Source organism: Micromys minutus (assembly GCF_963924665.1).
Source record: "Micromys minutus genome assembly, chromosome: 16".
Classification (NCBI taxonomy): domain Eukaryota; kingdom Metazoa; phylum Chordata; class Mammalia; order Rodentia; family Muridae; genus Micromys; species Micromys minutus.
In genome coordinates, this window is record NC_137985.1 from 26,657,703 (window position 1) to 26,718,650 (window position 60,948).

Sequence of the window (60,948 nt, forward strand, 5' to 3'; positions counted from 1 at the left end):
AATCATTTCCTATAATTGTATGCAAAGTGGTTGCCGTCTCTTACTCATTTAGAATTTCATACATGTATACCATATATTTTGGTTCAGACCCAACCCACCCTCCTCAACTCCTCCCAGTGCCTCTATACCATATTCCCCACGTCCCCTTTTCATAACCTACTGCCTGCAGTTAGTGCTGTCTGTGTGTGCCTGGGCATAGGGCTATACACATCTCTTTCTCGGCTGCACGTGCTCCCTTTCTACTGAACTTCAAGCTTTTCCGTTCTTTCTGCCCGGCTTCTGCCTCCTCTTCTCAACGCAAACATAGTGAAACGTAGCTAGTAACGCCCACACCACTGCCTGAGCGCCATGCTGTTTTAAAATTCCTTCAGCCAGAAAAATCAAGTCTGTCACCTTCAAACTCAGCCCCATATAAAATAGGAAACATGAAACAGGCAAATAGAAACAAATTCCTCATCGGAACACAACCTGCCGGTCTCTAGTTCAGTTCCCAATAGAGTCTTCATTTCCATCTGAAAAGGTCAGCATAGACTTTTCTCTCTCCACATTCCTCATAACATTCTAGTCTTTGAGCCCTCACCATGATAGCCCATGTTCCACTTGTAGCATGCTAGGCATTTTCTAGTTTGTATCCTGAAGCTTTGCCAACTCCCTCCTGCCTACCAAAGTCTCCTGGACCACATCATCAGGTGTATCCACAGCAGCAACCATACTTGGGTCTGTCACAATCTTTTTCTGTTTGTCAACATTCTACTGCCTTGACCAAACTCGCTAAAGCAGTAGGTCTCATGCTTCCTAGTACAGTTTCTCACATCATGATGACCCCCAGCCTTAAAATTATTTTTATTGCTACTTAGTAACTAATTTTGCTACTTGTGAATCATGATGTGTGTGTGTGTGTGTCTGTGTGTGTGTGTGTGTGTTTTCTGATACTTTTGGCAACCCCTGTGAAATGGCCATTTACTGCTCTATGTCCCCAGGAAGGGGTCATGACCCGCAGTTGAGAACCGCTGATCTACATAAATAACTTAAAAAGGGGATTTGTCTTAGCTCAGTGCTTCAAAGGTTTCAATACTATGTCATTTATACTTGTGGCTTTACAGCTTGTGGGAAGACAGCACATCACAGTGAGAGCTACTCACCCCCACTTTGGTGGGACACAAAGAAGGAGGCAGGGTAGAAGGGGCTGGGGGTCTTAATGGCTTCTCTGTGACCTGATTTTTTTTTTTTTAACCCTAGGCCTCTTTCTAAAGGTTTCACCAACTTCCAGTGGTAAAGGTACTGTTCTCCAGCAATTAAACACTTATTTGGCTAACATTTTTGAGGGGACATTCAAAACATAAAGAATCACAGCACCCCTTTCTATGGATTTCAGGCTACACAGCCTTATCCCTGATCTCCTGTGCAGATCTCCACATAACCTACCAATTACCATCTCTTTACCCGATTTTCTGCTTTAACCCCAACCTTCTTTCTCCATTGTGACACACTGCCCGGGAAATCCTATGATCTTGGTTAGCCAGGTGGCTTAGAGGTTAAGGCACCTGCCATCAAGCCTGACAACCTGTGTGCAATCCCCAAAACCCACACAGTGGAAGGAGAGAAAATTTATAGCGGGAGGCATGCTGTGGCCTTAACCCCAGTTCCATGATCTCCTTGGGAAACTTACATGTTTTCTGGATGACAAGGTTCTGAAGGTAGTAGATTTTGCTTAGAGTGTTGTTGCAGAGATCAGGGGTGTGATCTGTTCAAAAGACTCAGCCAGAGCCGACTTATCTCTTCCCCCACAGATACTGAGGCTCACTCTTCCAGTCACACTCACTTCTTCCTCTTTTCATTCCTTCCCTCTTCCTGTCTGGGTAAGACCTTTAGGAAAGACCTCTGGGGTTCTAGCCTTGTCTTATTATTGTTGACCTGTATCAGGATTTTAAGCCAACCATAGGCTCTCCCGGAGCCTTGGCTCCTTCCTCTGAAGAGCCAGGCACTGCGGTAGACTTCTTCCAAGTTTCCTGAAAGAAGCTATGAAGTAAAGCTAGTCTGAACCAGGGCTTAGTCAACTCTGACTAGAGTGACAGTTCTTTCTCCTTTATCCACATACCATTGCCTTGTTGGAACAGGTCTCTTCTGTCTTATTTTCGCTCTTCAAATTAAAAAATGTTTATCCATGAGGATTTATGTCAGAATGACAGGGGGCAGGGCGGTGAAATTCCTTACACATGTTGATGAGAGAGTTTAGCTCTGTAAGAGCAAAAATGTTGCCCTGCAGGGGAAAACTGTCCTGTGTGGAGGTCATGTCCTTTCCAGCTCTCTTCCATAAGTGCCTGTGACTTAGCTAAACCAAGTTCATAACACATTAACTACATCCTTCCTTCCTTCCTTTGTTCCTTCCTTCCTTTATTCCTTCCTTCCTTCCATCTTTTGCTGGTATACACATGAATAATTCACAGAAATATTTAGCGCACCTTTGTTTCAGTCATTGGATTCAACTTAATCATTTTTATATGTGCATTTGATGTTTCTCCCAGTTGAGAATCTGGTATATGGGAAGCACATAATAGGTCTCTAGGTTCTAACCATGAATAAGACACAGATGTTTTCCAGGAACCCATCATCAATTTGATTTAGTCATTTAACAGGTGTCGACTGTATGGGGAGCACCAGATTCTCTAAAGGCAATGCCTAAGGAGTGGGTGAGGCTTGTTAGACACGGAAGCCTATGAATGGAAAAAAGAAGAAAGCAAGAATGGGCAGTACATATTAACCCATAGTGCAGGTCGAACAGACCCTGGAGACAGTGGCCTGGGGAGACAGTGTAGATATATGAAGCAATAACTCCTTATTAGAGCTATTACATTATGGATTCTGTGTTTGGTCCTTATATAGCTACAGAAGAGTGTCTTAGGAATGTCATAATTAATTACCATCAATTGAGTGGCATAAAACAACAGAAAGTTATCCTCTTATACGTCTCATGGACAAAAGCCTGAAGTCCAGGTTTTGGTAGAAGCATACTCTATTTAAAGATTCTAGGGAGTTGCCTCAGGCATATACAGCAGTATAAATTTAATCACATGACTTCTTTTCTGTGTGTCTATATCTCAACTCTCTTTTCAATTTTCTGTTTGTTTTACATATATTTTAATACTCAGTGTATAAAAGTGCTCACCACTAAAGTCTGGTGACAAGACTTTGGGTTCCTCAGAACCCGCCAGAATACCAGAACCAGTAAGCAAGGGCATCTCTCACCTTGGCAGGCTTCCAGGAAATGAGAGGCAGAGATGAGAAAATCTCCAGAAGTTTGCAGGCCAGGCAGCCCAGCCTCTGTGACAGCAAAGAGACCTCACCTCAAATAAGATAGAAACACGGAGGTCCATATCCAAAGATTGTCCTCTGACTTACTTATATTTCTACACAACACACACACACACACACACACACACACACACACACACATACACACAGAGAGAGAGAGACAGAGACAGAGACAGAGACAGAGAGACAGAGAGACATAGAAACAGAGAGACAGACAGAGACAGAGAGAAACGGAGAGACAGAGACAAACAGACACACAGAGACAGGGAGACAGACAGAATATACAGAGATTGAAGATAAAAGATTAATTTCAGGTTCAGAGACATTGAGAGGAAGGTATAATGACTGCTGAGTCTCTCTTGTCTCACATGCATAACCTTCCTCCTTCTACATAGTGGTGGTTTGACTGTGAGATGTTTTCCATTGAGTAATGCATTTGGACATACTTTAGTTTTACTGTTTAATATTTTGCCTAATAAGCTGTTCGTATTTTTTCTGTTTTGTGTAGTCCATATTGAATATATTTTCCTATATGTTCATTAATTAAATGCTCAACATTTCTTCTGATACATTTTAAGTTTTTCTTCTTTTTCATACACATAATTTAATGAGTTCCTATATATAGTCTCTCAGTTTGCAGTGATCTGTGTCTTAATTTGTACCCCATCAGTACAGCATAATTTAACTGGGAATAGCATTCTAGGCTTATATTTTCCTTTGTGACTTCTCCTTTGCTAATAATTAGTGGTTTCATTTCCTCTGCATCCCATTCCATGCAAGGCACTGTCCTGCTTGGTTTTGTTTGTTTGTCCGTTTGTTTTAGTGAACTTGGCATACTTGGGGAAGGAGAATATTGAGGAATTACCTCCTCAGATTTGCCTGTGAACATGTCTGTGGAGCATCTTCTTTATTGATAATTGATATAGGAGGTCCCAGTGCACTGGGGGCAGATTCATCCCTGATCAGGTGAGGCTGGGCTGTGTAAGAAAGGTAGGTTAGCAAGCCAGGACCAGTAAGCCAATGAGCAACACCTCTCCGTGGCTCCCCTTGACTGTAGCCTAGAAGTTGAAATGAACCCTTTCTCCCAGCTCGCTTTTGTCCATGATGTTTATTATAACACCAGAAACCAAATGATAACAACATGTTATCCCTCTAGTTGTTTTAAAGTTTTTGGTGTTTTCTTTTATATTCTGTAGATTTGCTATGCTGAGCCTGAGTGTGTTTTTAGATGTGTTTTGCAATGTAGTCCAGGTTGTCTTAAAACTCACGTTCTTGTAGAATTCTGGAATATCACACATTCTGATTTAACCTTTTTTTCTTTCTTCTATAACACTTTCTTTGATTATTGCCTCTTCCCCAAAGTCTCTGCTGTTTTAGTCTGTAACCCACGGTAACATTTGGCATTCTTGGTCTAGTCTGTGTGTCTATTACCCTCATCTAGGTTTCTATTTCTCTTTCCCTGTGACTTCATTCTCTTTGGCTTACTTTCACTCAGTTCCAGATAACTAGTTCTTTCTCAAAATAACTTCTAAAGCACATGGCTCATTTAAATCTAAGTGATGGCAGAGAGAGTGACAGCCTGAACAAGACCTGTACAAGTTTAAGTCCAACGAAATCCTAGCACAGAGAGGAGGAACTGGGTAGAAAGCCCTGCTCCCACCCAAGAAGCTACTCCAATGGACACGCAAGGGAAAGAGAAATGGACTGACACCGGGGGTATCGGCCACATCCAGGGCAGGCCTCATGCTCAGGAGTAGTTAGCCAACACAAAAGGGACTCCATGTGGCTTGGTTTGTTTCGTGCTTTGTTGTTGTTGTTGTTTTGTTTGTTTTTATTTAAGAGCGAGGAAGAACGTGAAGTTGTATGAGGGGGGTGAGCTGGGAGGAGTTGTAGAGGGGAAAGAATATAATCAAAATATACTGTATACAAATTTTAGTAAAAACAATTATAAGTGATAGTATTTATTACTTCCAATGAATTGTTTATTTTTTTCTAGGAGAGCATACTGTTTGTCTTGTGATTTTTCAGTCCTGATTTTTGTTCCTTAATCATCCCAAGTAGGACAGCCACTTCCCAGCATGTGCTACGGAAGTTAGGAGTCTAATTTTGTCCTCACTTGAGTCAATTGTTTTGTCTCTTATTATTTGTTCTCCCCACTCCTTTGGTTTACAATGTTGGAATTAGAGCTTGTCTTCAGCAGTAATTTATGCCTGCAAATCTAGGTTACATGTACATTATAGAAGTGTAGAAGGAAGACTCAGCATAACTTCCAGGAGACCTATGCATTGCTTTTGTAAAATGTATCAACCTAGAAAGACCACTTTTGGTTAACTGTCCCAAATGTCTTATAAATTCAGAACCACCTGACCATCATAAGTCTGTGAGGTTTTTATTTCAGGGGGAAGAGAGAATTTATTCTGGAACCAGATGAGTTGCTGTGGCGAGGGGATATAAATTTGGGCCCTTGAATAATAAATATGCTTTGATGTGGAAGTAGTTTCATGAACATTTTCTAGATCAAAGTAAAAGTGTAAATCAAACCATTTTCCAAATACATAAGTAAGAATGCCAATTAGATGGGCTACAGTAAAGCTGGGACTCTCTTCTAAAATTTCTTGATATTCTTAGCTTTGGGGTTACGAGAAGCTAGTGATCTGCTTGGAATACAATCCTTTGACCTAAGAGTCAAAAGAATGTTAGTTAGACCAGACACAAAGCTAAGTGTTATGTGGCTATTAAGTGGACCCAAGATATATCGAGACCATTTGACTCTGGAACTGCAATATTCAGCTGTTCACAACCAGTAAGTTCTAATCAATCTAGAAGCCTGTAGGTTCTTCTGAGTACATCTGGCTTTTCATCCCTGGGATCCTTAGTTTACAGTTCTCCCCATGTGACAACCACTATTTTTATGCATATAGAGACCAAATGTTGTTTGCTGCCCCATGGCACTTAGAAGGATTATTCCCAGAATTTACCCAACTTGGGGGCTGAGTTAGCAGGAGAGAAATCTTCAGTAGAGAGAAGTAGTTATTGAAGTAATTGAGGAAGAAGTTCTTAAACCAAATCAATAGTATTAGTTACGATGATGCTGGTGTGTATATGCATGTTTGCACGTGCACACGTGTGTCTGTATACACATGTGGAGGCCAGAGGTTGTTGATATTGGGTGTCTTCCTCAATAATTTTCTACACTAGTTTTTTTTTTTTATTAAGACATTTCTATTTTGCATGTATGTATGTGTGCCATGTGTTTGCCAGGGCCCATGGAGGCCTGGCAAGGGTGCTGGATCTCCTGGAACTGGAGCCCAGGCAGTTGTAAGATGGCATGTGGCTGCTGGATCTTCTATCAGAGCAGCAAATTCTCTGACCCACTGAGCCATCTTGCCAGCCCCTATACCTTAGATCTTAAAGCAAAGTTTCTTATTGAACCTTCACTATACCAGCTTGGCTAGACTGACTGGCCAGCAAGTCTTAGGGATCCTCCTGCCTCTGCCTCTCTAGATATAGGATTATAAGGCATATGTCCCTATCTGCTATGCCTAGTTTTTTTATCTGGGTGCTGGGAATCCAAATGCAGGTCCAAGCACTTTACTAACTGAACCTCGCCCCCACCCCCACTCTCTTTCTCCCTCCCTCTCCCTCTCTTCCTCTCCCTCTCCCCTTTCCACTCTCCCCCTCTGTCCCTCTCTCTGTCTCTGATTACACCCCCCATACACACACTCTCTGTTTCCCTCCCTCTCCCCCTCTCTCTTCCTCTCCCTCTCCCTCTCCCCCTCCATCCCTTTATCCCTACATCCATCTCTCTGTCTCTGTCTCTCTTATTCAGTGCCTCTGACTTTATTGACATGGAACATACATTTACTTTACTTACATATAAAGGTATTATACCTCTAGTTAAAACAACCAAGAACATAACATGGCCTAAAGTAAAGGTCCACATTAGGAGACATTGTAACCAATAAAACAATCCTCTGGACTTGCTGTCACACTCTGTAACTAGACTGATTATTACCCCACTTTGTCTTTGGTCATCTGTATCCTATGACATATTTTATATGATGTTTGAAATATTTGAAATAATTCAGTATCATCTAGTTTTAGTTTTTCTTCTGGACATCTTAATTTTATAACTATTAGCTCATGTAGGGTAGATAGTTCTAATTTTAGGAAGTATTGGCTGTCAATATTTAAAATTATTGTAACTCATCTCAGATAATTATTTGATTTCCCCTATCATATTTGCATTACACATTATTGTTTCAGTTGGTGAAATTCACATTACAGAAGAATTACATTATAATACAGAATTATTTCTAATTCCTTCCCAACAAAATTGTCCTTATCGAATACATCAAAGATTGTTAGTGCTGGAGTATAAACAAGAGAATACGCTTATGAGAAATCAGAATTCTGCAGACTTTATGAACATAACCGTGCCCCCAAGTCCATTTCTTAGCACTGGCAGTTTAGAGAGTGATATAGGCTATGGCTGTGGCTCTGTGTATGTGCGTGTGTGTGTATGTGTGTGTGTACATGTGCACATGTGTGTGCACAAGTGTATAAATACATCCTGATAAGCTTGTTTTTATTTTATTTTAGTCCATTTTTGTATATATGGTGCATATATGGCTGAACACTCTGTATTGGGCAACCAGTAAGCGCACTCAACCCTCGGAGAGGGAGAGCACACTCCCTTCTTCTCCCAGAGATCATTAGTTGCCTGTGGTTCTTTTTCAGGGGTGGGGGATGGGACCCCACAAAAATCTTCTTCCAACTTAACATGTCTATCGATATGCCACTGTTCCCATCTTGTTTTTGCAGCCATTTCTACAGGAGACTGTGTCACAGCAGACTCCCTGGTATTCTGGCTCTTCAAATCTTTCTGCCCCCTCTTTCTCGGGTTTCCTGAGCTATAGATTCAGGAGCCATGACATATATGTATCTGTTGGGGCTGATCTCCATGTGATCCGTTGTAGTTTTTATGTGATGGTCTCCATTTTCTGTAGATAAAAGTTTGTTTGGTGATGAGTAATAGCTACGTTTATGTGCATGTATAAGGGTAAGAATTATTCTTCTCTAGCAAAGCATCGGTGGCAGATTTTTTTTCAAAAGTCCATGACCTTACTAGGCTCAGGAAGCTGGCGATGTTTTCAAAGCTAGGCGTGATCTCCCTTCTGTTGTGTGGGCCATACGTCTAATTAGACAGTGGTTGGCTGCCACTGAGATTCGAGTGCTACTTACTGCTCCTTTATGGATGAATGTCTTGCTCTGCTGGTAATTGTGGGTCTTAAGTTTTGATGCTGGGTAAGACTATTTAATTGCTTCCTTCCATTAGCAGCTTGTAGAGTATTTTCAGGAACCATGGAAGCTAGACCTCAGGCAAGAGGCTTTCAAGTAAGAGCTATAAGACTCATCCAAGTCCTGTGTCCCAAGCATGCAGTGTCTTCAGCAGTAAGAACCCCCCCCACTACACCTCAATTCCCCAACCCCATGTGAGGCAATCATGGGCTACATCTATAGTCTATATTGTTTGGGGAGTTGGTTGGGCCATGCTGACCAAACATTTTAAAGGAGGTTTCTTATTCCTGCTACTGGGGGTTTGTGACTGTATGGTTCTTGTGGGGAGCATTGTCAGCCCAAGTGGCTCAACTTCCTCCAAAATATATATAGAGAGAGATATACATTTATATAATATACTTATATACATTGTGTTTAATTTCAAGTAAGTACAAAATGATCCCTTGAGGTTTTATCAAACAACCTTGGCATTATCTGTCTCTTATCCTCCCCTTCTCCTTTTGTCTTCTTTTATAAAGATTTATTTATTTATTAGATGTAAGTGCACTGTAGCTGTCTTCAGACATACCAGAAGATAGCATCAGATTTCACTACAGATGGTTGTGAGTCACCATGTAGTTGCTAGGATTTGAATTCAGGACCTCTGGAAGAGCAGTCAGTGCTCTTAACCACTGAACCATCTCTCCAGCACCCTCCTTTCGTTTTGACTCCCCTCCCTCCTCCATCCTCCTCCCCAAGTGAAGCCCTCTCTTCAACTTACGACTTCATCTGAGGATTTGGAGCCAGAAACTGCAGGTGAGACAGAACATGTGGCCCTTGTCATTATGGGTCTGCTTTGCCTCACTTAGTAAATTCTTTTCTAGGTCAATCTTTTTACCTGCAAACTTCATTTTTTTTTTTTTTTTTTTTTTTTTTTTTTTTTTTTGGAGCTGAATAGTATTCCACTGTATAGATATTTGACAATTTCATTGCCCATTCATCAACTGAGAAATATTTAGGTTGTTTTCATTTCCTGGCCATTGTGAAGAGGGTGACAAAGAACATGGTAAATAACCCCTATGGAATAAGATGTTGAATCATTTGGACATGTGCCGAGAAGTGTTACAATTGGGTCATGCAGTAAATCACTATGCGCATCTCAGTATAAGCTGTGGTTACTAATATGGATGTCCATGCTCTTTCTCCCATCTTTAACCTACTCCCATATCATGTCCCAAGAATTATAAATTTGTCTTCTCTAGATTTGGTTCTTTGTATGGAGGACCTGGGAATTTCAGGATTCTTATTCTGTATAAACTCAATTGTGTATTTAGAAGAATGCTTGTGGTATGATGATATATTGTCATGTGCTCTTCTCACTCTCAACTGACTCACTATGCAATTAATTAATTCATTAACTATGTAACTGTTAATGTGTATACTATCCATTATCAAGAAACTCTATAAAGAAGTTCCAAAGTTTATGTGCACTTGTTAAGCTTCGAGTCATAACGCAGTACATGATACATAGTAGGTCACAGTAAATATTGGGGAATGAATAGAATAACAAGAGAAAAATCAGTTGAGAATGTATTTTAGTTTACAGAGTGCTTGCATCATTTGCACAAGGCCCAGAGTTTGATCCCCAGCTCTCTCTGTGTGTGTGTATGTGTGTGTATGTGTGTGTGTGTGTGTGTGTGTGTGTGAGAGAGAGAGAGAGAGAGAGAGAGAGAGAGAGAGAGAGAGAGAGAGAGAGAGAGAGAGAAGTTGATATGGATATCTCCCTCTGTCATTCTCTACCTTCCCTTTTTAAGACAGGGCCTCTTAATAAACTTGAAACCTGCCAATTGAACTAGACTGGCTGGCCAGTGAGTCCCAGGAATCTCCCGTCCCTGTATCTCCAGTGTTGGGATTACAGCTTTTTACAGTGATGCTGGAGATCTGAACTCAGGCACTTGAGAAGCAAGCTTTATTTTTATTTTTATTTTTTAGTTGGGTCATCTCTCTAGCCTTGAGCGAGAGCAATCTGACTCCATTGAATGTCACTTGCACATCAACATGCATTTCTTCGTCTCATTTCTCCCTCTGACCTCATGTGCCTGCTACCCTTCTTCCCATCCCCACATTCATCATAGGCTTATGTACTATTGTAACAAGTAAGCTGAGGGTGGAGTAATGTTTCCATAGAATCTACGGATTAATAAATCGCCATCATGATCATTATAATAATCACACTTTTATTTTTGTCATGATCCTTTGAGCTTATACTAATCATATCCTCACCTCCTAAATTAATAAGGAAATAATTGCTGGGATTCCCCAGTTGGAAGATTTGTATTTCACAAGTATCTCACTCCCTGTAATATTTTGTCAATGTCTTTCATGGACTACCAATGAAGTGACAAGGGTGTAAACACTCTTTTGAAACCTTGTAGGCCCTCAGCAGATTTTTACCCTTCTCTCTGGTTCTCTTAGGAACCAGTGACCTGGGAAGAAGGTCTGAGTAGATGTTGGTTGGTCTCTTCTGGATTTTAGTGGTTCTATCCTGGAGTCCTTGGGCAAGTCACTTTCCCTCTCCAAGCCTCACTCATTGTCTTTATCTGTTGTATGAAGAGATTTGACCAGATGATTCCTAAGGATTATGGCTCACATCTGTGCTCTGACTGCTTAGTTACCACTCGGTGGTCGGCCCATGAATCTCTCTCAGGTTCAGTTTCTCAGGTTGAATTTTTTAACTTTCTGGCTACAGTCCTGTCTATGCCAAAGCATTCCATTTTTAACTCACTCCATCCCATCAGCTCAGCTCTCTCCCATCTTTTTAAACTTTCACTCCTTTCCAAGTTCATTTCTCTCCCACAACAGCACTCCTTCACATTTACTAGTGCCTACAAACACTTATGTCCCTCATATTTTGTAACTTGAGTTACACAGGAGGGTTGTACTGGCTGGAAATGTGCCCTGTTAGCTGTGCTTACTCTTATGTTTAAGCTCTGCCACCTAAAAAACCACACCCAGTTGATCCCCCTCCTCCATCGCTGGCTAGCCCCTGCTTGTACGCAGTGATAAGTTGGGCAAGCATGTTGACCTGCCTTTGCCATTATGGTCAATTTTCCAACCATTTTATCTACTCTTTTTTACAAATTGGCTTTAAGCATGTACTAGAAAATGGAACTCTTTAGTTTTGTAACTTACAGATTTACTCATACGGGAATAATTGGTTTCCATTATTTGGATTTTAGGCTTAATAATTTTGGAAAGTAAAATACTGATTTTCTATACAATGGAAAGATGAAAGCATCTTCAACAAATGGTTCTAGTCTAACTGATCTCTATATGTAGAAAAATAAAAACAGATCCATATTTATCGCTCTGCACAAAACTCAAGTCCAAGTGGGCCAAGGACATCAACATAGAATTGGATACATTAAATCTCAAAGGAGAGAAAATGGGAGATAACCTTGAACAAATTGGTACAGGAGATAGTTTCCTGAACAGAACACCAGTGGCTCAGGCTCTAAGATCAACAATTGATAGATGGGATCTCATGAAACTGTAAAGCAAAGGATAATGTCAATAGGACAAATCAGCAGCCTACAGCTAGAGAAAGGCTCTTTATCAACCCTAACTCTGACAGAGGGCTAATATCCAACATTTACAAAGAACTCAAGAAGTTAGGCACCAACAACCCAAATAACCCAATTTTTAAAATGGGGTACAGAACTAAACTGAATTCTCAACAGAGGAATCTCAGATGTCTGAGAAGCACTTAAAGAAATGTTCAAAGTCCTTAGTCATCAGGAAAATGTAAATCAAAAACCACTGTGAGGTTCCATTTTATAACCACCAGAATGGCTAAGATCAAAAACTCAAGAGAAAGCACATTCTGGTGAGGATGTGGAGCAAGAGAAACACTTCCTCATTGCTGGTGGGACTGCAGACTTGTACAATGACTTTGGAAATCAATTTGGTGCCTGCTGGGAATAGTTTTACCTCAATACCCAGCTATAACACTTGTGGAAATATACACAAAAGATGTTCCAACATCCCACAAAGACACTTGCTCAACTATGTTCATAGCAGCTTTATTCATAATAGCCAGAAAGTGAAAAAAAAAAAAAACCTAGATGTTCTTCATAAGGAAAATATGGAATATCTATATCCCTCTTTCTCCTGCCCCTCTCTCTTACAAATAATTATACAAACTAAAAGTATGAAGAAAGTTTTTCTTTCTATTTCCCCTCTTCAAACAGCTGAGAGCCTAGTCCATGGCCAGATAGACTTATGACTGGCAATGGGAAAAGTTGTCATAATAGAGGCAAAAGCAAAGGTCATAAGATCCCACTAGAAGGTATTTAATACAGTGTAGGATGGATCTACATCCATTAGAAGGGACATCTCACTTGAGATCTGAAGGACGGGGTTAGAATATGAATAGGAAGTGTTTTCTCCCATAGGAGACACCCGTTCCCCGTTGCAGAATATTCAGGGGTAAGACCTAACTGCATGAAGTGAATCATGGTGGGAAGGAATTTGAGGATGACAAAGTGACCCAGCTTCTGGTACGGTTGTCTGGTTTCTGATCTGTCAAGATGTACAACTGGACTGGATGAATGGCTCAATGGATAAAGAATTAAGTGCATGAGTTCTGCTGCCTAGCGCTCACATAAAAGCTAGGCGAGCTGGCTCAATTATAGCCCCAGAAATGCCTGGTGGTGGAGACGAGTGGATCCCATGGGCTAGCCAACCAGTTCCTGGTTGATGAGAGACTGTGTCTCAAAATACAAAGTGTGAGCAATGGAAGATATGTGTCATTGACCTCCAGCTTCCTCATATGTGGGTGAACACACTACACACAAACGCACACATATACACACAGAGAGACATACATACACATATACACATATACATATAACATACATACACACATATACATGCATACATACACACAGAGACACACACACATAATGCATACACACATACACACATACACAGAGGGGGGGGGCTAGAGAGGGGATATAACAAACTTCATCATGAACGCCTGCCCCCATGGATAGAGTCACACCTTCCTGAGACATGTTATACTCTATCCCCTTAAGCCATAACCCTTCCCCCCAAACCCTTCATTCCTTAAGTTGCTTCTGTAGAAGATTTTTGTTCATAGCAATGTAACAAGAACAAATCCAGAAATCGGATTCTTTGTGTCATGTACAAGGCCCCAGCACCACAAACAAAACAACTCCAAAGCCAGAAGTTGATAGTAATGAATGAAATTGTGGTTGTAGTCAGCCTGTCCACATGTTTGTGCGTGTCCAGGTATTCGGAAGTGGATTGCAGGAGAAATGTAGAAGAGCTGATGCTGTAGACAAAGAACACTGAGAACACCACGGGAAGCTTAATGGGTCATTTTGGCTGCTGATAGAAATGCAGACAGCAAGATACTGCTCTGGAAGTTTTGGAGGGAAAGGAGGAACTGGGCTAGAGACCATCTGTGTTATATTTTAGCGAATCATTTGGCTGCATCCTGCCTGTGTCCCGATGCTTGCATGAGACTGAATTGAAAAGTAATGAACTAATTCATCTGGCAGAAGAAGTTTCAAGACAGAACAGCATCCAGGCTTTATCCAGGGTGGAAACTCACAAAGAAGAGTGGAAAGGTGTAAAATGTATATCTTGTGAGGAAGGCAGTATGCACATATGTAAAGTTGTGGACAAGCTGTGTGTGGACAAAATCCCAGTAACTGTCAAAGACATCGGTCCCCCTTGAAGGGAAGACTCACACTTTGCGTTTTGCACTACAGCAATAGGGGAAGTCAAGACCCACTGGTGTGCAACACCACAGACTCGTTTGGAAGAACTTTCACTTAAAAAACATTGTGCCTGAAAAATGGTGTCTAGACAGTGTACCACAGCGATGGCGCCATGCTCCTACAGAGCTCCAGGGAAATGGTTCCTCAGATTTAGCCATTTATACAATCTGAGGCTTCATGTCTGTCTTAAATGCAGGCCAGGCTACATCTCAAGCTAACAGCAGAACTTGATGTTCATGTAGTACTCATTTTGAAATCATTCAGAGAGCAAAAGTTATGGGGTCTTGGAGGCTTGTTACCAATATTCCATAAAAAGGAGTCACTGTGGCCAAATGATGTGTGATGTGGAAGGCCCTGCAGAGAGGCCCTGATATGCCCATGTTTGAAGCCTTGAAGGTAAAGCCTAGGTTGAAATGGAAAACTAAGATGTCAGGAATTCCAGGAATGTGGACTATCTGTCTAGAAAACCTGTGGGCCCTGAGCACAGCCAGCCTGAGAGCACCAATGCATGCTGTGAGCCAGCCTGAGAGCACCAATGCATGCTGTGAGCCAGCCCAAGAGCACCAATGCATGCTGCAGGTGGCAAGGCTAGAGTGATAGAACTACTCAAGCCTATTGGAGCCTAATCATGTCACCAGGAGCATCAGAAGTGGGACACGGAGCTTCTGGGTTTGGCATGCCCTCTGCTGGGTTTCAGTAGCTCCTTGCTGTGTCTCTCATTCCTCCCTTTTGGAATGAGACTATTTGCTCTGTGCCACTGTGTGCTGAAAACATGTAGCTTACTTTTCTATTTTATGGGGGTTCACAGCTAACAGGTTTTTCTGAGTGTCAGAAGAGACTTTAGCCTTCAGAATGTGTTAGACTACGGAGATTTTTGGAGTTGCACTGAACAAATTTTCTATTATGAGATGATCGTGAGCCTATGAGAGCTTGGGGTGAAACACTGAATAGAATAGAAAATGTCTTTCTTAGGGATGTGTGTTTGAGTACCAGTGAGTAGTTGGTGGTACTGTTTCAGGAAACTTTATAAGCTTCCTGAGGTAAGACCTACCTGGAAGAAGTAAACCATGAGGAGACAGGACCTGAGAGTTACAAACTACCCCCACCTCCTCTCCTCTCTCTCTTTTTTCCCTCTTCTTTCAGCAAAATCCTGCCACTTAGATGGTACCACACCATGTGATCCCTCCATGATGGATTCAGTCCCTTTAGAACGTGAGTCAAAATAAATCATGTATCTTCTATTTTTCACAAGTAATCTAGATGGGTAAGAGTTAGTCCAAGTGGAGAAGATATTCTAGAGAATGTGTGAAAACCTGGGAGATAAGTGGGAGTATATAATTTGAGCTCAGTATAACTTTCAAGGACTAAAAGGAGTGTTCCTGTGGAAATGTAGGTTTTATTGATCATGGAGACTTTTGAATTCTGTATTTAGAATTTACTCTAAAAGCAATGGGGATCCATTGAAGTAGGGGAGGAAGAAATGGTTGGGCTGTGTCTGGTGGAGACAAGTATAGCATGGTTTGAAGAGGTCATTGAAGAACAGCAGTGGAGGGATCAGTTCAGAACACTCAACTGATCTAGGCAAGAGAGTTTCTGTGGCAAGAAAGGAGATGAGGGAGGAGTCTGAAGCTCTACCGAATGTCAGGCTTGAGAAACAGAGTTGATCAAAGCTGATACTGGAGTTAGAAGTAGCAAGAGCAGCTTCCTGATTTCCAGTTGGCTTCTAGTAACTCACATTTTCTTCCTGTTACTCTGTTCCCTCCCTGTCTCCCACTTCCAGATGTTGGGCGTCAGAATAGCCAGACACCCTCACATTCAGTGTATAAAAGAAGAGTCTGAAAGGCCTCCAAATCCTTAGACCTCTGATTTTCTGATCCTTAAATAGGATGGGAGATGATGAGATGCAGGAAAATCATGAATGAGGACCTATTGGGATGCAGATGAGGAACCACAACCCTTCATCTTCCCTTGGAAACTCCAATCCAAATGCCTCAGTACTTCTGCAGTCCCCAGACAATGCCTAGCAAAGCTTTTCTGGAGACATTATTAACCTGGGCCAAGATTTCTTCGGCATGGTCAGAGAGCTGTTTCCCTTGAGAATTGCTACACAAAGAGCCATTGAGAAGCGGAAATCTAATAGGTGAGACCTTGAATGAGGTGGATTCCTCCTGACCCTTCCCTTCACTAAAGGCCACACAGTGCTTAGGACTAACAGATAATCTTTTCAAAAGGAAAGAAAAATAGATAGTGTCAATTAATTTTTATATGGGGGCCCCACCCTTTTCCTGCTTTCTATTCTTCTTTTGTTTAGTCCCAGGGAAAATCAGTGGGAGAGGCCCAACCTGTCCATGGAGTTGGCTCCTCTGCAGCTGCTGACTGACTGTGACCACTGTGAGCCACCCTGCCTGGCCACTCCTCTTTCTCTGAAGGCTTTACACCACTAGTCAAACAGGCAGACCAAGAGTCCAGTCTTTGCTTTGCTTTCTGGATTCCTGAGTTTTTCAAAGGGCACCTTTGTTAGTTAATGTCAACCTCTCCCCGAAGGCCTATGATAAAAGTCAGGGAGGCTGAGTCCAGATAGGGCAGCTGTTTCTGTGAAGGGTTCTGAAAGCATGGGGATCTGCTTGTGGTCTCCAGGATAACCTTGGGGTCTGGATTTAGCAGGTGGAAATGGTCTTGCACTTACCTTTTGTAAGGCAAGCCCCCGAAAAGGCAGTCTATCCAGGAGTATTATCTCTGCGATAGTGTTGTCTCTGGTCATTGTTTTGGGTTAGAATGTATGGGGCACTTCTCTTTTACGACTTTTCCCAGAGCTCAAAAGTTAAAAAGCAAAAAAACAAAAACAGTAACAAAGCAAACAACAACAAGAAAAAAAAAACAAGGGTACATTCTTGGTCAGAGAGACACATTAATTATTTTTAAATGAGGGCAGAACTCATTTAAAACTCTGAGGTTTTTTTTTTTATTATACTGAACTCTTTGGTTTATATAAAACTCTAGGACCAGTAGTAACTTTAGTTTCAGGTGCCTCAGGGTCATTTCCACTTATAAACTTTGTGTTTGCTTCTTTATAATGGGTACTTAGTGCTAACCTCTGGCCTGACTCTGTGCTCAGATATCGTGGTAGAGCCTACATTTCCAGAAACCCAAGGTATTTTAGAGCTATTTAGAGGGAGGAGCTTACTACCAGGGCACACATTCCACTTTCCAAAGGAGGCATTGTCAAAGACTTCTATAAAGAAAACAACCAGTCCCAATAAAGGAGTGCACAAGGTACCTACACGGCTTTTGTTATGGTCTCCTGGGATTCTCACTATCAGATGCAACAGGAAGAGACAACTGGGTACAGGAAGGCCAGTGTCATGGGAATCTGAAGTACATCTTTGGATCTTGGCATTGTTATTAATTCAGTGGTGGTTTCGAGGGGCAAAATTAGTATACTTGGCTCTCTATTTCCTTGTATCATGTATCCAGAATCCAACCAATTGTATAGCAAAATGGTTCAGGCTGGGGCCGGAGCTGGGGCCGGAGCTCAGTGGTAAAGAGTTTGCCCAGCATGTGTGAGATCCTAGGTTTTTTGTTGTTGTTGTGAGAGGGAAGGAAGGAAGGAATGAAGGAAGAAAGGAAGGATGGAAGGAAGGAAGGAAGGAAGGAAGGAAGTAGAGAGGGAGGAAGGGAGGAAGGGAAAAGGAGAGAGAGAGGGAGGAAGGGAGGAAGGGAAAAGGAGAGAGAGAGGGAGGAAAGGAAGGAAATAAGAAAGGAAAGGCAAGAAAGGGGACTTTGTTTGGACACAGTGATATGTCCCAGTGGTTGAGGAGCTGAAACAGCAGGACTGTCATGAGTTTAAGGCCAACTTGGATTACAGAAAGACTATCTCGAAAAGAAAAAAAAAATACCTATTCAAGAAAATAATTTTATTTATATTGAACATGTATAGACATATTTCATTGTCATTTCATAAACAACATCTCAAAAAGAAAAAAATACCTATTCAAGAAAATAATTTTATTTATATTGAACATGTATAGACATATTTCATTGTCATTTCATAAACAACATCTCAAAAAGAAAAAAATACCTATTCAAGAAAATAATTTTATTTATATTGAACATGTATAGACATATTTCATTGTCATTTCATAAACAACATCTCAAAAAGAAAAAAATACCTATTCAAGAAAATAATTTTATTTATATTGAACATGTATAGACATATTTCATTGTCATTTCATAAACAACATAGTGTATAATTGTATGACATTTACATGTGCTTGATATTAATATCTAGGGATGACTTAAAGTGTATAGGAGGATGTGTGTGTCGTGTGTACACCATTTCTACAAGGAACTTGAGCATCCTTAGATTTTGGTATCCATAGAAGATGGATAGTCCTGGAACCAATTCCCTAAGGTTCACACATGCTTAAAATTTTCTTAGCATGGGCTGTTTATTTTAGCTGGTATGACTGAAAAATTCTGTACCTACAAGCCCTGGACCAAGTCTGAATCCTGCTTCTGTTAGAGCTATGACCTTAGGCATGGAGAATTTACGTGCTTTATTTAATCAGCAGTGGGGTAGAGGAGAATCAACCTGAGATCCACCAAAGGACAAAAGAAACCAGAAAGCATCATAAACCTGAAAATAAGGCTAAACTGAGACTCAAAAGAGATCAAGGGCAACAATTTATATATCCCAAAATATTTGGACCCAGACATTTACTCCTAGAATACTGCTTTCTGTCTATGGACTATGGAAACCGTTGAGACCTTGAGCCCTGTTTGATAATAGAAACATCTAGTTGGTCCTACGTTTGTAGATCTCTTCTTCAAAATGCTTCATGAGGGGGATGGAGAGATGAATCATCAGTTTACAGTAATTGTAGTTTCTTCATAGGACCAGAGTTTGGTGCCCAGCACCCAAGTTGGGTGACATCAATAACCAGTAACTCCAGCTCTAGGGAATTTGTCACCCTCTTTTGGCCTCCATGGGCACATGTACACACACATTGACAAACATACACACACACACACACACACACACACACACACACACACACACGGGGGGGAGGTGGGAGGGAGTGAGGGAGGGAGGGAGGGAGAGAGAGAGAGAGGTGTGCCCATAATTTAAATTAATCTTTTTCTAAAATTATAGCCTTAGGATTCCATTCCTATGTTCCTCCTCCTTCTGCTGCAGTAGACTATCTCAACATTTTTGTAAGTTTCTGAATAAAAGTGAGCTGTAAGCAAGGGGCATGTTGTGTGTGCACCATGGGGAGAGTCATGAAATCTTTGGTCATCCCTAGACACACTAACTTAAACATGTCACTCTGTCTGAAGCTGCATGTTTAAGGAAACCCAGTTCTTCCCAAGCTTCCCTCCAGGTCCCTAAAGCTTGTTAGAATTGTCATAAATGCACATGAAAATCGCAACCTCATGAGGACACCCATTCTCCCCTCTAGCTAAATTTCTAATATTTTGTACCAGGATGCCTAAGCTTTCCCCCAAGGTATCATGTCCTGTGCACAATTGTGGAAAGTACCCTGGACTTGCTTTGGTCACAGCTTGTTCCAGGAGCCTCATTTGTGGCATATCTTCTTTGTCTTGGGTGTACCGCTTTCTCCCTAGAGTCTCCAAACTAATCAAACACACAGCCTTCAGTCATCCAACCATTCCTTTCAGTGTCCCCTCTTCATTTGCAAAACGTCTTGATTTTATTTCTGGATGGTTGTTTTGTACAGGGAAAGAAACCTGGAGCACACACACAATTTAGAGCTTTTGGGTGGACTTGACCCATTTTTCAGAAGTTGCCAATGCCACACTGCCCAAGCAAAGATGCTCTGACAGTATAGTTCATACTTTCACTCTTTTCTGCTGAAATGGGTTATTATGGCAGGTCTGGGGAAGAAAATCCAGTGCTCAAATCTCAGTTCTTCCAACCACCAGCTGTATGAAATACTTAGGTGGTTATTTAGTTTCTATGAGCTGACATCTTTCACCTGCAAATTGAGATAATTCCTTTTCTAATGAGATTATTATAGAGATTAAATGCAATGCTATGCATGAAGTACTTGGCACAAGGGACTGTCATTTAGTCATATAGCTTCAGTGACCTTTTCTGCAAAAGAGGCAGACTGGAGTACCCAGTGAGAACACATTTGTAAAGTCTTTACATGGCTGTTTGGAGAGATGTTCCATTGGTTAACAGCACTTTCTGCTCTTGGAGAGGACCCAGGTTTGGTTTCCAGCATCCACAAACTGACTTACAATCACCCATAACTACAGTTCCAGGGAGCCCAATACTCTCTTCTGACTTCTGCAGGTACCAGTCACACATGGTACACGTATTTACAGATAGGCAAAACACTCATCCACATAAAAAATACAATACAGGTATTTGTGAAAGATTGGGTGTATACTTATTGATTTTAGTGTTTTGATATATATATATATATATATATATATATATATATATATATATATATATATATATATATATATATATATATACACACGGGAGGGATCAGGTATCAAACTGGGTAGTTCCTACCCCAACCACACACTTCTTCCCACCTCAGTTTTCCAAAATATCTCCAGTGTATATATTATAGCAGACATGTAACCAGACATAAACATATGCAGACACACACACACACACACACACACATACACATGTGTGTTCTAAATATACTTTATATGCTGTTTAACTCTTATTTAATCTATATATTTTTATTTGTTGTTACTCTTCTAATTCTGTTGTTCTAATTGTTTTAAGATAGACCGTATCTCTTTTCTTGTGATGCTTTGTGATCTTTGTGGAAGAATGTCAATTCGGCAAAGGTTCCATTCTGATTCTTCTATTGGTTCCTTATTTATTGTCCTCAGTAGACTATAAAAAGGGATTCCCTCCTATGTGACTCTCAGGAAACTGTCACAATTCATGTAAGAAAGACAAATGTAATGAGAGACAAACGTCTGATACTCTGCCTTCATTTACCAGTGTTCCAAATACTTGTTTGAAAATGCACTGGTAAGGCTTACTCCTCCCATGTATCTTACACGTCTGTGCCCTGCCGCAACTCATGACACTCTGTCCGTGGTGAGTAGCAGCTTCACAGTAGCTCTGGGATTCCTTTAACCAAAGGAGTATGTGACAGCATTCTGGTCTTTTGGTATGACAAAGTATTCCAGGCCCCTATGTACATGTCATGCTACAGAACTGGGTGAACCTTTTCTTCAAGGATCCCTATGACAATCTAGACACTTGGGTGCTCATCTATACTGTGGAGGACCGTTGTTTCAGGGCCCCTTGGCTAAAATAACTTTAAAGACAAAATTATCTTACAATTCATGTGCACAGATCCACCCTGAATGTAGACTAGATTTTCTTACTAAGCTCTGCTACAGTGTCTTATGTTGGAAAAAAGACGTTTCCCTTAAAATAACCATAAGAACTAGATTTTGTTAAATGAGCAAAGCTGTTTTCATGTCACTTGCCAAAAAAAGAATTAGGCAGTTCATCGAGCTGAAACAAACATTCTATAACATCTTCTTTTCTCGAGACATTTGTTGGACAGAAAAACAGAAAACAGGAACTTTTCTTGTTCCATAGAGTACTAGTGTGTGTCAAGGGTTCACTAGCCATTTGGATGTCTGGAGCTCATTCTAGAGAGGAGAGGCTGGGAGAAGCAGGGATCGGCATCTTCCCCTAATGCTCTGGTCTCTTGAATTCACACCCTTTCAGTGTATGCTGTGTCCTCACTCCTAAGTATGGAATGAGTGGCCGATAGGTGGCTACTTCATTACTCACCATCGTGGAGATCACTTGTAAATGGAAGTGAGCTGACCACATTCAACATATATTAAACATGATGCTAATGGGAATTCTCTTTAACCCTTAGTTGTTGAGGAATTAACAAAAGACAGGGATGAAACACTGGAATACATAAATAACTCTGGAACTTGACGATGTGGATTTCTGCTAAACATAAATCAAATCACATGTTTCAAAGTTTATTGGTGGCTGTTACTTTTGAAGTATACAGAACCAATATATTTTAATTTTATTTATTTTTGAGGCAGGGTCCCACTGTGTAGCCATAGCAGGGCTAGAACTCACAATGTAGACCAGGCTGGCCTCACATTCACTTGAAAGAGGGTATACTGAGGGACAGATAAAAAAATAAGACCAGATACCATTCTCTCGTATCTCTTGATACCAGAAAATGGTAAAAACACACTATTCGAAGCTGGCAAGATTGCTCAGGGGTTAAAGGCACCTGCCACCAAGCCTAATGACCTGAATGCACTTTCCAGGATCTGGGTGGCTGGCGAAAAGAAAAGACACTCTATTAAGTTGATCTCTGATTTTCATACATGAGACGCTGTACACTTATATAGAGAGGCATACACAAAATAAGTAGATGTATTTTTTAAAACACACCATCTTTATTTAACAAAGAAAATTACTCAACCTGGGTGTGGTAGTGCATACTTCTAATCTCGGTGCTCAGGAGGCTAAGGCAGGAGGATCAATTCAAACTTCAGGGTAGCTAGAGCTACATAATGCGATCCTCTTTCACAAAAACCAAAGCAAGTAAAAAGAAAAATAGTTCTAAGCCACACACTTATATGGTTCTGTTGGAAAAGGGAAGAAGTTGAATGCATAGCCCATAAAAGAAAAAATAGATTGGTTATCATCAAATTTAGAAAGATTTGGTCTAGAAATAAAAGATGAAATTATTGTCAGGTATGGGGAAGACACCTTTAATCCTAGCACTTGGAAGGCAGAGGAAAGGGCTCTCTGAGTTCAAGCCTGCCTGCTCTATAGAGCAAGTTCCAGGGCAGTCAGAACTACAGGTTGAAAGAAATTCTGTCTTGACAACAAACAAAAGCAACAACAAAACAAAATGATGAAATGACAAGCAAACCACCGTGTGTGTGCATGTGTGTGTGTGTGTGTGTGTGTGTGTGTGTGTGTGTGTGTGTAAAAGAGAGAGAGAGAGAAAGAGAGAGAGAGAGTTTAAGGCCATCAAAGGATTGTTTATAAAAAGCAAACATTATAATCAGTGTATAGTAGATATTTCATTAAAGAAAAATATAGAGGGCGAGTGACACGTGAAAAGACAGTTAACATAACTAACCAGCAGGACATTGAAAGTCGATGAAATTTTCATGCATAACAGTTGGAATGGATTTTAAAATGAGAACACAGAATGCTGTTGGTACAGAGAAACTAGACACTCACACATTGTTTGTGAGGCTGCAAAAGTTACAGCTCTTGAGTTTTTCAAAGCTAAAATGCAACTTTAATAGCAATAGTATGCCTGCATATTCATCCTAAAAATATGAAGACTGTGCTTACTCAGTCTGTAGACCGTAATGGAGACTGTAAATGGATGTTAAGTGTATCTTTATTTGTAACTACTCAAGCCTGTAAACTCTGGATGACTATCAACAGGTGATGGCTAACCAGTTTGGAGAAGAAATGATCAGTCATCAAGGATTAGAAACAGAGATGGGGTTGAATCGAAATGGATGTGATGTAAAAGTGTAATGTAAGAGATGCTTTGGGTGACCAAAGTGCTCTGCCTCTAGGCTGTGTGACTGTCAGTACCTTGCCATTTTGCAAAATGTTAGTTACTATTGGAGGATCAGAATGAAAAACACACAAAACTGTCCTGAGAGACATCTTAGAACTGAATGGGAATTTATAACTAAGTCAGGAAGATTGATAGTAATATTTTTTAGAGCTGGTTACAGTGACTGAGGCAGGAAAACAGTTTAAATTTAAAAGTTCCTGATCAGTCTGAACAATATAGTGAGACCCACTTCCAACAAAAAATAGATGGATGGATGGATGGATGAATAGATAGATAGATAGATAGATAGATAGATAGATAGATAGATAGATAGATAGATTCCATGCTAAGCATTAAGAAGTGGAGGTACTTAACCCATGCTTAGGCAAGAATAAATTATACGATGGTTTCTACAACAATGGTGTCTTTCTATTGAACACTTGTTCTGTGCCTTTCATTGTTCAAGCTCTGTTTACGCGTTCTCTAATCCTTTTAACAGCCCTGAGAGATTTAGGGAGCTTAGGTAATCTTGTGCAACTCACTCATTAAGTGGTAGAAGCAGGAATTTGAACTTGGATGTGCTTGATTTGAAGGGCTGTGCTCCTCACCATTGTGATGGACTGCCTCCCTCTAACATCCTGGAGGGAAGTGCCCTATTGAGAAGGTATGAGTTCTGGAGTCTTCCCTTTCCATCCTAAAAGAAGACACTTGTTCCTTCTGCACCTGCAATGTTAGGGGTGGCTCTGCAAAACCAAGTCACCACTTGTTTGTTGCCTTTTAGCTCATCATCAGTGCTGAGTTACGTATCAAGCATCCAGAGACGCAGAAAAATAAACTGCCTGCCAGAGAAGAACTCACATACTGGAGAGGAGGACCATCTGATTCCGGCATAGTGATTCTTGTATAATCATCCGTCAGTGCATTGGTATCTCTAGAAGCAACCAAATGTAAGTGGAAGATACCCAGAAAAAATTACAAGGGATCAGCTGTGCTCATGTTCATTCCTATGAAGCACAAAAGTAAACCAAAGGCCAGAGTCAATCGAGCTCCCTCAAAGCTGCTGTCTCTGGATTCACATCAGCTTAACAGAGAGCCTTTCTCACAGATGGGCTTGCAGGGCTGAAGTGGCCCCCTGTGGGTTTTGCCTTAACTCAAGGTTACCTTTAAGTTCCAGACCTGAAGTGTTCTTTAGAAATTTTCCTAACCCAAGAATCCTTCTGCTGTCATTTTGGCTTTATCTTTGTGCAGAAAAGAAGCAGAGAAAATAAGTGGGCAGACCTCAGACACTTTGCATCTGTTTATTTATTCATTATTTCCTCTTTGTATGTGTGGGGAGGGGTAAATGCCAATGTACATCCAGTATGGGGAGGTCAGAGGACAATTCTGTGGCATTGGAAATCCTTCCAGCATTCACACCCAGGGGTCAAGTCAAGCCTTCATGGCTGTCAGCAAACACCTTTGTACCCACTGAGCTGTCTCACTTGCCTGACCTTTTGACCTTTTTCTTTTTTTTTTTCTTTTTTTTTTTTTTTTTGAGACCAGGTTTCCTCATGTAGCCCAGGTTGTCAGGTTGACAGTCCTCCTGCTTCAGCATTCCTACATACTGGAATTACAGGTTATACCACACCCAGCAAGCTATGAACTAGGTTTAAATCATGATTCTACTATGGCTAATCTGATTTTTAGCAAGGTATTTAGCTGTACCTAGTTTCTTATCTAAAAATGGGGATATCCTTAGTCTTCACAGGATTGCCAGCCATTCAGAATTATAGCCAAACTGTCTGTCACAGCAAATGCTACCTTTTATTATTGTCTCACCATATGAAATCTGTTAAAGAAACAAAGAATATCATTATGACCAAAAGGAAGGAAAGTTTGCTTAATGAGACTCCAAGAGCAGTAGCTTGCAAGAACTGTTTCATGCCTAGACCTCACCAAGATGAAAAACTTCTACTCAAGTACAGAGCCACAGACCAGGAGAAAGTGCTCACAACACACACACACACACACACACACACACACACACACACACACACACACTTACATAATATACATACTCACATACATACACACTCATATAAAAACATACACACACACTCATACACATTTACATAAACACACACTCACATACATATATTCTCATATAAACACACACAGACACACATACACACATTTACATAGATAAGTACTCCTATAAACACACACATACAAACACATTTATATAGATACATACTCATATAAAACACACATACACACATACTCACACACACATACACACATTTACATAATACACACATTCACATACATATACTCATAAACACACACAGACACACATACTCACACACATATATGCACACACACATGTACATAAATACTCGCTCACATGCATACATTCTCGTATAAACACACACAGACACATATTCACACATTTACATAGATAATACTCCTATAAACACACACATACAAACACATTTACATAGATACATACTCATATAAACACGAACATATACACACATTTACATAATACACACATTCACATACATATATACTCATATAAACACACACATACACACATATTCACACATACACACACATACACACACATATACACACATTTACATAGTATACACACTCACAACATATGTACTCATATAAACTCACACAGATACAGACACACATACACACATTTACATACATACACTCACATACATGCACACTTATATAAGCACACTCACACACATCAAATGTCTTTGATGGTGGAAGACCCTGCAGAGTTCAGTTCCAGTGCCCTTGATGTTTGCTCTCACCACGGGCCCAATTTAGGTAGAAAGTTTGAACAGGTGTGTTAAGTACAGGAGAATGCCATACTGCCCAACTCCAACTGTGCTCATTTTTGAGAGAGTGTCTCTCGTTTGTTTTCCTTCCTTACTGCAGAAGCTAGAAGGAGCCTGCTTAAAAATGCATGCCTGAGAGTTTTGTTGAACTAGTCAGGGTTTGTATTTACAGACAAGATCCACCCTGGCTGGTTTACACAAAGTGGAATGTGTGAACTTAGTTAAGGAACATCAGGGGACTGGCAGAAGAGCCAGGAGAGCCACAGAGATGGATCTAGGGCTGGAGAGTTTTCACACTGGCGAACTTCTCTAGCAAGAACATCTATGAACATGGTGCTTGGCATGGATCACAGCTGGAGCCAGATGCCAGAGCCCAAGTCACAAGCCTGCAAACACAGTTGCCTTCCATCTTAGAATGGGGATCTTAAGATACAGGAAAATTGAAACGAATAGGAAAGCAACTGATAATACTGGCCACCAGGATAAGAGAAGGTCGTTCCCTCTTCTTGTGCGGCAAAATATAAAAAGCTAAACACAGAATTCCTTAGGCCCTTTTGTAACTGTGACCCAGGATGTCATTCAAGACTCATCAGTCTGTTTATCCTACATGTGGTTTTGAAGCCAGGGTGGAGGTGGAAGCTATGATCCTGCTGCTTTAGCTGATTCACCCAGCATCATCTGTGCATGCTGAGGGGCCTTTGGTTGTTTGGTTGTTTGGTTGGTAGTTGGTGGGTTGGTTCATTCGTTGGCTGGCTATTTGATTTGTTGGCTGTACATATTTGAAAAGAGTTGGTCATCCTGTTGTGTCTTAGAACTGACAGAGAGTCAGGATGCCACGTTGCTTAAGGACTCCACATCCTTCCTAGTTTTCTGTTTGCTGTATCAGTTGTGGTGTAGCATGTCTATATTCCCATAATCACCATAAATTTGCCTGTTTCCCCTTAAAGTTCTGCCGGATTTTACTTTCTATATTTTAAATAATGTTTTTAAGATTTGTTTGTTTTATGTGTATGACTGAGTGTTTTGTCTGTGTGTATATGTGTGGACCGTGTGTGCCTAGTGCCTGTGGAGATCAGAAAATGATGTTAGATCCTAGAACTGAAATTACAGATGTTTGTGAGCCATCATGCAGATGCTGAGAACTAAATCTAGTTCTTCTCTAAGAGAAACACATGCTTTTAACCACTGAGCCTTCTCACCAGCTCCTAATATATATAATAATCCTCAGTATAGTAATTTATACTTAGGATTATGATGTTCCCTCAACAACTGACCTTATTAACAAGAAAATTCTGTCTCTCCTAATATCTTGTGTCCTGAAATCTCTGTCTGATAGTGATATAAACATTTTAATATTATCTTAATTAGCATTAGCATAGATTATCTTCTCCCATCCTTCTGTTTTTGATATTAGCTTTATCTTTATGTATGTAGCTGGTTTCTGGTAAGTTGCACGTATTGCTTCTTTAATATTACACACTTTGCCTTTTGGTCAAAGTAGCTATATGCACTTGTTTGGTAATGATGGCTGAACTTTTCATTTTGATACTTACATTCTATTGTTTCCATTTGGTTTTGTCTCATTTTTTTCCAATTACATTTACTCCTTAATATTATCTTTACAATTCCTTATGACAGTCATCCCTAATGACAAAGACCAAACAAGAGAGGACACAAAATTACTATATATTCATGAGCCTAAAAACATAAATGAAATACATTATAATATATATAATGCTAAATATTATGTTTAGTGTGTTGAAATAGATTTGCACAATGCAATAGTTTATTCACACCTTGGAGGTTGCTTCAAGGTTTATAGCATACCTTATTGACTCATTACAAACACTATGGTGCTACTTTATAGCAAGTATAGAAACCATGTCTTCTCTCTTAAATTTTGTTGCCATACATATCACACGTTTCATCTTTATGTACGTTGCAAGTTTCACAATGCATTGTTGTGATTTTTGCCTAGTCAGTTACATTTTTAAAGTAACCTTTATTGCATTTGCTCTTTGGCAATCTCATAACATGTACAACATGCACTCTAACTAATGTAGCCCCTACCTGTCTAGTCTGCTCCTATTACCCATCCCAAAACAAGTCCCTTTCCCACACACATCTCTTATTTTGGCTTCCATTTCGTTGTTTGTTTGTTGAGACACATGGTGTTTGACCAGTATTATTTGTGTGACCCTGAGTTTAGAGCTATCCATGGGAGCCTGGTGGGTTCCCCACTGGGTACAATACTAAATGTACCCAGATAATGATATGCCTGTCCCAAGAACCCTAGGAAAACTTGGTGAAATCCTTCTCAATCTATAATTGATTGTTGATAGGCCTGGATTTATGTAGTTCCACTGCAGGCAGCCACAGCTATTATGAGGTCAAACTGCATTGGCTATGCCATGCCCAGAAAACAGTATTTCACAGTCCTTCTTCATCCCTCTTCTTCTAACCCCCGTGTGTGTGTGTGTGTGTGTGTGTGTGTGTGTGTGTGTGTGTGTCTTATTAGAGGTGAGGAAACACAGCAGAAACACAGAGTAAAAGATACTCTACAAAGCAGAAGGGGGACTCAGGAGGTTGAAGCCCAGACTCTCTTGGAGGGCTGGGTTGTTTTTCGTTGTTTTAAGTCATTGAAGGGTCTTCCTCCCCTAATGTAGGGTTGGGCAGTTTGAAGAAAAACAGAACAGCTGCTTGGCCCACTATAATATGCAAACATGTTCTGATCTGCCCTTGAACTTGTTTAGCTAGTCCATCATCAAAGGTTTCTACTGGCAGCCAAAGAAGCCTGAAGACTTTTGCTCAATACTGCCAGGTTTTTATCTCATGTCAGGAAAAGTGAAGGTGAAGCCACCATCTTTATTACCTAGTAATAGTCCTTTTTTCATCTGCCTGCCTATTATGGAATCTGTCTGACTCCAGTCCTTCATCTTCCTCTCTTAGAGACAATCTTGAACACTGTTAGGGGTTTGGAGACACTTACTGCTCTAGCTTCTTTCACCTGTCAAAAGGGGAACAGGGAGGGCAGCACTCATAAAGGGGTTGATCTAAGGGGCTAGGAAGAAAGTTCACCATTTGGTGGAGAGCCAGAATATCAGACAGCTATTTCATAATAAAGAGTGACATAGCATGTGTGACTTTAACAAGTGAGACGGTTGGTACTATTATATAGACATGCCACCCTGAACACACCTGGTCTCACCTGCTCTTACATTCTCTCTGCCCTGTCTTCTGTAATGACCCCTGACACATAGGTTGTGTAAGTGTCCTGTTTAGGGCTGAGCACTCAACCTTCACTTATTCTCAGCATCCTGAGCAGCCATGCATCTCTTCACTACCATTCGTTGCAAAGGGAAGTTTCTCCAATTGAGACTGTAATGCTAGTTGACTCTGGGTAAACACAAATAGGTAGACATTTCAAGCCATTACAACTTAGCCAAACAAGAGTAGCAAGTTTAAGCCTAAGACCCAAGACTTTTGCATCCATGTGTTGTGACCAGGTTTACAGAGCAGAGTATGGAGACTCTCCTGTAGAATGGGACTGAAAGCCAGTCAGGGTGGTTACCTCGACAACAGTCAAGCCACTATTTGTTCCTGTCAGCTTGATACTGTAGATCTTTGATTACTCATAAAAGTTTTCAAAAGAAAGAAAATGCCTTTCACATATATTAGCACATCTATCATTTCAATTGCTCTTGAATTATTTATTTTGATCCAAATTTCCATGTTATCCATGCATGTATTATGAATTCCAAGCATATATAATATTTGATAACATTGCTAGTTATCTTTGGGAGGGAGGATGCTGGGGACAGACTTTGCAGCCTTGAGTATATTAAGCATTAATTCTTTCACTGAACTACAAGTCCCTGTCCAGCCCTACCAATTACATTTTTAAAAATAGCTAATAACGAGGGAAACATTTTACAGATCTGTGTATTAACTATATATATATATATATATATATATATATTGCCATTCTTGGCTTCCATGGGGTCTCTTTCTGTCTAAAAGTTAGGGCTGTTATCATGAATCCTTGTAACTTTTTAACATCTGAAAAAAAAAATCAATGGCACCTTCATTTTTAAAGATAGTTTTTTTTAATTAGAGAATTTTTAAATAGTTGTAAGTATGGAAGGGGGATTTATGTATTCATTTTTTCTGAGTGTTTCTAGGTTGTTTCTCTACTCTTTCCTGGCTTGCAATGTTTCCAAAAGAAATAATTCAGTTGCTCTTTCTTCTTCTGTATAATGATTTTTTTTTTGGTTGTATTAAGATTTCTTTTTTTATTGTATGTTTGAATTAGCCTTACAATAGCATGACTTTATATAGCTTTCCTCATGTTTCTTATGTCTGATATTTGTTGAACTAGTTAGATCTGTGTAAAATTTTGGATTAAATTTGGAAATTTTCTGGTCATGTTTCTTTTATATATCTAATGCTTTTCATACATACACACATACACACACACACACACACACACACACACACACATATATATATATATATATATACATACACACACACATATATATATAAGTGCCCCATCACCCTCTCTCATCCTCAAGTGTGATTTTTCCCACTGCTTTTGAGTAGTTTCCTGACATGTATCTAGTGCTTCTTACTCTGGTGAAGAATAAACAGATCTGCAGCTCCCTTTTCTGTGCATCTTTGTCCTCAAAATACTATGCTGTGTAAACTCTATCTTCTCTCTTACCGTCTCCCAACTTTACCTCCTCAACTCACCAACATCACCAGCGCATCCATATTCTTCTTCTCTGCATCCAGGAAGCATTCTCTAGAAACTTTTATGACCTGTAAGATGATATCACCATCAACTCCATCCCCACAATGTTTTCCCATCTCTCAGTATTACTTTCCTTTGCTATCCAATTTTGAATGTTAAATTATTGCCTTTATATTTAGTGTTGCTTTTTGTATATTTCATGTAAGAGGGTAAATCTGGTTCCCATTCTCTCATCTCAGAAGAAATTGAAGATCTCATTGCTTGTCACTAAACTCAACTAATACTTTGGCCAATTTCACCTCGGTTGTTAAATGCTATATTTGACTCCTGCCTCTGTACAACCTCCTCAATGCCATTCATTCAAAGGGGAAATTTCCATACCCACACCTTCCCCATGCATCCTCATCTTATGGAAGCAACTTCTACAACACCAGGCCATCCATTAATTATGTCCCAAGCCTCTGGATCATGGAGTACCTTTAGGCTCTTAAGGATATACTTATGGTTGTGTGGATGCTCCTCATATTAAATCTACTCCAATGTTCTCCTACAGAATTACTTGTATTTCTTCTCCATATTTTCCTAACACTGTCTAGCAGTTAGGCTATCATATGGCACAGAGCCCTGATGATACTGTTTTAGCCACTAGATGAAAGGCAATTACAATTACTAATATTCCCGTTAGTGCACTGAACCCCAAGTTACCAGAAACTAATTCCTATAAACTATTTGATCTAAATCTAAAATCTTATTTCTGTTCTCCATCCTCATTCAGCCCCTTATCATTCATATTTTTAGTTTTTCCACCTTAAAAGTCTACACAATCTTATTATTTTGTCTAATTTCTCAAGACTGACGTTGCAATTGCCCCTGTGGCATATTCTGAGACCTGATCCTAGTTCCAGGTCAGAATGCAATGCGAGGTGCCTAATGTGGCCAATGGGAACAACTGGCTCTTACAAATAAACCAATGACTTTTAATAAGGTAATTACAGAAATTTCATCCAGAAGGAACTGTTTTACTGCACAAGGGAAGGCATATTTCTTCTGATGAATCTTTGTATAATGACATGCTTTTTAATATCTCCATACTAATTTCCCATGTCTCCGTCCCAGTCAATGCTCTGACATTAAGTTTTTGTTGTCAGTTTCTCAATGAGAGCTGGATTTCTTTTGCTACATGAGCTTGTGGATACAAGAGGTAGCACAGAAACTCCCTGGTTGTAGGAATCTCCAAAGTTAAGAATGTCGGTTCCTAATTTTTTATGCCACTAATCTTTTATAAAGAGGGTTGATATATTATAGCAGAATAATAATATTTGTCAGGCATTTGTGAAGGACTATTTTGATCACTAGTCCCACATACAAAGCAAAACACTCGATGGGATTAGAAGTTAAAACTCGGTCTGTGGCCTATTCATTTTCCAGTCACCCCCTTAAAACCAAAGCCTTAAGTAGGTAGGTTAGTTGATAGTTTGGGTAATTATTGAATCACTGTTTATCATGCTATCCCCAGATCCTAGAATTCCATCCTAAAGCTGATTGGTCATTATCTGGTCTTTAAGGCCACCAATGTGACAGCTGACCTGCCATTTTCCATCCCCTTGAAGATCCGTTGTTGAAATTAATTCCCGACACCAATTATGCTGCTCTTTCTGGGTCTTAGATGCAAGCAGCAGAATCTAGCCTAAAATTTTAAGCAAAAAAATAATGACACAAGAATATTAGGTAACTCCTTTTCCTTGAGGCCAAGAAATCTATGTTAAACGGACAACCAGAAACAATGTTGGTCTTGTAACAGTTTGTTGGATGATAAAAACCCACCTCTGCCATTACACCTGCTTGCAGGTCCTTACATTGCTTATTTCTGAATTCCTCTCTTATTAGGAGTAGTATCTGACTGCTAGAACCTGTCTCATTGATTGTACTACATCCACATAGGTTTGCCGTTGTCAGTTTTATGTCTCCTACCTTGAAAAAGAGAATTCATAATATGAAAAGTTATGAAGCACAAGGCAGAGTTTAAAGCTGTGGTATTCATAGTTACTGTGGTCATCAATAGTACAGACCTGTGAGTTAATGCACTCCTGTGTATGCACAGATACACAATTCCAGTTGTCTAGTTCTGAATATTAGGGATCAGTAATAAACAGGACCCATTTACATGTCTCCACATGCATTGCTTTCTTTCTGTTAAATAAAAGTGCAGGTGATATGGAATGCAGCCAAATTAGCTTGTGGTCCAGTCTTTCTTGGAACAGGAAGCCTGTATCTGATGCCAAGAATGCCCTCCCTGCCCCTTGAAATACCATTACTTTGTCACGGTGTAATATCCCTCAGTAACCCTTGCTACAATCTTGCATACTGGTCCCTCTATTTATAAAGCAGAATTTCTGGGTAAGAGATCCTTGGCAAATATGAGGATGCCTCTCTGCCAAGATAGGATTAGGGTCCTCTGCATTTTGGTCATACCAAGTGCTCTTAGATGGGACAGAAGGTTGTAGCTAAAATTACAGGATCCAGTCCCATCTGACTTCCAGCAACCAGGCATTATACCCACATTTGGAAAGCTAATGTTCCTACTCTTCTAAAGGCCAGGTAGCTAAAAACAACAGCCAGACCTCTTCTGATGGTGATGTGGGAGTCAAGGTTTGCAATGGCTGCAATCTCCACTGGGATTAAAAGGTTGCCACCTCTTTAAATCTGACTTTCCAGAGTTATTAGCAGGCTGTTCTTTGGCCCTTCTACCATTCTTCATTCAAGATGTAATTTGATCTTGAGAAATATATCTCTGTATTCAGGAGAATCTTCCCTAACAAGAAGGGATCTAAAAGAAAGATCATCATTAGCAAGACACACTTGACAAATACCTTCTCACCATCTGCTCCACCAGGACTCTGAGAAACAAACAGAAAGCATGAACCTTGGCTCAAGGACATAGAATTTAATGCAGACATGGGGTCTTGGACATGTCTGTAAGGAAGATATGTGTTGAAGAACACAAGGCAGCTGATACCAAGAAAGACTACAAACTATTGTGTTGGCATCAAATCCTTTGTGCTCAGCCTGGGCCAGGTCCTCACTCCTTCATCCTGGAACTATGAAAGCCCTAAATATGAGAGACCTCCAGTGGCTCTCTTCCTGGGTCTATCCTGAGCATGTTACTTTGCTCAGAGACTACAACTTACATCCCCAAGTCTTTCATAACCTTAGCTTAAGAACAAAACAAAAAACTAGAGACTATCATCCTGAGTGAGGTAACCTAATCACAAAGAACACACATGGTATGCATTCACTGATAAGCAGATAGTAGCCCCAGAAAGCTCTGAGAACCCAAGAAACAACTCATAGACCTTATGAAGCTCAAAAAGAAGAAAGGCAAAAATGGGGATGCCTCAGTCCTTCTTAAAAGGGAGAACAAAATACTCATGGGAGGAAATACAAGGTCAAATAGAGGAGCAGGGATTGAAGGGAAGATCATTCAGAGGCTGTCTCACCCAGGGATCTATCCCATATGCAGCCACCAAACCCAAGCACTATTGCTGATGCCAAGAAGTACTTACTGGCCAGAACCAGATAGAGATGCCTCCTCAGGGGCTCTGCCAGAATCACACAGATACAGCTGAGCATGTTTGCAGCTAACCATCAGACTGAACAAAGGGACCCCAATGAAGGTGCTAAAGAAAGGATTGAAGGAGCTGGAAGGGTTTGAAACCTTATGAGAAAAACAACATTATCAACCAACCAAACCCTCCAAAACTCTCATGAACTAAAACACCAACCATTGAGCACACATTGAGAGACCTATGGCTCCAGGCGTATATGTAGCTGAAGATAGCAGTGTCTGGCATCAATGTGAGAAAAGGCCTTTGGTCCATGGAGGGCACATCTTGCCAATGTAGGGGAATTCCAAGGCACTGAGGTGGAGAGAGTGATTAGGAATGAGTGCACCTCCATGAAGACAAGTGGAAGAGGAATGGGGGTGGGAGCGGGGTGGGGGAAGGAGATAACATTTCAAATGTAAATACAGAGGGTATCTAATTAAAAAATGGAAAAAACAAAAGACTCTTTCATATGATAAAAGATTATATTCTCATGACTTTCCAAATTAACCAAAAGCTAGCAATAATCCAGGAGATCTTTTCTATTAAGTTGTCTTTTATTACTCCAAGTAGAGCCTGCCTTCTTTCACATTTAAGTGGGACCCATGCATTCTACCTAAAGACAATTAACTTTCTTCTATAGGTTTTTTATCCTCATTGATACACAGCTCACTTCTAAGGTTCTTTCTCAGAGTCCACACCTTTGCTCACACTTTGTTCTCTGAAAATCACCCCCTGCCACTGTATGATTTCTGTCTTCATGTAACTAAATTCTCTCAATAGTGTGAAGCATGACGCAAATATCTCATAAAATAGTCTGTGCACTGTCATTAAAAACTGAATTTCTAATGTTTTCATCTTCCAGGTCATTGGTTCAGGGTTAGTATCAGGAATTGTATTTTTATTTCCAGATCAGTAGACAGTGAGAGATGGTTAGTATAATACATATGGACAAAATTGGCTTCTACCACTAAGCTAATAACATTTAATGAGGTAATAGCAAATATAATGTAATACAGAAGAAAGAACAGGTTCCTCATTTTGAAACTTTGTATATCTACAAAAAAAATGACTCAATGAACTTGAAGAGAATAGTGCTCATATAATACCTAAAAAGTTACAAACACAAGGCTATTAATGAAGACAAGCTGGGATTGAAAGCTAGAATTTAATAAATGGAGGCTGCCTAACTCACTGGAACAAAAGATTTGGCACAGCCCAAGATCTACCCCATCTATTAACTTCTAGGTCATATGAAGGGTCAGTCCTGTGGACCCAGAGCAGTAGGATCTCCATGATGCTGGGCAACAACAGGATATCTGAGAGGAGTCTTGGTAAGGATATGGTATTGATGTGGTGGTGGTGGTCAGAGGCCTCAAGATAAACCAATGACATTTGTTAGTAAAAAGGTGTGGACAAGAAGGATATTCTGTGGTATACACTGGGGTACACAATATCTTTCACAACAAGTTTTTCCTTTAAGGGAGAAGTTGCAGGGTGAGGGCAGGTGCTAGGGGACAAGGAGATAAATGTGAAGTTCATCAACAATGGATGGAAGGTTGAATTTAAAAAAATACTTTGTAGGTTGATGTCAAGGTGATACATGATTGAATATGGGAGAGGTAGGCAGGGAAAGTCTAGAAAAATGGAAGAGGAAGGAGGAAGTGGATGTTTTTCTTGGTGTATCTCTAGATTGATAAGATTGTTATGATTATTTCTAAGGGTTTCTATGGTTCTAGTTATCTCATTTAGATGGGCAGTTTATCTTTGTCCATTGATTGTAAGCTTATTGTGTAGAGGGTTTGTGGATTGAGAATTTAACATATAAACCTGTTTGGTAAGTTAATGATTGTAGAGTAATGTTTATACCAGGCAGTGGAGGAAAGTGAGTCAAAAAAACACACTGGGGTGATCATATCCACCCAGGACTAAAGCAGCAAGAGTGGGTGGAATGGACCATGCCCTTGTCAAAAGAAGCAGGATTCTGTGAGTACTCAGAAGCAGCATGGAGCCACTAAGATACAGATACCCTGCAGTGCAATGTGGCCCCATGGAGCCGGCACTAGTGTGAAAGGCTATCCACTTTTTAATATTTACCACAACAATACTTAGTTTGTCTTAGGTTTGATTACATGTTATACTGTTGCATACATTTGTTCACATTGTAAACCCCAATATTACAAACTGGAAAAAAAAAAACTTGTGGTGTGGCTCAGCCTTAGCACCTTTAATCCAAGAGTCAACCCTAGGTCAAGAAGTGGAGCAAGTGCTGAGGTTCAAGGATCGCCACACAAACCATAGGAATACAGATCTCAATTGAACAAGAATAGTTTATTAAATGGATACCCCAAGACTAGGACCCCCAAAAAGGACTCAGGAGCCTTCTTATAGGGAAAAAAAAAGCATGGCAAAATAGCCTTAGGGGTACAAGGGTACAGTAGTGGCATGCATATCTTGGTGGTAACCAACAACTCTCTTATTGAGCTTAAGACATATTCAAGGAGGAAAATTTTGTCTGGTGCTGGAAACTAGCCAATAACCCAGGGATAGTGAGTCAAGGATTGTAGAGGAGGACCTATAACCATCACTTTATTAAACCAGCATAATCCCTATCTACATTCTAAATATTTTTCCTCACAACTAGGTACAGTCCTCAGACCTCACCAAAGAAACTTCTCATTGTAGTAGATCATAGCTAATTTAGAAAACCATAATCAACCACAATCAAAATGTAGACTTATAGAACCTAGTCCCAACTGGTACATCTACATTATAACTCCCGTGACCAAGGCTCAGGGATCATATATGATGTAGAAAAACTGTAAAAGTCAGAAGAATAGGAAGTTTGCATCTCCTAAGAATCTCAGAAGCTACAATCATAATGTCTCACCAACATGGCTACCTAAACATGAGCTGAACAAGTGCAATATAGAGAAGCTAATTTATAAGGGAGAAAGATTCATAAAGCCTCAACCATATAGGAAGAACCATATGTATGAACATATATAAGTAACTAAGGAATGCTGAGAACAGGAGAAATATTCTTCCTCACATGAACACACACACACATATATACGTATATACATATATGTATACACATACATATATATGTATATGTGTGTATACAGTTGAAAAAGATGCTATGAATTTGAAAGAGAACAAGTAATGAGGAATAATATAATTATAATCACAAATATAATCTTAAAAATTTTAAATGTTGAAAGTAAGGAAGATAGAAAAAAGGAAGAAAGAAAGGAAGATAGAAAAAAGGAAGAAAGGAAAAAAGAAAGAAAGAAAGGAAGGAAGGAAGGAAGATAGAAAAAAGGAAGAAAGGAAAAATGAAAGAAAGAAGGGAAGAAAGGAAGGAAGTAAGAAAGGAAGAAAGAAAGAAAGAAAGAAAGAAAGAAAGAAAGTTAATTGCAGGGCAATATTTCTCTTTGATAAACAAGGATAAAATCATCCCCCAAGACCACTTGCAAATCAAATGCCAACATATTAAAAAAATTATTCACTGTGAGCAAATTAGTTTAATTCCAGAGATGCAAATTTGGTACAACATATACACATCAATAAATGTCAAGTATATATATACATACATATATACATACATTATATAATTAAATGGCCATGCACTTTCATGAAGGTAAACAAAGACTAATGAAGTAAATGATTAACAGACACACACTAATATTAATAGTAAATCACTACAGACAGCCAGACAGATGTACACATGTGTCTGCTAAGGCATTACAAACAGGTGAAAACTAGATTAGCTATTTAATGAATGACACATACCTATATAAGAGCAAGACTGTATCTTACTTTATGTGATACACAAAAGAATATTAGTCAGAGACAGCAGTAGTTACAAAAGAAACCTGGGGATTACAGAAGAAAACAGAAGGCAAAAACAAAATACTCAAATTTTGCAAATTTTGTGATCTGCTATATGTAAGAATAAAAAAGATTTAAATTATACAAAACTATTTTCACATGATTGACAGAGTAATATCCTTGAATGGCAAATATGTGAAAACATGCCCCCGCCTAATAAAAAATTAAGTACAAGTTTATGGCAGTTAGATTACAGAAGAGTGAATCTGATAACACTGTCATTTACTCCTGCCTATTGCACAGTTCAGAGAATGATTTGGCCCTGTCATTGTAAGCTGGATAGAACTGTCCCGTGGAATAGCCACTGACTAGGAATTGTGAATGGAGCAGATATTAGCAATTCTTCCTCTCTGTAGAGATAATCTCTTATGCACTGTATAAATGCACTCACCTGTCAATAAAATGCTGATTGGCCAATGAGCTGAGGGTAGATTGGAAGGTGGGACATCCAGCAAATAAAGAGGAATTCTGGGATTGAGTCCGTTGCAGGGAGATTGGCAGGACATGGGCAGATGGTCTTATGAAACTGAGGACCAGATAACCATCCAGATTGCATGACTTAGACTATTTTATTGGGATAATTGAGTTATGAGCTAGCTGGACAACAGGCCTAAGCATTTATTCCTGAGTATATTACATTTCAGAGTTGTTATTTCAGGGGATGTATGTGCAGGTGAAAAAGCTCAAAGTTACATGAGTGCCAGTTCCAGAGACTCACAAACATGCTATGTACCAGTTTTGTATATTCTGTATTGTAAACTTCAATGACAAGCCTTGGTGTTCATATTTCTTCATTAATGAGCTAGATAACCAGCAGGCCTTTCTTTGTGTGTGTAGTGTTGGGATTAAACCCAGAGTCTATGCATTCAGGCAAGTGTTCTACTACCCAGCTAAAGCCCAAGTTGTCCTCAAACTCATAATCCTCTTGCCTCTGCCTCCTCAGCACTGAGGCTTTAGGCAAGTATCACCGCATTTGTCTTAGAGCCACTGCATAGAGTCATTACTATCTATACATTCATGGCAGTGTTCTTTGTTCTTTAATGAGCTCCCCCTTCAAACAACTTAATATATTCTCTGCAATAAAATGTTCTGATTAATGCCCCTACAGGCCTGTGTTGTGAGCATTGCATCCCCAGTTAATGAAGCTGTTATGAAGCCTTTAGAAGGTGGGACCTCACTGGTGGAAGTGGGCACAGGCACATGAAAGTCACCCCTCTCTCTGGTTCTGGCTGCCTCTTTGCTTCCTCATCTGTGCTGTGTGAAGAGGTGTAGAGGGAATCTTTTGGACAATTCGGAAATATCACCTGTCAATTTATAAAAGCCTATGGTCAGTGAGTTGAGGCAGAATTAGGAGGGGGAACATCTGGTGGCAGGGGGAGATGTTGCAATATCCTCTTCAACCCAAATAAACCCATTCAATGAAAACACAACTCAGTAATTAGGAAAACAAGCTTTGTGTCTATTTTGGGCAGATTTACCACTACACTCTCTATTCCCCTCCTAGGAGAACCCTTACCACTTGCCGTTAACTGCCCTCTTGTTCCCGTTCCTTCCTCTCCTTCCCCTCCTCTGACTCTTCCTCTTCCGTTTTATTCTTCTGTTTCCTCTCCCTTTTCCCACCTCCTTTCCCTCTCCAATCATGTATTGGCTTAACATAAATCTACAGAAAGGGGATTCTGGGAAAGATTTGCCTCCTGTTCTGGAGGGATGGTTTCAAAAACTGTAGCCAGTTTTTTTTTTAAAGTAACCATCCATGTTTACTTAAAATATAATATTTTAATGGAATATTACGTTAAGAACTAGTTGGAAACAAGCTAAAGCTTAAGACCTAGGCACTTATTCATATAATCATTCAGGCTCAGAATTATTATTTTGGGGAACTTGGGCATGGGTGAAAAGCTCCCATTTACAGAAAGGCTATTAGTGCAAGCTCCCACAGCAAAGGAATGAGTTACTCCTGCCACCAAGTGGTCCCTGCCACGGTGGAGTGAACGCATACGTCCAAGGGCTCCTTACTTACCTCAAGATGCTTGTATCAAGTACTCTGTCACAGTCCCAAGAAGGTGGTTAGCACATCTGTGGTTAGCACATCTGCACTGTTTCCAGGGAACAACCAGGTGCATGGTTCTTATAGACAGTCAAAAATTACCGACACTTGAGGATCGTTCTCAATCAGTATGGTACAGGGAAAAAAAGGCAGAGAAAGTACCATGAAAAATCTTCTGTTATATTCTGGGAGCTGTGCATGGAACTCAGCATCTACATTAGTGGAGAAAATACAGGCAGGAGGACTAGATTGTAAGGAATCCCTTTATACAATAGAGGATGCTACTGAGTCTTAAGTCTGCAGTGCACACCAGCAACCTGGAAATGCCACCAAATGACGTTGCAGTTTTGAGCCTGAAAGCAGACTGAAAGTAGAACTGTGCTTTTTCCTTTGAGGGGGAGCTTTGGGGCTTTTTTTCCTAAGGCCTTCAATTGATTGGACAAAGCCTACCTATGTCATAGAAGATGAAGCATCCACTTTAAGCCTATTGAATTAAGTGTCAGTTATAGCTAAATACCACTCCACAACAGTGTCTAGCTTAGTGTTTGAACAAACAATTTGACCCAAAGACCTTTCCAAGTTGACTTATTAAAGATACCATCCCAGAGCCTCCCTACAGTTAATGATGACATGAGAAAGAAATGTAATTTGACTCACCTACTCATATTTGAGTCAAGTTCCTATAGTGACGGACAGACTAACAAGAGAAACAAGTGTGATTTTTAAACAGGTGCAGCACACATTTTACAGAACAGTGACTATGCCCTGGCTCAGGAGTCTGCCGATACAGCACAAATGATACAGAAAGGCGAGAAGACCAAGGAAAGCAGAGCTTCAGAGACAAGAAAGGCTTGGGAGAAGTATTTAAGGGCCTCTAGTGAGCCATCTTCTCTTAAGCACAAGTCTTAGTTTGGGTTTCATTGCTGTGAAAAGACACCATGACCAAGTCAACTCTCACAAAGAAGAACATTTTATTGGGGCTGGTTTACAATTTCAGAGGTTTAGTCCATCATCAACATGGTTAGCTGCAGGCAGACATGGCGCTGGAAGATCTGAGAATTCCACATTTTGAGCTGTAGGCAGCCAGAAGGAGACTGTGCGTCACTGGGCATAGCTTGAGCATAGGAGACCTCAAAGCCCATCTTGACAGTGACTCACTTCCTCTAACAAGGCCACATCTCTGAATAGTGTCACTCCCTATGGCCAAACATTCAAACATATAACTCTATGGGGACCATTTTTATTTAAATAGCCACCGCATTCACATTTGTCCTTGCACTGGGACTTCTTTTCTTTATGAATCACTGTCCTGCCGTGAAACAACATGGAGGAGACAAAGCATTTGACTGTGCTTGGTTCCATGATGTCTTTATATTGAGAAAAAACCATTTAGGATTTCTTCATACTACTTACATCAAATACTTACAAAGTGCTTATTTTATTATTGTATTAGGTTCTTCCCAAAATTCTCAACAAATTATTATTATTTTAAAAACAAAACACTTACATATTCAGGATGAACACTCCTAATATGAATATATAAAATTTGATGGTGATATAAAATAGAGATTTTTTTCCCTTAATGTCAAGATGACGCAGAAGAGGAACATATGAACACAATATAAATTAATTTTGTGCTTAGTTTTCTATCCCCTACACAAGGTATTTCATTGCAGAACATTTCAATATTCCAAAAGCCAAACAACTCCAAGATTTAAAACATTTTTATGTCTATGTATTTTAAATAAAATGCACTTAATAGACATGTGCAATTAGCATGCTCCTTGCACACTCTGGAGCATGTCATCATGACGATCCTGGGCTATGGAGTGAGTTCAAGACCAACTCTGGATACAAAAGAACCTATCTCAAAAAATGTGCATAGCACAGACCTTAGACCCCAAGACTTCAGCATAACTGGCTCCATGGAGGAAGCACCGTTCAGGCTGTAAAACTAAGCACATAGGCAGCATCACCTGCCAAATCCGAAACAAAGGCCCTACCCATCAAAGTTATGGGAAAGTCTCTAAATGTACTAACCTTGCTTTTTAGCTTCTGTAGTTCCGACTCTGGCTAATTGTTTTTGCTAACTGAAGTGTGTCAACCCAGGACATGGTTTTTATACTTAAAAGCTTATCCAGAAAGAAGCTCAGGGCTACATTGAGATCCCGAACACCCAGTACAGTTGCTGCCTGACTAATAAAGACTTTCTATTGGCTTAAACCCATGTCTGAGTAGACCTCTCTGGTGAATACCCTACAGCATTAGGTTGTGTTGCTGGAAGACCTGCATAAACAATGTTTTAGTATTCCTAAATATTATTTTTCCCTTGATGTTACAGTATTGGGATCATCTTATTCTTATTATCTCGTTGTGAAACCTGTGTTTGACAATGGCACCGGGCCCATTATGGGAGTCTTAATAACCTGGCTCTGTATGATTATCATTATATTCTTTATCTGTATAAAATAATACATTGTATTCTTTTATCTGTGGTGTTCTTGTAGCTATTAGTCTTAAAGAATGGCCCCAAAGAAGGTAGCTAGTGGCAAAGCTTGACACACTACATTTATTTGTTGTGAGGCATGTGAGTTAACTGTGGGTAAAGCAAGATCTGATTCCCCCCTCACACTTTTAAGCTTTTTCTACAACAAAGAAGACCCAACCACCATCAAATTAATCCAAGCAGAAAGCCAGAACCAGGAGGGTTACCAATCTGCCCAAGGTCTGGATCAGTCTCAACAGTGAGATTTCTAAGACCTTCTGGCCTTTCTTTTACACAATTTCATCTCAGCCTCTTTGCCATCTTTTTATAATTTACTGTCCTGTCCTCTTCTCCACACTATAATCCAGGTACTGCTCAATGGTAGGGAATTCTCCTAGTGTGAGTGAGGCACTGGTTCTATCCCCAGCACACTGCAAAATCAAAAAGTTGGCTTATGGGTCTACTCCTAAAGTCATCTTTTCTCAGTTAAATCTGCATCTTTCTCTTGCCTCAGTCCCTGCATTGCCTTCTGAATGAGAAAAGAAATCAAACTTTTGTGAACGAGTATCTCCCTCCTTGGGTCCTCTGCCTTCTGTCTTTTCCCCATCTAAGTAATTCACAGCTGAGCCTTGTTTATTTCTTCCCTGTCATTCTGTTACTAGTTACAAAAAACAAAAAACCAAGAAGATCAAAATGAAGCTTCAGGATGAGCTGTCCCACGTTGTTTAATTGACAGATGAGGCCCCAAAATCATTTACAAGAGGCACTGTTTTAAGCAACTCATTGATAAAAGCAGGATCAAAATTGCTGTATGTGTCCTGCCTGCTGTCCTGCCCCAGGCTTCTTTCTGTCCTGTGAGTCACTGGATTTAGAAGGGTGGGATATTCTGGGAAGTGTGGGAGGCTTGTCTCAGAGCTTCTTCCCACACCCCAGCCCAAAATAATTCACCATTTCTCATCTTACATCAACATAGCTTTTGTTTTCAGCCGAGCGTCACTGTCACCTCATTTCAGCCATACATTCATTATTCATTTGGTGAACATCTTCAGGCACCGGGATTGGTTCCTGAGAAACTAAGATGACTGTGAAAAACGTTCTCTCTCAAAAATGTTATGGTCTTGATGGCAAGGAGGAAGAAAACATAGACACACAAATTACCATCGCTGAGAAATTAAAGCCAGAAAGGTATCTAAGACAAATTTTGTATCTTTGGAAAAGAATATGCAGAAGCAACTTAAGCCTGAAACACTGGGGTACAAAGGAACCTCCAGATAGTTTATTGTGACTGGTGTATGTAGAGAACTCTTGAATACTGGAAGAAGTGTGTAAACCTGCCAGCGTGAAGTCAAATCATGAAGGCCTTGTGGACTATGTACAAAAATCTACCCATTATCTTTCAGCACAAAAGGAACCTTAAAGGTATTTAAGCTTGGGAGTATGGGGCTAGAAGTGTATTTTTAAAAGGTTACTTTAAGGACAGGGTAAAGAATGACTGAAAAGGAAGTGAGACCAGAGACCAAGAAATAATTTGACAGATTGTTGTCATGGCAAAAGTCAACAAAGACCTACATAGATTCACCCACCAGCAGTTTTAAGAATAGTTGGCACCAAGTTGGGGATGGAAGTATAAATAATGAGCGAGGATTTAAGGATAGCTCTCATGATTCAATAAAGGTGCTTGAATGAATTGTTGTTCATTTCACCAGAAAGTAGGGAAAGGAGGAAAAAAAATTAAAGGTGAGCCTTACAAGGAAATAAAATAACGTCAAGCTTGAGATTTCTAATATACTTCCAGGTAGAGGCTTCTCATTGGTAGATAAAAATAGAGTGCATTAAGATAATAATCCAAACTGTGAATACTGATTTTAACATCGCATTAAGATGAGGCAGAAACTGAAGCCCTAGGAGAGAAAGACAGTATCTTATCCAGTAGATGGACGACTATGACTGAATCTTCGAGGATGCCAATATTAGTGTGGAGACAGAAAGAGGGGTCTTCAGGGCAGACTCGGGAGCTGTTGCTGAATCGTAAAGAGAGTAGGCAGTGAGGGTCAAAAAAGACACACAGGGAGAGTTCAAGAAGCTCATTCCCATCATGTCCACTGTTGAGAAGCCAAATGGGAGTAGATTCCTGTACCAGAAACCTTCTCACACTTTGGCAAGAACTCTGACTACTAAAGTATTGGGACAAGACCAAATGTAGTAGGTTTTATAGCAGGAGGAGTCTAAAGACCCAGAGACTGAGTCTAGAAAAACAGCTATGACAGGGTGAAATGCAAATGTTGGCTAGAACTGTATGCACATTGGAGTCAGCATACTTCCCGACTGGGCCAGCCCACACATAGTGTCCTGGAGCGATTGTCTCAAGATCAGCCTTCGGCCAAAACAACACTCCACTGACAGACAGTAACGGCCTCACCAAATGTCACAGAATGCCTCAGGTGTCTAAGAGATCCCATAAATGTCTTGAAAATTTCTCAATAAAGAAATGCTTTAAATTCTTCATAATATGTGGTCTTTGTTTGGTTGGCTTGTTTGTTTTATATGTAATCAGCATAACTTTCTTCATAGATTCTATGCAATGAAGATTGGAATCAGAGTAAGTTGTCTTACTGAAATGGGAAACCGATTCTAGAATTTAAAAGGAGAGGTAACATACCTAGAGTTGTTGAAAGAATGTTAAAGAACAGAGTTGAAGACCTGCCATTACCTCATTTCAAGACATCTGTTTATTCCTAGAGCACTCCAGACAGGGAGCTACTGGTAGAAGGAAGGATAGACAAATATGTAGATCAGAATTTAGGGAACAGAAACAGGCCCTCACCAGGAGATCAGATGAGTTTTGGTGGAGGAGCAAATGCCATTATGTCTTTTCAAGAAGCAAGAACACTTAGACACGATATGAATTTTTTTTTAATTTCTAGGTAGACTTTAAACTCTTCACATGGAATAACTTGAAATGGACCAGAAAGCTAAATATAATGTATAAAAAAGAGACTCCCCAAAGATCAGCTTCATGTTTATCTTCATAACCATGGGTTTACCAGTAGCCTTCACATGATGTCATGGGCATAATCAATGAAAGATACAATTGATTAGAGGCTATTGTTACAAATAAAAAACTTCCACTCCAAGGTGGGGTACTATACTGTCACGAGAATGACTAAAAAGATGAGACAAAAACTTTGGGAAAGTATTTTCGAAAGATATAATTGATAAGAGATCATCCAAAGTATACAATGAACATGCAATATTTTTTTGAAAGTTGACCTAAAATGGAACAGACCTCTTGTGAAAGTAGTTAGATGGCAAATATAGATACCAGGAGGTTCCCAACAGTGTAAATCAGATGAGGTTCTGCTATACATCTGTTACAGTAGCCAAAGTTTACAACACTGACAGTGGTTCTGCTATACATCTGTTACAGTAGCCAAAGTTTACAACATTACAACTAAGGAGAATGTAAAAAAGATGGAGCATACAGGATGGAAACCCTCCTTCTAAGGACTGATACACCCACATTTTGGTCTTCCTTCTTGAGCTTTATGTGGTCTGTGAATTATTTGTTCAATATTACGAGTTTTTGGCTAATATCCACTTATCATTGAATGCATATTATGTGTGTTCTTTTGTGTCTAGATTACCTCACTCAGAATATTTTCTAGTTTCATCCATTTGCCTACGAATTTTATGAAGTTATTGTTTTTAATAGCTGAGTAATACTCCATTGTGTAAATGTACCACAGTTTCTGTCTCCATTCCTCTGTTAAAGGATATCTGGGTTCTTTCCAGCTTCTGGCTTTTATAAATAAGGCTGCTATGAACATAGTGGAGCATGTGTCCTTGTTATATGTTGGAGCATCTTTTGGGTATATGCCCTAAAGTGATATAGCTGGGTCTTCAGGTAGCACTATGTCCAATTTTCTAAAGAATTACCAGGCAGATTTCCAGAGTGATTTACCAGCTTGAAATCCTATCAACAATGGAGGAGTGTTCCTTTCTTCCTTTTCTGACTGATGTGATGTGTTCTAATTTTGTCTTTAATGATGTAATTATAATGGCATAATATAAAAATATTAATTAAAAAATGAATTGTTGAAGTAAATATTTAAAATGTTTTGTAGCTACTGGTCCTGTGGGGTCTCACTCAGCGGGAGCTCTCACTCCAGGAGACACTCTAATGTGGAGCTGAGTGCCCAGACTTTGTCACATGACCTGCAAGCTGGCCTCCCAACTAGGTTCCTTTCACAGGCTATCCCAGATGGTGCACAACTGCCCCAACATGTTGTTTTCACTAGCTTTCCCTTGGCATGTTGTTGTCATACTTGCATACACACATCCCAACTCTGTGTCAGGCTTTGTGCACTACGCCCTCTTTTGAACTCAATTAAGTCACCACGTCAAAGAACACAGCAAAATACTCTGATCCAATTGATATAATTGATATAATTTGCCCACCTAGATAAGTCAAATTGTCCTGTACAATTCCATCCCTTATAAAATATTCATAACAATCTTATCCACACAGAGGTGTGCCGAGAGAAACATCCACATCCGTTTTCATGTTGCCCCCTCTTGAATCTCCCACTTTCTCCTTCTCTTTCATCTTACCAAAACTTTGTCCTCGTCCTACTCTCTACTGTCCAATCATGTATCACATTGACATCAACCTACAGTAAATAACTTTGTTTTGCTAAAACCACAAATTGTAAAAATTTAAGTTAACTTTATGTGAAAATCAATATATCAAATCTAGTTATTTAATTGCATAACTAACTTATAGTAGTTGGCAACTGTTTCGATTAATGTCATTAACTTATTATTTTCTGTGAAAGGGTCAAAGTATAAGTGCAAAATTTGGAGAAATAGTTTTGCTGAACTACATGGCAAATAAACAAAACAGGGGTAAAGATTAAAATATATTAATGAAAATCTATGTAAATTCAAACAAAAAAAAAAGATGGAGCGATGGGAAGGAACCTCTCATTCACTGCTGATATGAATGAAAACTGGTGCAGTCACTTTGAAAGACAGCTTGATAATTTCTTACAAATCAAAAAACACAACTTTTGCATAAGGCAAAAGATTAAGGACTCTATCAGTGCAACTCATAAGTTTGCAACCCCATAGGAAGAACAACAATATCAACCAACCAGAAGCCCCAGAGTCCCCAAGGACTAAACCACCAACCAAAGAGTACACATGGGGAGGGGAACCCATGGCTCCAGCCACATATGTAGCAGAGGATGGCATTGTGTGGCATCAATAGGAGAAGGCGTTGGTCCTGTGAAGGCTCACTTTCCTAGTATAAGGGGAATGCCAAGGTGTTGAGGTGGGAGTGAGTAGGTGGGAGGGGGAGCATCCTCAGAGAAGCAGGAGGAGGGGTATGGGAGTGGAGGGAACTGAGAAAGGGAATAACATTTAAAGTATAAATATGTAAACTATCCAATAAAAAATAAAGACTGACAGGAGGACCAGGTGGCGAGCAAGATGGCACAGACTCAGGGCACCAAGAGGAAAGTCTGTTACTACTACGACAGGGACATCGGAAACTACTATTATGGACAAGGGCACCCAATGAAGCCTCACCAAATCCATATGACTCACAATTTGTTGCTCAACTTTACTCTCTACTAATAGATGGAAATCTATCATCCTCACAAAGCCAATGCTGAGGAGATGAACAAGTACCACAGTGATGACTACATTAAGTTCTCACGTTCTATTCGCCCAGATAATATGTCTGAATACAGCAAGCGGATGCAGAGATTCCATGTGGGTGAGGACTGTCCGGTATTTGATGGCTTGTTTGAGTTCTGTCATTTGTCCACTGAGTGGCTCTGTCACAAGTGCTGTGAAACTCAATAAGCAGCAGACAGACATCACTGTGCACTGGGCTGGGGGCCTGCACCATGCAAAGAAGTCTGAAGCATCTGGCTTCTGTTACATCAATGATATCGTCCTGGCTATCCCGGAACTGCTAAAGTATCACCAAAGGGTGCTGTATATTGACATTGATATTCACCATGGCAATGGTGTGGAAGAGGCCTTCTATACTCCATACCGGGTCGTGACTGTGTTTTTTCATAAATACGGAGAGTACCTCCCAGGAACTGGGGACCTATGGAATATAGGGACTGAAAAGGTACTATGCGGTTAACTACCTACTGCAAGACAGCATTAATAATGAGTCCTGTGAACCCATCTTCAAGCCAGTCATGTCCAAAGTAATGGTGATATTCCAACCTAGTGCAGTGGTCTTACAGTGTGGCTCAGATTCCCTGTCTGGGGATCGGTTAGGTTGCTTCAATCTGACCATCAAAGGGCATGCCAAGTGTGTGGAGTTTGTGAAGAGTTTCAACTTGCCTATGCTAATGCTGGGAGGAGGTGGCTACACCATCTGCTATGTTGCTCAGTGCTGGACTTAAGAAACAGCTGTGGCACTGGAAACAGAGATCCCTAATGAGCTACCATACAATGACAACTTTGAATACTTTGGACCATTTTTCAAGCTTCACATCAGCCCTTCCAATATGAGTAACCAGAACACTGATGAATACCTGGAAAAGATTAAGCAGCGGCTCTTTGAGAACTTGAGGATGCTGCCCCATGCCCCTGGGGTTCAAATGCAAGCCAAACCAGAGGATGCCATCCCAGAAGAGAGCGGTGACGAGGATGAGGAAGACCCTGACAAACGAATCTCCATCTGCTCCTCTGACAAACGCATTGCCTGTGAGAAAAAATACTCTGATTCTGATGAGGAGGAAGAAGGTGGTCTCAAGAACTCTTCTAACTTCAAAAAAGCCAAAAGAGTCAAAACAGAGGATGAGAAAGAAAAAGACCCTAAGAGAAAAAAGAAGTCACAGAGGATGAGAAAACCAAGGAGGAGAAGCCAGAAGCCAAAGGGGTCAGAGAATAGTCAAGTTGGCCTGAGGAAGGTCTGCAGCTCCATCTTCTCCCCAAGTCCCCCACTTTCCCTCAATTTCTCAGATTTTATATTTTCTATTCTTCTGTGTATTGATATAAAATATATTAAATATAACCCCAGGGACTAGATAGGATCCAGGGACCAGAGCAAAGGGCAGTGGTGCAGGAGAACACTTCCCAGAGATCCCTTGTCCGTCCTGCCCCAGGTCTTAGTTTTGAACCACGTAGGGTCTGAGTGGAATGAAAACCAGAAGACAAAATCCTGAACTGCCAAGTGCCCGCTTAGGAGCTCTGTTAAGATGCCCTTATTAAGCTTTTTAGAAGAGGTGACAAGGTCTTCTGGGACCCCCTTTCAGGCTTGGGTAATATCAGCCATTATTAGATCGGTTTTGTTTATACCTTCCCACCCCATCCTGGACAAGCAGAAAACACATTACCCTCTTCTCCCAATTCTGTAGGTGAAGGTGGTTAGCCTAGCTTTCTTTTTGAGATATTTTCATTTTGTGAGACTCTTTGTAATAAAACAGCACATTTCTATACAAAAATAAATTAATTAATTTAAAAAGAAACATAACAGAAGGTCTATACATCAATATAACAAAGGGTTATACAACAAAATAGCCAATGTTATACTAAATGGGAGAAACTCAAAACATTTTCACTAAAATCCAGAGTAAGACAACAGCATCCTTTCTCTTCTTTCCAATGCAATGCAATGGTTCAATTCTTAGCTAAATCTGTTGGACAAAAGGAGGAAATAAAGAGATGGATGTAGGAAAGGAAGAATCCACGTGTATTAGCTCGCAGGTGATATGATTTTACACAAAAGGGTCTCTAAGGACTCCACTAGACAACTCTTAGAGCTGGTGAGTATTTTCAAGATATACAACGAACATGCAAAACTCAGTTGCTTTCCTGTATGGAGATAACTCTAGGAAACAATCCCATTCACAATTGCTGCAGAAAACACAGCCCTGGGACTGAACCTAACCCACGGAGTGAAAGACTTGCAGCAAAGCTTTAAAGCACTGAAGAGAAAAACAAAGGCAAGCAACCTAAGCACAAGAAGACCAAGCCTGCATTCTTGTAGACTGGAAAAATCAATAGCATGAAAATGACCTTACTACCAAAAGTAACCTGTAGATCCAATGCACTTTCCATCAAAATTCAAATATCACTCTTTATAAAGATAGGAAAAAAATTTTAAAATTCACACAAGCATACAAAAGGCCTGTTCCAGTTAGTTGTTTGATGCGGTAGGAAACACCAGGGCCAAAAAGCAACTTGAAAAGGAAAGGGTTAATATGGTTTACAGCTCTGGGTCATATTCCATCACAGAAGGAAGCAGGGTGGGCAGTAGAGCATCAACCTTCAGAGAATGCTTCTTACAGGCTTGGTTTTTGGTTTTCTGTTCAGTCTGGGTTTATACAGCCCAGGACCACTTGCCTAGAGACATCATTACACACGGTGGGGCTGGGTTGTCCCACATTAAGACAATTTCCTCACAGACATGGCCACAGGCCAACCTGATCTGGTCAGTCCCACAGCTGAGATATCTACCTGTGGAAGGAATGAGATAAGACCCTTAACATTTCACTGTCTATAAAACAGTCTCCAATGGATCAATGGGCATTAATGAAAAGTCAGAAAACTCTGAACCAATAACAAGTGAGATTTCACTACAAGTCTTCTGCACAACCACGTAAACAGTCCGAATGAATAGAAAGCCTATAAAATGGGAGAGAGCCTTTGCTAGCTATGCACCTGACAGAATTTACATCTACCCTATACAAATAACTCAAACCAACAAAAAAATCAATCAACCCAACCCATAAATGAATTAAGTAAATGAGCACACAGTTCTCAAAAGTTCTCAAAAGTACCAACAACCCTTAAATACATGAAAGTGTGTTCAAAAGCCCTCACTGTCAGAGACATTGAGAGTCTGTCTGATCCCAGACAGAATGGCAGTTAAGAAAACAACAGCAAATGCTAATGAGGGCGTAGACAAAAGAAAACTCTTACATGTGGCAGGTAGGAATGTAAGTCAGTCTAGCCCCAATAGAGGTCAGCAACAAAGCTCCTCAGAAAACCTAATACAGACCTAGGACATGACCTAACAATGCCTCTCTTAAGTCTTTACCAGAATGACTCTAAGTCAACAATTTGTAGACATACTTGCACATGGATGTTTATGGCATCTCTACTCACAATGGCTGAGTTATGTGCTGCTTATACATAATGGAATCATAGCAGCCAGGAAGAAGAATGAGGTTAAGTCATTTGCAAGGGAAAAAAATGGACACAACTTTAAATAATCCCATTAAGCAAATTTGGTCAGTCTCTGAAAGATACATGTTACATGTTTTCTCTATTAATGAACCCTCAATTCCATTTAGATACATAAAATCATATAAATTTCTTGGGGTTTCTATTGTAATAAAACACCATGACCACAAGAAACATGAACAGGAAAGGGTTTATTTCATCTTACAGCTTTTACTCCATCATCCAAGGAAGCCAGGGCAGGAACTGATGCAGAGGCTTTAGAAAAGTTTGTTTTAGTTGCCTGTACCCTGTGGTCTGCTCAGCTTGCTCTTTCATAGCATTTCATTACGACCACGAATCCAGAAGAGGGACCACTCAGAGTGAGCTGGACCCTCCCACATTAGTCACCAACCAAGGCAATGTACCACAGATTTGCCTACAGGTTAATCTGGTGGGATCATTTTCTCTTTGTGGTTCATCTTTCAAATGACTCTAGCTTGTATCAAAATGACATAAAATTAGGTATCATGTCATATAATACAGACAACATAAAAGTAGAAGTGACAAAGACTTTGGGAAACATGTTGAAAGAACATTACCCACTTATATAAAAATGCCCTTTTGAAATCCAATTATAATAATAGAAAAAATACTTTAAACAGTATTACTATATGCTCCAGAAGAAATCATTTTGGACATTTATTCAAAGCAGTTGAAAACAGGTCCTCATCAAAACCATACATATGGCATGGTCTTCATAATCTGCCAAAACTAGAAAGCAAGCAGGATGTCCTTCAGTATATGAGCAGACATCCTTCAGAAGGTAGACAGATAAGCTAGGGTCAGTCCAGACAGAGGACTACTTTACCATCCTATAAAGTATGACCTCTCAAGGTCCCCAAACATAGAAAAGAACCTTAACACACACTACTAACAGATCTGACCTGAAAAGACTCCCACTGTATCACTCCAACTATGTGATGTATAAAACAAGCAAAACTACAAAGATGGAGGATCATGGTTGCCAGGGATTGCAGAAAAGATAGAGAAACAGAGAATAAAAGAGAAGGTCAGGGTAGAGAAAGCATCCTACAAGGCGGGACTGGTGAATGCATTCATGTCTGTGTGTGTTGATTTGGGGAAAGGCCATGGTTCAAGTTAACTGCCTTTCCTCCCCATACCACTCATGACCCACTTTGGAAACCAGCCATGGGGATTAGACAGACATTCAAAAGTAGAACTCACTTTACACAGAAGGAGAGAGGTGCAAAGGCTTGGCAGCTTTGCCTTGGGACACACAGTGCACAGGTGGGTGGCTCTGTGCTTCCTGGTATTAGTGACGAGTGGGTGGGAGGGCTGAGGACAGATGGAAGCAACTGTGAATGGTGACTGTATCTAGCGGGATGGAGACTTTCTTAGCATTAGGAACTTGGTGGCAATACAAGACTTGTCTTGGTCACGATGAAATTGATGCTTGAGTGGACTATAACTGTAGTTGCCACCTGGCTCTCCTTATCAGGGATGGGTGCTGAATTCTTACTCACACACTTATGTAAGAAGATACCAAGTGTCTGACATTAGTCAGGGAGGTATTGAGGCCCTGAAGTTATAAGGTTAAGCAAAATTAGGCAGTATTTCTACCACTTTAGTACATACGGTCCACACAGTAGACGGCAGAAATTTAAAAGATACGCATAGATATATCATTGCAAACACACTTAGTACTTCAAAGACGAGATAAGCAGCAAAGAAAAGGATCATCTGAGCTAGTCTAGAAAGTCTGTGATGATTGATTCCCAGACAGAATACTGAGCAGAGCTTAACAGGGAAGGGGAAGGAGGCGGCAGTATTTCAGGAGGATGGCGAGCACGGGTGACCAAAGAAGGACGAGAAGATGATGCTTTCAAAGAGCCAGAGAAGACCAAAGAACCTGGAGTCCACAGCAGATAGAGGGAGCGCAGTGGAAGGAGCCAGGAAGGTGGGCTAAGCAAGGTCCTGCCAGACAGTAAAGGCCCTTGTAAAGAAGGGGATGAGGAACAGAATGGCTCCCTGCATCTCTGACTCGGTTACTGCATATAATAAAGCTACTCACACAGGCACAGCAAAATCTACCTTTGTTATCTTGTTTTCTAAGAAGAGAAAGCCTGAGAGAATATTATAAGTTAATTTGGGGCCGTGTTGAGCTCACGATGTATTTTTTTTCAGTCACTTAGTACAGATGTCTAGCAGACGGCTGAGTTCTCTTTGAAGCTATGCATATACAGGCAACAGTTCCTATACACATATATACATATGCTAAATAAATACAGTAATAAATACACACAATGAGGAAAACAGGAGGACATGCAGAGAATCTAGAGACAGGCAAGAAGTAATGACCTTAATAGATGAAGGTGAGCCTTCAAAAGACCCAAAAGAAAGACAGGAGAAAAGATGAGTAAATGTCACCAGAGAGAGACCAAGAGTGACAGATGGCTCAACGTATGGAAAAGGTAAACAAGTTTGGGCCTAAAAATTCCTCCCAGATTTAGAGACAGCTCAGTATTTATAAACTCCTTCAGACATGGGATGAGCCAGAATCCAGATTGGAGATAATAAAGTGTGGGAAGTAAAGAAATCTCAAGTTTGAATCCAGACAACTTTCCCCAGAAGGTGTGGCTGGGAAAATGGCAAGATCTATAGCTAGAGATAAAAGCATACTTAAGAAAGTTTTTTTTCCTTTAGAAACTTCCTTTTTTATTGGATATTTTATTTATTCACGTTTCAAATGTTATCCCCTTTCCTGGTTTCCCCTCTGGAAACCCCCTATCTCATACTCCCTCTCCCTGATTCTATGAAGATGCTCCCCCTCACTCATACCCACCCACTCCTGCCTCCCTGCCCTGGCATTCCCTTACAACGGGGCACTGAGCCTTCACAGGACCAAGGGCTTCTTCACCCATTGATGCCTGACAGGGCCATCCTCTGCTACATATGGGGCTGGAGCCATGGGTTCCTCCATGTGTACTCTTTGGTTGGTGGTTTAGTCCCTGGGAGCTCTGGTGGGGGAGGGGGGCTCTGGTTGTTTGGTATTTTTTTCCTATGGGGTGGCAAACCCCTTCAGCTCCTTCAGTCTTTTCTCTAACTCCTCCATGGGGGACCTCATGCTTAGTCCAATGGTTTGCTTTAAACATTTGCCTCTGTATTTGTCAGATTCTGGCAGAGCCTCTCAGGAGACAGGCTCCTGTCAGCAAGCACTTCTTGGCATCTGCAGTAGTGTCTGGGTTTCATGTCTGTATATGGGATGGATCAGTCTCTGGATGGCCTTTCCTTCAAGGGGGTATTTTATTCCAGGTATTTAAATACTAATGAAAAAGATTTGTTTCCACCTATGATGGAGTAACAGAGTCAGATTTATCCTCCTCCTGATACTACAGCCTCAACACTAGATAAATACACATTGAATTAACTCTTATATAAAATATTCAGAACCAAACTTGCTTCAGATTTCAGAGATTTTGGGATTTTGGAATATTTACATATACATAATGAGGTGTATTGGGTGAATATAAGTGAAGCTTAAGTCCAAATGCAAACATCATTTATGTTCATATTAATTTATACTCATAAGCAGAAGATACTATTACAGAATATTTTCAGTATGCTTGTGTTTTGACTGTGTTTGACATGGCACATGAAGCCCAAATGCACCATTTCTATATCTTTGTGACATGTGAGTATTCTGAAGGGCTTAAGTTTGGAACTTTTGAACTCTGGCTTTTTAGATTAATCATACTTAATGTGTGTATGAAAAACAAAAGATTTTCTCAGACAATAGAGTTCAAAATCATGGATGGCCACAATTTCTGAGTTTGATTGTGTTTCCAAATGTAGTGCATGACAGGACAGTGCATATGGTGGGCGAAATTAAATAGACAAAGTTAAGAGCCCAGAAAGACCAATGGAGCCAAAGTTTACAGCACAGAATAGCAATAAAGACAAAAGTGCCTAGGAGGGGACCCAAGAAGACTGTGGGATGCCCTAAAGAACATCCAGCAGAAAACCAATAGCCTCACAAATACGAAATAGCTAATAGATAAATCAGACCGATGACATGAAAGATCTGGATGCTAACACTGAAGAACACTCCTGATAAAACCTGAAGAAGGCCTAAGTACACGTGGGCGGAGAGAAATGACTCTAAAGTATCTATCTGCAGTCAATGCCTTTCAGACGCAAGTTAATGAAGAAAAGGTTTGTTGAGAAAGACGTAACAGCTGGAATGGCTCTGCCCACAGTAGCAGGAGCTTGAGGAATGGCTTGCTATCTCCTGGTAAAGGAGAGCTTAGGAAAAGCCTACAAGCAGGTACAACCTTCAAGACCTGCCCCCTAGTGGCTCACTTTTGCTAGCTGGGCCCAAGCCCCCAAAGTCTACAACCTGCCAGGTAGCTCTCCACCAGCTATTTCAAACAAACGAATCTATGGGCAACATTACACACTCAAACCTTGGCTTTCTACCCTCAGCCCTCACAGTCATGTGGCCATCTTATAATGTAAAATGCACCTAATACAACTTCAGAAGAACTTCTTCTAACAGTCTCAATGCTGTTCAATAGTTCAAAGATTTTTCTGAGATGCAAGGTAAACTCTTCCCTGTGAGCTGCTGTAAAGCCAAAACAAAGCACATGCTTTCAATGTACAATGTCACATAATAAATATTTCCATCCCCAAATGAAGGGATAGAGGGAGAAGAAGGGTAGACAAGACCAAAGCAAACTTGAAATACAACAGGGTAGACGACAAACCCAGCATGTTGGGTCCAGTGTCTGAGGCTCATGCAGCACCATGTAATGGGGTTTGGGTAACTCTATTTCTGTTCCTTTCATTACACATGGCCCCTCTCTTGGGCCTGCTCTACTTGAGGCCTGCAGTCTTCACTGAGATACATACCATATGCCTGACATTACCAACGCTCTGGGGTATCTGTTGAAATTTGAGGTTCACTCTCACGGCTTTATACATCTGCACTGTAGGGAATTTCTTCAGAGAATCTCACCTCATCATGAATTGTCTGTCACCATTTCTTCCCCATCCCCACCCCCCACCCCACTGGAGTCTTGGTGCAGCTCTCGGGGGGCTTGTAACTGTTGTGTTCCGATGCCTACAAAAGGAGCAATACATAGACAAAAATCTAGTTCTGCTGCTAGGTTAAGGAGTTGCCTACCCTCCTTGATGCATGATACCAATGGACTATGAGTTTCTATGGGGACAAATCAGGAAAATCGCTTCCATTGGTTCCCCTGTTCAAAAAGGTGCCCTGGAGGTTCTCTTTGCTCAAAGACTCCCCTTTCAAACTAATTCACATTTTCTAACACCTTGGAAGCATCACTGGGGTGGGGTCTTACCCTAAAGTCACCTTAGCTGTTATCCTAGTTCAGTCTGAGGTGACTCCTTAACAACACTAATCTCTTTAACTACTACAACCAAGTTGTCTGCTCTGTTAAATGTCTGCATGTTTGTTTCCTTGCCAAGCTCCACATCTTTTATATTTTTATGCTCCACTTTTGCTTTGATGTCTCGTGATAAATCTGACTGGGAATAGCAAACAGGAACTTGCCACAATCTAAATCCGTGCTGACTTAAATTTTCCTCCGCCAAATTAATTATTTAATTATTTTTTTTATTCTTGATTCTTAATTTTTCAGGTCCTGGACAGAATAGAAGATTTCTTACCATAAATGGCCTCCACTGAATTTCCTTTTAAACTCCCTGCTTCTGCCTGAGAATACTAGCACAGTCTTTACTGTCCTCCTTTCTGTATTATATTCTTCCAAACTCCCACTGGAATGGCTCATTAAGCTCTTGACACATCTCCACGTCCCTCCTGTAAACTAGTCCTTAGAAGCTGAAAAAAAAATCACATACTGTTGTGCATTGCAGCAATGGGCCTACTTCTGGCCACCGACTTTCTCCCTTAGTAAAGTTTGTGCCACTGTGACAAACGCAAAGCAAGACAAAAATGCCTGAGAGAGCAAGGTAATGAAATACGGGTTTTGTGGATCATAGTTTTAGGACTTACTGTTTCATTGGTTGTGGCAGGAAAGGTCTGTGCACTTGGGCTGCTCTGTCCATGGTTCCAGGAGCTTGAATACACCATTTGTTTTATAAGAAGGACTGAGGCTTCTACATTTTAGCCTTTCTTCTTCCTCCTCTTTGTGTGTGTGTGTGTGTGTGTGTGTGTGTGTGTGTGTGTGTGTGACTGGGTTACCTCACTCAGGATGATATTCTCTAGTTCCATCCATTTGCCTAGGAATTTCATAAAGTCATTGTTTCTAATAGCAGAGTAGTACTCCATTGTGTAAATATGTACCACACTTTCTGAATCCATTCTTCTGTTGAAGGACATTGGGGTTCTTTCCAGCTTCTGGGTATCACAAACAAGGCTGTTATGAACATGGTAGAACACAAGTCCTTATTATATGTTGGAGCATTTGGGGATATATATATACCCAGAAGTGGAATAGCTGGGTTGTCAGGTAGTACTATGTCCAATTTTCCAAAGAACCGCCAGTAGCTTACAACCCCACCAACAGTGAAGGAGTGTTCCTCTTTCTCCTCATCCCTGCCAGCATTTGCTATCATCTGAGTTTATGTTAGCCATTCTGACTGATGTGAGGTGAAGTGTCAGGGTTGTTTTGATTTGCATTTCCCTGACAACTAGGGATGTTGAGCATTTCTTTAGGTACTTCTCAGCCATTTGATATTCCTCGGTTGAGAATTTTTCTTTAGCTCTGTACCCCATTTTTAATAAGATTGTTTGATTCTCTGGTATCTAACCTCTTGAGTTCTTTGTATATATTGGATATTGAACCTCTATCAGATGTGAGATTGGTAAAGATCCTTTCTTAGTATGTTGGCTGCTGTTTTTTCTTGACAGTGTCCTTAGTCTTACAGAAACTCTGCAATTTCATGAGGTCCCATTTGTTGATTCTTGATCATAGAGCATAGGCCATTGGTGTTTTGTTCAGAAAATTTTCTCCTGTGCCTATGTGTTCTAAGCTTTTCCTCACTTTCTCTTCTAATAGTTTCAGTGTACCTGGTTTTATATGAAGATCTTTGATTCACTTGAAATTGAACTTTGTACAAGGAGATAAGAAAAGATCAATTTGCATTCTTCTGCATGCTGACTGCCAGTTGAACCAACACCATTTGTTGAAGAGGCTGCCCTTTTTCCATTGCATATTCTTAGTTTCTTTGTCAAAGATCAAGTGACCATAGCTGTGAGGTTTGATTTCTGGGTCTTCAATTCTGTTTCACTGATCTACCTGCCAATCTCTGTACCAATACCATGTTGTTATTAACACAATTGCTTTGTAATATAGCTTGAGGTCAGGAATGATGATTCCACAGTTTTCTTGTTATTGAGAATAGATTTTTGCTATCCTAGATTTTTTTTTAATTCCAAATGAATTTGCAAATTGCTCTTTCCAACTCTATGAACTATTGAGTTGGAATTTTGATGGGGATTACACTGAATCTGTAGATTGCTTTTGGTAAGATGACCATTTTTACAATGTTGATCCTTCTAATCCATGTGCATGGGAGATCTTTCTACCTTTTGAGATCTTTTTCAATTTCCTTCTTTAGAGATTTGGAGTTCTTGTTATACAGATCTTTCACTTGCTTAGTTAGGGTCACACTAACGTGTTTCATATTATTTTTGACTATTGTGAAGGCTATCTTTTCCCTAATTTCTTTCTCAGCATGTGTATCCTTTGAGTAGAGGAAGGCTACTGATTTGAGTTACTTTTATATTCAGCCACTTTGCTGAAATTGTTTATCAGATGAAAAAGTTCTCTGGTGGAATTTTTGGGATATACTATTATGTCATCGGAAATAGTGATATTTTGACTTCTTCCTTTCCTATTTGTATCATTTTGACTTCCTTTTGTTCTAGCCAGGACTTCCAGTACTATATTGAATAGGTAGGGGGAGAATGGGCAGCCTTATCTAGTTCCTGATTTTAGTGGAATTGCTTCAAGTTTCTCGCTATTTAGTTTGATGTTGGCTACTGCTTTGGTGTATATTGCTTCTACTATGTTTAGGTATGGGCCTTAGATTCCTGCTCTTTCCAAGACTTTTAACATGAAGGCGTGTTGAATTTTGGCAAATGCTGTCTCAG

At 40.2% G+C, this 60,948-nt stretch overlaps 1 pseudogene across 1 annotated transcript; it reads left to right on the forward strand.

Annotated features, from left to right (window-relative positions):
• The first annotated feature begins 49,082 nt into the window (after positions 1–49,082).
• Positions 49,083–50,511, forward strand: LOC308430927 (histone deacetylase 1-like; annotated as a pseudogene). The gene has a single exon. The product of its transcript is annotated as a histone deacetylase 1-like (transcript).
• Positions 50,512–60,948: the final 10,437 nt, after the last annotated feature.